General features: G+C 47.4%; 3 protein-coding genes and 1 pseudogene across 8 annotated transcripts; 2 read left to right on the forward strand and 2 right to left on the reverse strand.

Annotated features, from left to right (window-relative positions):
- The first annotated feature begins 328 nt into the window (after positions 1-328).
- Positions 329-4,553, forward strand: POLR2H (RNA polymerase II, I and III subunit H). Of its 2 annotated transcripts, XM_055307635.1 has the most exons (5): positions 330-549; positions 2,112-2,195; positions 2,279-2,372; positions 3,168-3,251; positions 4,187-4,553. In XM_055307635.1, exons 1-5 carry the CDS (start codon positions 477-479, stop codon positions 4,302-4,304), a joined length of 453 nt encoding a protein of 150 aa, XP_055163610.1. In that variant the 5' UTR covers positions 330-476; the 3' UTR covers positions 4,305-4,553. The 2 variants fall into 2 exon arrangements, with proteins under 2 accessions (XP_055163611.1, XP_055163610.1); XM_055307636.1 differs by lacking the exon at positions 2,112-2,195 and having other exon boundaries at positions 329-549.
- Positions 4,554-7,497: 2,944 nt separating this feature from the next.
- THPO (thrombopoietin) lies at positions 7,498-13,607 on the reverse strand. 3 transcript variants are annotated; one of them, XM_055308263.1, is made up of 7 exons: positions 13,135-13,607; positions 11,935-12,025; positions 11,678-11,830; positions 11,296-11,423; positions 10,922-11,008; positions 8,916-9,083; positions 7,498-8,674 (listed from the first exon to the last, which is right to left on the reverse strand). In XM_055308263.1, the coding sequence occupies exons 3-7, from the start codon at positions 11,688-11,690 to the stop codon at positions 8,012-8,014; spliced, it is 1,059 nt and encodes a 352-aa protein (XP_055164238.1). In that variant the 5' UTR covers positions 11,691-11,830; positions 11,935-12,025; positions 13,135-13,607; the 3' UTR covers positions 7,498-8,011. The 3 variants fall into 3 exon arrangements, with proteins under 3 accessions (XP_055164238.1, XP_055164239.1, XP_055164237.1); XM_055308264.1 differs by having other exon boundaries at positions 11,678-11,835; positions 13,135-13,227; XM_055308262.1 differs by lacking the exon at positions 13,135-13,607 and having other exon boundaries at positions 11,678-11,835; positions 11,935-12,891.
- Positions 13,608-15,343: 1,736 nt separating this feature from the next.
- CHRD (chordin) lies at positions 15,344-24,332 on the forward strand. Of its 3 annotated transcripts, none has more exons than XM_055307659.1 (23): positions 15,344-15,504; positions 15,736-15,839; positions 16,353-16,482; positions 16,631-16,759; positions 16,854-16,953; positions 17,077-17,164; positions 17,527-17,668; positions 17,785-17,925; positions 18,004-18,086; positions 18,163-18,310; positions 18,458-18,564; positions 18,687-18,806; positions 19,616-19,772; positions 20,117-20,337; positions 20,784-20,897; positions 21,222-21,500; positions 21,590-21,683; positions 21,800-21,856; positions 22,140-22,243; positions 22,698-22,800; positions 23,236-23,390; positions 23,561-23,660; positions 23,890-24,332. In XM_055307659.1, exons 1-23 carry the CDS (start codon positions 15,357-15,359, stop codon positions 23,943-23,945), a joined length of 2,880 nt encoding a protein of 959 aa, XP_055163634.1. In that variant the 5' UTR covers positions 15,344-15,356; the 3' UTR covers positions 23,946-24,332. The 3 variants fall into 3 exon arrangements, with proteins under 3 accessions (XP_055163634.1, XP_055163635.1, XP_055163636.1); XM_055307660.1 differs by having other exon boundaries at positions 23,893-24,332; XM_055307661.1 differs by lacking the exons at positions 22,140-22,243; positions 22,698-22,800.
- Positions 24,333-67,108: 42,776 nt separating this feature from the next.
- On the reverse strand, positions 67,109-67,970 carry LOC129498357 (galectin-related protein-like; annotated as a pseudogene).
- Positions 67,971-69,164: the final 1,194 nt, after the last annotated feature.

Here is a 69,164-nt window from a genome sequence, read left to right on the forward strand (position 1 = left end):
GTGCCCTCGGCGGGCACGCAGACCAGCAGGGGAAGGTTTGCGCCGGGCTTCTCCGGGCCAAGGATCAAGGTCCCGGGCTGGGGTAGGCCCGCCCGCATTCCAGGCGTCCCGACCCGGCCTCTCAAGAGGGCGCAGTGGAGCCTCCGCGTACTGCGAGACGCCGCGCCGCCTCGGCTGGAGGTGGAACTAACCGGGTCCCCGCCCCGGGGCGGAGCCATCCGGCCCCGAGTCCCGCCCCCAACTCGCGAGGCCTCTCGGAAGGAGTCTTTCGGGGCGGAAGTTCGGGAGCCCCGAGGGCCGGGCGGCGGAAGTGGCGGCGGCGCTGCCGGCCCGCGCGCATGCGTGTTTCCAGGGCTCTGCGGCCGCTCTCTGGGCGCGCGCTCTCCTTCTCTGCTGAGCTCCGCGCGAGGGGGAGCGCGGACCCCTAGGCGTGGTCGCGCTCCCGGCCCCTCTCGTACTCTCGTGGCCACCTCACCATGGCGGGCATCCTGTTTGAGGATATTTTCGATGTGAAAGACATTGACCCGGAGGGCAAGAAGTTTGACCGAGGTAAGGTGGAGGTAGACGCAGGGGCGGCCGAGTCAGGGGGCTAACCTCCTCGGGGACACGCCTGTGGGCCCCTGGTCCACCCACGCCGCGTGGCCCGCCCCTGCCGGCAGTTCCTGACTCAGGAATCCCCATCAGGAGACCTTGGATCGATGGGAACACGGCGTCTCCCGAACTCCGCCTGGCTCCACACAGGCTGCGCCCGGTGCCTGGGTGGCCCGTTCTCATGGTGCTGGTGCACTGCTGTGCATCTTCCAGTCGCTCCCCACTCTGCTGGGCGCTGTAGCGTGCACCTTACACACACTTCGTCCTGCCCAGTTCTCTCAGGAGCCTCCATGAAGTAGTTGGTGTCTTACCCATTTTGCCCCGAGAAGTTAAGTAAGCTACCTAGGGCTGCACAGTGACTAATCCGACTTCAGAGCCTGTATTCTTGTATTGTCCTGAGAATCTCTAGCCCTTTGTGACATCCTCTCTGAATTAGGATTGCTGCTTGCCATACAGCTCTTTATTCTGCCACTGATCAGACTGGGCCTCCTTGGGGGGGTCTCTTTTTTTTTGTCCAGAGACTGAGATGTTCTTCAAGACAAACACCAGGTCTTTTTTTTTTTTTTTTTTTTTTTTTTAATTTATGATAGTCACACAGAATGAGAGAGAGAGGCAGAGACACAGGCAGAGGGAGAAGCAGGCTCCATGCACCGGGAGCCCGACGTGGGATTTGATCCTGGGTCTCCAGGATCGCGCCCTGGGCCAAAGGCAGGCGCTAAACCGCTGCGCCACCCAGGGATCCCCAAACACCAGGTCTTAACAGTCCTGATGGTCCACTCAGCACAGCAGCTGGCACAGAAAGACAAAACTTTTTTTTTTTAAGATTTATTTATTTGATAGAGAAAGCAGAGTGAGAGAGCATATGAGTGAGGAGGAGGGGCAGAGAGAGAGAGAGAAGCAGACTCCCTGCTTGAGCAAGGAGCCGGATACGGGGCTGCATCCCAGGACCCCGGATCACGACCTGGACTGAAGGCAGATAACCAACTGAGCCACCCAGGCGCCCCAAGACAAAACCTTTAGGGGGATCCCTGGGTGGCTCAGCGGTTGAGCACCTGCCTTTGGCCCAGGGTGTGATCCTGGAGTCCCAAGTCGGGCTCCCTGCAGGGAGCCTGCTTCTCCCTCTGCCTGTGTCTCTGTGTCTCTGTGTCTCTCATGAATAAATAAATAAAATCTTTATAAAAAAAAAAAAAGACAAAACCTTTGGATGAATGAATAACTTGTCTAAAGTCAGGTTGTTTCTTAATCACCTAGGCAGGCCTAGAACCTGGATATTATTTATTGCCAGAGGGACCTTTGGTTGTTTTCTGGGATTCTGTCCACTTGCCATAGTTTTCACTCCTTTCCTTCTGGCGTATCTGGTTCTCATTGAGTCTGCACTTCTTTGAGAGCAGATGAGAGGCTAGTGGATGCAGATGGGGTTCGAATGAGTGCTCAATTGCATGTAATCCCCCAAAGTGGGGTCTGCGGGGTCTGCAGAGCCTGGCAATTACCTATGCCACTCTTTCTCTACCTCCCTCCAGTGTCTCGGCTACATTGTGAGAGTGAATCTTTCAAAATGGACCTGATCTTAGATGTAAACATTCAGATTTACCCTGTAGACTTGGGTAAGTATTGAACACAGACAGTAGCAGAAGACTTTTTGACATTTCAGCTGTTCTTTAGCCTCCGGTATTGCCATGATTTTCAGGTGACAAGTTCCGGTTGGTCATAGCCAGTACATTATATGAAGATGGTACCCTGGATGACGGTGAATACAACCCCACAGATGATAGGCCTTCCAGGTGAGGAAGTGAAGTACTTCCCTCCCAGGAAAGGAGTACTTGAAATATGCTTGAGGACTAAGTAGATAAGTGGTATAGAAAAAAACCCTTATTTAATTTGTGGAATAAATGATTATCAGTAGTATCTGAGCAACCTTAAGGAAATTGCTGCACTTAAGAATTTAGTGGGGATCCCCGGGTGGCTCAGCGGTTTAAGCGCCTGCCTTCGGCCCAGGGCATGATCCTGGAGTCCTGGGATTGAGTCCCTGTCGGGCTCCCTGCATGGAGCCTGCTTCTCCCTCTGCTTCTCCTTCTGCCTGTGTCTCTGCCTCTCTCTCTCTCTCTCTCTCTCTCTCTCTCTCTTTCTCTCTCTCTCTGTCTCTCATGAATAAATAAATAAAATCTTAAAAAAAAATTCGAACAACCAGATGTTTTTGCAGGGCAGCGATTACATGCTTGTGGGTTGTGCCTTATCGATGGCTAAGGAGATGACCATCGAGTGACTCAGGCTATGTGAGCCTTGCGTCTTGGGAGAGAGTTTGGTATGATGGAAGGGCTTTGGAGCTCTACTGAGTTCAAATCAGCCCAACCAGTTCTTTGTTGAATGGCTTTAACCTCTTGCAGCCTCAGTTTCCCCATCAGTAAAGTGCAGATGATCACACCTTGCTCATATGGTTGCTGGGAGGACTAAATGGCATTGTGTTTGGAAAACGTCTGTTAGAATGGTGACACTTACTTACCAGTTAACCATTTTTAAAGAGCTTCTTACTTTTGTTTACTACTTTGAAGAATAACCTTGCTCCTACTGTTCCACAGGGCTGACCAGTTTGAGTATGTAATGTATGGGAAAGTATACAGAATTGAGGGCGACGAAACTTCTACTGAAGCAGCAACGCGTCTGTAAGTTCCATAGTCTTGTGAGAACCCTTGTCCCCCAGCCCTATTCTGATAATCTGAGCTCCGCTCTGAAAATTTGGGCCATGCGTCATGTTTCCTGGGTTGGGTCTCTCCCCAAGCACCTCAGACCTAGGTAGGACTTAGAAGGAAATTGTCTGTTCTGGAACAGTTTCCAATCCGAAATGTAGGCTGCTCGCTTGGCCCTTTGTCAGGACCTCAGGGCTCAGGGGTCCAAATGAGAAACTGATGATCTTGATATGGGAAGTGCAAAGGAAGGTTGCTTCCCCAGGAACTAAATGCAGCATTAAGTGATTAAACTGCTAGGTTTTTTGGTATTTGTTTATTTGTGTGTGTGTTTCGCCACTCTGTAATCCAATCCCTAGTTCTTTGGTTTCCTTGCCCAACTATTCTTTTCTTTAAAATTTTATTAAAACAGTATGTGCCCTTTGTAAGAAATTGGAAAAGCAGAGAAGTAATCTGAAGAAGCAAGAAAAGTCACCTATAATTCTATACCCATTGGGAACCTTTTACACAAACATTTTTGAATATTCTAGGTTTTTTCCTGTGTACTTTTTTCCTTGAGATCACGTTGTTTGTTACAATGTTTTCTTCTGCTCATTTGCCTTCAAGTTATATAAAACAGGTTTCCATGTGTCAGTTTAAAGCTTTTCTTAAACAATTTAATAGCTGCATAACATTCCAGTAAATGGATATACCTTAATTCGTTTGACCATTTCTGTTATTTTGGGCATGTAGCATTTTCCACTTTTATTGATAAAAAGAACACTACTTTGCACATATCTGTGCATTCATCTTTGTCTGAATTTTGGTTCCTAATGACAAAACGCTAGAAGGGTGCCTCTTTTTCGTAAGCTGGGATGGAGAGCGACTGGGTTGCTGCTGCTCCAGAGCTTAAACTCATGGGACTTCCATTTCAGCTCTGCCTATGTGTCCTATGGTGGCCTGCTCATGAGGCTGCAGGGTGATGCCAACAACCTGCATGGATTTGAAGTGGATTCCAGAGTTTATCTGCTGATGAAGAAACTGGCATTCTGAAGCACCCAGGAAGCCAACCTTGCTGTTCAGTCACTCAGACCTTGGACATCCTTTCGAGCCTGAGGAGCAGTTACTGTTGACCACCTGGTCAGAAAGGGCTGGCTGACTGTTCTCTGGGGGTACATCTTTAGGTGATCTGGACTCAATGGGAAACTTGCCTGTGAAAGACCCAGTGGGAGAGCTTAAAACGAATCAGAAGTTGTTTTGTGTATATGATTTTTTAATTAAACTTTGCTTTTTCAGACTCTTCTCCACCTTTAAAAAAAAATATTTTCCATTACCCTAAAATCATTTTTTTTTTTTTTCCAATTTGCCTGTGGTGTATTGTTTCTGGCCCACAGCCAGGTGATCACATGTCAATGTAGAATCTATTCTGGCTTCCTGGTATTCTGGCTGGGTTTAGGGTTGTCTCAGCCTCCTGGTTTACTATCCCCAATATTTATCCTCCAATGTGATTTTCTATCTGGGAGAGAGAGTACTGTGCTTTTGGCTCTTGAGGGCACCCCAGCCCCGGAAGATACCACCCGTTTGGCATAGAATTTTGAATTGGCAAGGAGCCCCGCTTCTGTCCTTGCAACACTTCCAGTCTCTTAGGAAGTCAGATCACGTTGATTTGAATGAGTCACTTGCATAGCCTGGAAATGTTCGTCATTTTTGTGGAAGCTTTGGATGGAGGCTTTTAGATCCTGGCTTGGGATGCTACTATGAAGAGAATAGGAAGAGCAGATTTGGTGGGTATAGGAACAGGTGGAGGAGCTAGGTGTCTGTTCTACATTTCATAGGTGACCTGGAGGGAGGGTAAATGGTGGGGGTTCTTACCAGTGATGCTGAACAGGCGGCTGCTGCACAGACCAGTGAAGTGGACAGGGCAGCAATACCAATGAGGTTGGCAGTCCGATGCCAGTACCCAGGACAATGGAGCAGCCTGATTACAGTCACTAACTTATAACTGGGCAAGAACAAAATTGCGGAAGTGGTGATGCCTACTAGCACTCCAGCATATGAACTGGCTCTCCAGCCTGGCTTTTGAGGTCTCTGAGAAAGTATACTGGACTCTAAGTTCCCCTGGGAAATTCAGGGTGGCAATCCAGAAAGATTTTGAATGTGTATTAAGCAGTTTTCTCTTTGAGAATGTGTATTAAGCAGTTTTCTCTTTTGATCTCCTGACTTTGCCTTGGGGGCCTGTCCCCCTGCTGGGATGCCCGGGGATATTTCCTTCCCCATCATTTTCAGGTCTTTACATGAGGTGTTAGAAACAGTATTTAGGGAAATGGGTTGAAAATGAATGATCTCTACAGGGGGGGAGGAAAAGGTGTTTCTTTGGTTTACTATGTGGGAGGGGAATAGAAGAAGCAGTGGGGGTTGGGATGAATTTTTATGGAATCCTAGGACTTTTACATGGAGTCAGATTTTTGGGGTGTTGGAGAAAGATGGATTTAGGTTAGAGTCAGAGAACCTAATTACCAGTGGTAGTTTGTGGGGTAGCATAGGACGCTATCCTGGCTGCCCCGGGGTAGCAGAAGAGAGAACTGGCATGCAGTTGAGTAGAGAGAAGAGTGTTCTGGTTTTAACAGTCTTGCTTTTTGTGTAAAGGGAAGAAGGGATAGAATCAGCCTGAGGAAGTTTGGGGAAGGGTTAAATTCTCAATAGGGACTGATTAGTTCTCACTGGAGAAGCCCATGAGTTAACTTGCATTTGCCCTAAAGTGAGTCAAGTGCCAATACAGGATGCCTGGAACTTACTGGCCATATACTTATTACAGTTTTGCTGTCCTTATCTCTCATCTGACTGCTGAGAACCCTGAAAGCCTTTCCTTTTGGTCCCTTTGGCATATCTTGTTCTGGGTGCTAACTCTTTCATGTGCCATAAAGTTCTTCATTTGATCATTACGTTTAGCTTAGTTTAGTATTTCAGTAAATTAAAATTTCCACTTAAAGTTCCCTTGACCGGGTGCTGGAATTTATAGTGTGGAAGAACTATACTCTCTCATGCAAAAACTGACACCCTCTGAGATTTGAACTTTTGAGCTTTGTGCATTTGTCGATTCCTTCTCCATGGCAACTGTTCTGCCATGATGGGAGAGAAGGACACCTGGAGATGTCTGAATTGGTCACCCTCGTCCACGAGCTTTGGTTTTCTTTCTTTCTTTTTTTTTTTTTTTTGTTGAGTTTTGGTTTTCTACTCAGAACTCTAATTGTTGGTGTATTTCCTCCCTCAGGACTTGGACATCTTTTCTAATATGTAGAATTACTGAGTGATCTATTGCACAGTGCACCACACTGGGGACAGTACAAGCTCTAGTCAGCCCAGGCTGTTTCTTTTCTTGCTCACCGGCTGTGAGCATTGAGAATGTGTCTGGCTTCTCTCAGACTGGTATCATCCCAACCTGGTAGAGGTGTGTGAGTGCTCTAAAAGGTAATCTGCAGGAGGTTCCTGGCACACTGGCTTTCATTCTTCTATTTTGGGATACCTTTAGTAATCCTGGGGTATTTGTGGCAGTGTTTGAAACTCTGGGATCCCAGCTCTTTTACCCTCGTGGTAGTTTTTCTCTCCTTTGGGAAGGTGGGGAGGGAAGAGGAAAAAACCTTCTGTTAGTTTTCCTACAGGAGCATCTGGAGGTAGGGTTGACCTTTGCAATGGAGTTTTTGCTTGGGGGCAATTTAAACCTATCCCTAAGCACCATGGAGGCATTTATTTGCAGAGACCCAAGACCTGTAAGGCTGGCTTCTTCTCTAGAGAATCCTTAGCAGAGTTCATGGTGGTCACAAAGGGCTACATCTTAGATACTGTGGACTTCTGGGAATTGGGAAATGAGCCTTCAACTTGTACTTGTCCCTCCCGCTGTGTGAGCCCTAGGAGACTGGCTCTTGCTGCTTCCTGCACTTCCCCCTGACCTCCACAGGAGGGAGGCAGGAACCCGTGCCTGGTGAAGCTTCCTGCTGAGCTGCTGAAGCTCTTGCTGTTTGCTCAGCTGTCACATCCAGGTTTTGTCTTGACTGAACTGTCTGCACAGCCTTACCTGGGGTGTGAGGCTCTCTGAGGCTTCCTGTTAACTTTTTTGGAGGGGAGGGAAGGGGGAGATCTATTGCCCCCTGAAGAACATCTTTCCCTTGCTTTTCAGTTACCTTCCGGGTGTTCTTATTTATTCTTTATTTATACAGGTTCAGTTTTGTTGATTGTGTAGAGACAGCTTTTCTGAGAAACAACTTTTCATTCATTTTTCAAGAGTAAAATTCTCCTAAGGAAAGGAGATCAGAGTCCCACTGACTGAACACGATAGTAAAGGGAATAAAGAGACTGACCTTAGTTCTGAGTAGAAAACCAAAGCTCTTTTTTCCCTGTTTTCTGCCATTAAGGTTAGTCTCTGCCTCTGTTCAGAAGCTAGGCTGGTCTAGCCCTTTGCAGAATTATCATAGGAAAAAGAGCATGTAGAGAATTAGTAAGCTGTAAATTTGTGCAGAAAATAGACCAAAGATAACTAGCTGCTCTGGTGAATATTATTGATAGCTTAAAAAAAAAATAGCTTCTGAAGTTTTACAATATACAGTGAAAAATCCCCTTTTCTGTCCCGTGTATCCCCCTTTAGCAGGGCTTTGGGTTTCAGGTGAAAGCAGGAAATCTGGTATAACTTGACTCCCAGGGCCTCCCCTCCTGGAAAGGGAACTTTACAATGGAGACAGTGCTGATGGTGGCAGGGCTAGAGTACCTTACTCCTCCTGAGACAGATTCTGGAAGTGAGGGTGGGCTGCAATTAGAAGAGGACTGGTAGAGTTGGCTGTGGCGGAGGGGTCAGGAGGTGGAGGTTGGAGTGGGCTCTGGGGGATGGGCGAGGTGGGTAAAGGGGAGAAGAGTGTGTATTGCCCAGGAGGAGGATGGACTGGGAAAGGAGAGTATCTGGGCCAGAGGTTGGGTGGCAGGGCATCCATATCTGAAGTTCCTGGAGGGATGTCTGGGGCTCCTAGGGCCGTGAGTGAGAGTCCAGGAAGGAGTCCATGAGTTCCATTCAAGGGTCCATGTGTCCTGCTCAGGTGTCCAGGGGTTTGGTTTAGGGACCTGGAGGTTTGGTTCAGCAGACCAGGAATCTTGGCTCTGAATCCCTGCAGCCTCTTCAGAAGTCCAGAGCCAGTAGTTCTGGCTGAGATGCTGGAGTTTGTCTCCAACAATCCAGAAGTCCTGTTTGGGAGCTTGCGCAGTGTGAGGAATAGGGAGGTATTGCTTGGGACAGCTGTAGTGGGTTGGCTCTGCTTGGCACAGAGGGTGGGCCCTGCTACAAGCAGCAGGAAGCGCACCTTTCCTCGGAGCAGTTGTTGGAAGCTCAGGAATATGGCATTGGGATCCTTGTGAGTTGTGGTCCTGCCCTGTGGAGGAAGCTGAGGGCAGAGGATGGGCCTGAGGCCAGAGACCTGGGCCAGATATCATGCTCCCACATCTCCAGGGAAAGATAAGGCACCAGCACCCAGACTTTATGGCTGGGAGAGAGCACTCCTTAGTTGGTCACCTGTGCTACTACCCTCATGATTCCCATAATTCTCCTTTCTTCCCTCAGGTCTTCTAAAGGGACTGAGTCAGCAAAGGACAGTTTCTGAATAGTCCTGTTGACTCAGGACTTACCTGGGTTCCAAGGAGGCCCTGCAGGGCCCCAAGGAGGAGGCGGACCTGTCTAGAAAGCTGTCCCAGAAGGGAAGAGAGGCAGGAGGGTCCCAGTTGTCCCTGCGCTGCCAGGACGCCATCCAGGAGAAGGGCTACGGCTCCCAAAACGTCCTGTGCCTTGGTCTGCTCCTGCAAAAGAGATGGAAGGGAGAAGCGGCCTGCTTCAAAGGGCATGCTAATAACGGGTGGGGAGCCCAGAGGAGTAGCCAGTGGAATGAATCATAGGAGCTGAGAATTGGACAGGACCAAGGTCCCACCCAGCACAGGAATTCCTTCACAGTCTCCCGACAATTGGTCATCGGCCTCTGCTTGAACAACTCCAGTGTCCGGTAACCCAGCCTGGTCTTACACTTAATTTCAGTCAGAAGAGTTCTTTCTCCTCCTTACCCTATGCTGAAATCTGTGCTACCTCTCATTTCCAGTGCTGCCAGTCTACCTTTCTGCAACAAAATCTTAGGATCGTAGGATTTTTAAAAATTTAACGTAGAGATGAGACCATCAGAGAGATCATAAAGATGATGAAGAGAGGCTTCCTGATAAATGGCAGAGTTGGCACTGCAAGGGATCCCTAGGAACTGCCCTTTGTCCCTGGCCCAGTTCTCCTAGAAGACCTGAGGGGAAAAAGGGGGATTCTAGGGATCTTGAGGGGAGAAGAGCTGACCTCCCAGGAGGTTTCCTGAGCCTCAGACTAAAGCACTTCCACCTATACCACAAGACTATCACTTTCATCCAAACTAATCCGAACTAATCAGATGGGCTTTTTTTTTTTTTTTTTTTTTTTTGCCATTCGTCACATAACATGTTTTCTATCCTCTCACTGTACTCCTTCAGTACTGTTAAGTGCAGGCCACTTAGAGAAAGGTTGTTTTTTTTTTTTTTTTTTTTTTTTTTAGAGAAAAATTTTTTAGGAATATTTCCACGAGGTGGTTGCTAAACATCTAAAGCCACCTAGAATCACTAGCTTTTATTATTTATTTATTTTTTAAAAAGATTTTATTTATTCATGAGAGACACATACACACACAGAGGCAGAGACATAGGCAGAGGGAGAAGCAAGCTCCATGCAGGGAGCCCGATGTGGGAGTTGATCCTGGGACTCCAGGATCATGCCCTGAGCCGAAGGCAGACGCTCAACTCCTGAGCCACCTAGGTGTCCCTAGAATCACTAGCTTTTAAAATAGCTGCTTTAATAGTGTGACATGCTAAGTTTGAGGTCAACTCAATCCTCCCAAATCTTTTTCCAGTTCTAGGCCCACAAGCTTACATAAGGGAAGTGGGAGCATTGTGGCTTGAAAGCTGGAATAGGACTTTACTCGATTACTTTGAGTAAATGTAGAATTTTTTGTATCTCTGTTAAATTTTACTTTGTTTTTGATATAGCCTTTCAGCAATTTTTTAAATTAATTAATTAATTTATTTTAATTTATTTATTTTTATGATAGTCAGAGAGAGAGAGAGAGGCAGAGACACAGGCAGAGGGAGAAGCAGGCTCCATGCACCGGGAGCCCGATATGGGATTCGATCCCGGGTCTCCAGGATCGCGCCCTGGGCCAAAGGCAGGCGCCAAACCGCTGCGCCACTCAGGGATCCCGCCTTTCAGCAATTTGAATCTCGATCCTGTCTTTTGTTATTTTAGCTGTGCTTCCCAGTTTTGTGTCATCTGAGGATGACAGATCAGTCTTACTTCTTCATGCCAACTTAAGGACCTTGCACAGGAATAGGTCAATGGCATGGCCATGGGAGACTTCCATGTGGCTTTTCTTGGTGGTCAGCTTTGAATATACTGGGACAGCAAGCCATCTTGTCTAGAGGATATCATCACAGCAGAATGTAGATTGGGTTAGGGTTGCCATGCAGAAGAGGAGATATTTTTAGGGAGCTCAGGAATTTTGAAGAATCCATGGAAAGTAGGAGGAAACTGATGAAGACAGGATTTAGGGAGGCCAAGGAAGCGATGGCTTACTTACCTTCTGGGTTTTCCATTCTCCCAAACTAAAGTCCACAGCAGGCAGCAGGACAGGTGTGGACAAAGGGTAAACTTCTGGACACTGGCTCTATTGAAAAAGATGGGTGGTGGGGTGGGTGGGGTGGAGAAGGGATCTCAAAGAGGAGGGGAGGGTATGGTGACCCACTGACCAGGATAGGCTTGTATACCCAGACTAGAGCTTTTAAAAGTGGACTTGATTATGATTGTAAATCATAATCCTTGTCAAGGAGTGGTGATGGGGAGGTGGACAATATGGGAAGAACAGTGATTGGGCCAGGGAATGAGAGGAAGTGATGGGAGAAAGGGTATCTAACCAGTTAATGGATAGAGGGTAGAGTGCCAGGAGATTCTCACCAATCTGCTGTGAAGGACATGGGAGTCACGAAGCATTTTATTTAGGAGACGGGGGTCACAGGCAGGAGGAGCTGGGAGGCATGGATCCAGTCTTGCAGTTAGGAGAAGCATGACCACGAGGAGCAGCTCTTAGGTGAGGAGAAGTGAGGTTGAAAGAGTGGATAAGGAAGAAATCATTGTCAGGTGCTAGTCTAGGAATTCCCATTTAGGACCCAGACCTGAAATCCAGGGAATTTGCCTTTCAGAAGCCTTATTCCTGGAGATTGGGTTCCCGCTGTCCTCCCCACCACCCACCCACCCACCCACCCGGCAGCACCTCTTCTTTGACTTTCCTCTTTAACCAGGTTTTGATTAGGCCCTAGGGCCCTCAGGTGTTTCTTACCAGTCAGCTCCATTCTGGCCGGGCTGTCTGGTAGGAGTGGCTCCCTGGTTGGGGCCTCTCCCCTGAATCCTTCCTGGGGCCATGGAGGCGGTTTGGGCTCTGGCACTTCTTGCACAGTGGGGCACAGGTGGGCTGAGGAAGAGGGTCTGGAATCTATCCTCCAAGTGACAGGAATAATGAACATTTAATCAGGTGTCAAGGAAAAGGCTGCCTGGTGAGGGGAACAGCTGCTGGGAGGGCATGAGATGCTGACCAACCTGGCACTGCTGAAGCTCTGCTCCTGGGTCTCCTTGTGACTGCAGCATATAGTGTCTCCTCTGTTAGGGTTCCTCAGTGACTGATGTGGGGCTGTGGACAGAATATGTACACACACACACACACACACATTCATTGGCCTCAAATTCTGAGCAACCTTGGTTTTTTGGTTGGATACAATATGGGATGAGAAGAGGGAATAGGAGTATTGTGGCATAAGCCTGGAGAAGTGGTTAAAAAGCAGGATATAGAGTCAGGAGGAGGAGCTAGCAAATCTGTGTGATGTGTTGAGGGGTAGCTCGGGGAGTCGAGCTGGGGAGGAGACTTGGGCAAAAACAAAACTGGACTACTAGGGGTTGGCGATTACAAGATTATGAGAAAGTGGTATGGGAGCAATTAACCTCTCATTCTCTCTCCATTTACCCCCACCCATAAGCCTCTTGGAATTTTTCTTTGCACTCCCAGTTCTAAAATAGTGGGTTATCCAAGGCAAAGAGAGAAGCTAATAGTCCTGGAGCTTCCCACCTGAGGCAAGCTGCCTAGCAATGGGCACCTGCTGAGTGAGGCACCTCACCCACCTTACACGGCTTACCTCGCCTTGAACACCCACTGCATCCATCTCATAGCTCACATCTTCCTCCCTGCCCCCTTTGCAGACCCCTTCCAGTTCCTCACAGGACCCCCCACATGGCCTCCTCCTTCTTTGACAAGTCGTGCAAAGAGGCCTGCACCTGATTCAATATTGGGATTTCCTGTAGGTCTGTCAACATGCATGAACCCTCCTCCCACTCCTCTCTCCTTGGGTCCAGCTTCTCCCGTCCTGAGATTTAGAACCTTAAGCTAGCTAAGAATGGCAGGGTACGAATGGGGACTGGGCCTGTGTCCAGCCTGATGCTATACGTCCTAGGCCCTAAATGCACTACCTTTCTCATTTTCTCCCTGGGCACATGTTCCCTTTCCTTAGGGCCAGCCAGGACAGTGCTGTATTCCTCTAAATCTATGATCAGTCCTTCAGAACCCAGCACCCCACCCCCTACCCCTGCTCTGTCCTGCTCCTCCCATTCTGGGAAGGCTACACTCTTCTCGACAAAGGTCAGTGCCTGTAGGTTCCAGTTTGCCTGCCCCTCCCCCAGCTGGGAGCCCAATTCCTCTTTCCTGTCCTTCCTACCCTCATTTAACTCCAAACCCTGCTTGCCACTCACCGGGTGGAGAAGGGCTCCAGGACCCAGGTGCATAGCAGGCAGCACTCTGGGGATCCGATGGGTAAGAAGACACGTAGTGTTGGGGCACAGCCCCTCCACAGCAGTAGGGTCACAGGCCTGCCCCGGGACACTTCTGCCCAATCAGAGAGCAGGGAGCCACCAGATACCGGTGAAGGCTCCCGGAAGTGACGCTTCTCCTCCCACCCGCACTGAACGTGGAGCCCCTACCTGGACCATGGTCCACTAGCAGAGCCCAGCTCTTCCACCCACACACACCGCAGGGAGGATTACAACAGGGGGATCCATCTTTTTCTAGGAGATGGGAAACCTGGATGGGAGGGGAACAGGTCTTTTTTCCTAAGAGAAATCTGGCAGGACATTTTTTGTTTCTGCAGAAGAGGTACAGAGATCTGGTTCTGGTTTTAGATTGGTGGGTTTTTCAGTTCCTGATTGGCCAAATTTCTTTTTCTGGACAACACACCTGCTGCTGAGAGCCACCAGGGCTCTTGCTTTCCTGCCTTTCTCTCATATAACCCCATAGGGATCAAGTCTTATTCTCCCTTTCCCAGTGGGAATGTGAGTATTGCCTGTATTAGAAAGACCCTGTCATTGGTCAGTGTCATGGGAAAAGGGCTTGGATTCTTTGAGAGGCCTGCAGGGTGAGGGGTGCATGTTAGGGGTGGTTGGGCTGTGCTCAGGTGCCCCTCTGCAGGGGGGCCCAATGGCTCAGACAGCTAAGGCCACTTACCTCCGTGCCCGAGCTCTCCTGAGCTTGCCCTTTCTCTCTCCCTCTTCCATCTCCTACCACTCCATATGTGACAAGAGGAATAACCAGGCCCATGTGTCCCTGTCTTAGGAAAGACAGCTGCTGAACCTCCCCCGCAAATACCTCCTGCTGGCCCCCCTCTTCCTTTGGCCCTGGCTCTAGTTCCTTTGCTTTCCCCTCAGTCCCAGTCTCCTCACAGTCTCTGTCCTCAGGGGCCTCCTGGCCTGACCTTGTTCCCATCACCCCCACCCCAGTTCTTCCCCTCCTCCCAAGGATGGGGCTGTCAGCTAAGGAGTATGGCCTAGATCCCGGAATTCTCCAGTTCAGCCAGACAAGATGCCTCCCAAGATTAGGAAGGAGGGTGCTGGGGTGGTTGGGAAGCTGGTGGGCAAATGGGTGTGGGAGGGGACAGGGAGGCAGTCATGACCAGGCAACCAAGACAAAGGAGGCTGGGGGTGCGGTGGAGAGGCAGAGGGTCCCCAGGGGTGATGGGAAGAGGGAGAGAAAGGATGTCAGGCTGGGGACAATGATGGTTGGATGGGCCTGCGGACAGGTTACCAATAGGGAAAGAAATACTGGCGCAGACTGAAAGGGGACTCTTTCTGGCTAAGTCCCTGTCCTGTGGAAGAGTAGAGTGAGGAAAGATCTCAGCGAAGAGGTAGGGACACAGGCCAGCCAGTGAGTGTGGGTAGTATGGGGTTTGAGAGGTGCTGTGGGCCCACAGTAGGGGAGATCAGTTGACGGGCCTTTCCTGCACGCTGTCATCCTTAAAAGACGAGTCTTCATCCTTCCGGCAGGAACCGAGCACTAGCCCAGTGGCCGGCCCAGGCCTCAGGCCCAGCCTCTGCCCCTCCCTGGCCTGGGGCTCCCGTCTTGGGCCGGACACGCACCTCCCGGTGCAGCCGCCCTGTGGCCGCCAGCAGCGGGGGGCTCCAGACCCGCCTCTCCTCCCCGCTTCGCGCCCCCTGGTCCCTCCCCTCCCCCTACCCCCTTGGCTCCCCCTTCCCCTCCAGCCCCTCCCTCCTCCCCTGCCCCGTCCCAGCCCCTCCCTCCCCTCCCCCACTCGCGATCCGGGCCGCTGCTGCTGGGCCGGACCCCCCGGGCTCAGCCCGGCCCCTCGCCGAGCCGCCGCCGCCGCCCCGTTTGCTGAGGAGGAGGCCCCCGGCCGGGGCGCCGGGCGCGGGGCATAAAACGGGCCAGAGCCGGCGCCCAGGGCACTAGAACCGCGTACGGCCCGGGTCAGCGCCCGCCCGCCCGCGCTCCTCCCGGCCGCTCCTCCCGCCCCGCCCGGCCCGGCGCCGACTCCCGCCGCCCGACGAGCCCCTCGCCGCACTGCCCGGGCCCTGGCCCCGGCCCCCTCCCGCCGCACCGCCCCCGGCCCGGCCCTCCTCCCACCTCCCTCCTCCCTCTCCTGCTCCCTCCTCCCTCCCGCCTCCCCAGCTGTCCCGTTCGCGTCATGCCGAGCCTCCCGGCCCCGCCGGCCCCGCTGCTGCTCCTCGGGCTGCTGCTGCTCGGCTGCCGGCCGGCCCCCGGCGCCGGCCCCGAGCCCCCGGCGCTGCCCATCCGGCCCGAGAAGGAGCCGCTGCCCATTCGCGGAGCGGCAGGTAGGTGGGCGCCCCGGGGGGCGCGCGGGCAGAGAGTCCCGCTCGGGGCAAGTCCGCGCCCGCCCGGAGGGGGCGCCGGGCGCAGGTGGCTCGGCGCGGCGGGCGGCCCGGAGGGGCGGGCGGGGTCGGGAGGCGCGTCGTGCGGGGGCACCCAGGGCCCGGCCCGCGGTGCCCAGGGCGGGCACGCCGCGGGAGTGGGACAGCGGCCGCCAGCCAAGCCCGTCCCCGCAGGCTGCTCCTTCGGCGGGAAGGTCTATGCCTTGGACGAGACGTGGCACCCGGACCTGGGGGAGCCCTTCGGGGTGATGCGCTGCGTGCTGTGCGCCTGCGAGGCGGTGAGTGGATCCAACTGCCGGGGATCTGGCCGGGGCCCTGGGGGGCGGGGGAGCGCTCGGGTCCGGGATGTCGGAGTGGGCTGGCGCTGCTGAGGAGGAGGAAGCGAGCCTGCAGGTATATACACAAATATATATATTTGTGTCTATGATATATATTTTTCTTCTGGCGGAGAAAGTGGGGAGGAAGCGCCCCCTTCAAGTCTCAGGTGTTGACTGTTATTGATCACCCACTATGTGTCAGGCTCTTTGCCAGCGGTTTCCTTGGTCTCTCACTTCACTCCTAGAATAATCCTACTAATTACAGACTATTACTGTCCCCATTTTCCAGATAGGGACCTTAAGGCCCAGAGAGGTTAAGTAGTTTGTCTAGGGTCACGCCGCTTGTAAGAAGCAGAGCGGTCCTCACTCCATGGGATGACCTCGCTCTGGTCCTGTGGCCCTCCCCTGCTCGCCCTGGGTCCCACCAACTGGCGTCTTGCACTCACTCGCTTTTCCCATCTTCCCCGCGAGCAGCCTCAGTGGGGTCGCCGCGCCAGGGGCCCGGGCAGGGTCAGCTGCAAGAACATCAAACCCGAGTGCCCAACCCTGGCCTGCGTGCAGCCGCGTCAGCTGCCGGGACACTGCTGCCAGACCTGCCCCCAGGGTAAGACCCGCTCGCAGTGAGGGGAGGACCGCAGGGCAGTGATACTTGGTCCTGCGCCACGCGGCTGGGGCGGACGGAGCAGATGGAACCGCCAGCTGGCTCTCCGGGTGCCCAGCCGAAGCCCGTGTTTCCCTTTTGCCCGGCTTAGAGCGCAGCGGTGCCGAGAGGCAGCCGACGGGCCTGGCCTTCGAGTATCCGCGGGACCCAGAGCACCGCAGCTACAGTGACCGCGGGGAGCCGGGCTCCGAGGATCGGTCACGTGGAGATGGCTACACGGGTAGGCAGGGGCCAGGCAGCAGCTGGATTCGTGGTTGCGGCCCGGGCTGCCTGCTGCAGTGGGTGACGGTACTCGGGACATCTTTTCCTCGCAGACTTCGTGGCGCTGCTGACGGGGCCGAGGTCGCAGGCCGTGGCTCGGGCCCGAGTCTCTCTGCTGCGCTCTAGCTTGCGTTTCTCCATCTCCTACAGGCTGTGAGAAAGGGGAAGGTGGGAGGAGGGGTCAGCTGGGGACTGGGGAAGGAGAGTCGGGAGAGGCTGATGGAGCTGCTCCTGGACTAGGCTCAGAGCCCATGCTCACACGACCTTCATTCCCAGGCTGGACCGCCCTACTCGAATCCGCTTCTCAGACTCTGCTGGCAGCGTCCTGTTTGAACACCCTGCAGCCCCCACTCAAGATGGCCTGGTGAGATGATGCCATTTATGAGTGCTTATCCGGTCTGGGCATTGTACTGAGAGTGTGTTCTGCATTGCTTCCTTTGGTCCTCACAACAGCCCAGTGAGAGGAAGGCACTGACATTATGATGCCCGTTTTACAGATGAGGGAACTGAGGCTCAGTAGCAGAATGTGATTTGCTCAAGGTCACACAGCTAGTAAGTGGTTGAGCCAGGATTTGGACCCCAGCATCTGGTTCCAAGGCCCCTTCTTGAGCTTCCTAGGAGGGCTTGGGGGCCCCTTCCCATAGTCCTTCCTCACCACAGCTGGGCCTCCCTGCTGGCCCATGTTGCATGCTGTCTAAGTAGGGCCTTCCTGTCTCTCTGCTCCAGGTCTGTGGGGTGTGGCGGGCAGTGCCTCGGTTGTCTCTGCGGCTCCTTAGGGCTGAACAGCTGCACGTGGCACTTGTGACACCCACTCACCCTTCAGGGGAGGTCTGGGGGCCTCTCATCCGACACCGGGCCCTGGCTGCAGGTGAGGGGAGCACATGGGTCCCTGGGTGTGAAGTTCTGAGTCTTCTCTATCCCCAGGAATGGAGTGGGCTGAGGAGGGGACTTTCTGATGGGCTCTCCTGGTCCTCCCTCCCCCAGAGACCTTCAGTGCCATCCTGACCCTAGAAGGCCCCCCCCAGCCTGGCATGGGGGGCATTGCCCTACTCACTCTCAGTGACACAGAGGACTCCTTGCATTTTTTGTTGCTCTTCCGTGGACTGCTGGAATCCAGGAGTGGGGGTAAGTGGGATGGGGCAGGTGTGAGGAAAGTAAGGAGAGCACCTCTCTCTGAGGCATCCACATGTGTGGCCATTGCAGGACCAACCCAGGTTCCCTTGCGACTCCAGATTCTACACCAGGGTCAGCTACTGCGAGAGCTGCAGGCCAATGCCTCAGTCCAGGTGAGTGAGGGGCTGGCTCTTGCTGCCCCCTGCTCTGGCCTCTTGCTGCACCCACCATACCTTGCTCTGTCTCCAGGAGCCAGGCTTTGCTGAGGTCCTGCCCAACCTGACAGCCCAGGAGATGGACTGGCTGGTGCTGGGGGAGCTACAGATGGCCCTAGAGAGGGCAGGTGGGCCAGGGCTGCGCATCAGTGGACACATTGCTGCCAGGCAGAGCTGTGATGGTGAGGCAGGGTGGGGCCTGGCACCCTGGGCACACACAACCGAGAGGCACAGACAAGTGGCCAGGGTGGGTATGGGAGGAATCCTGGGGGCCTGGGGTATGAATGGCTGTGAGGCAAGTCCACTGCCACCTTTCTGTCCCTCTGCAGTCCTGCAAAGTGTCCTTTGTGGGGCTGATGCCCTGGTTCCAGTTCAGACGGGTGCAGCCGGCTCAGCCAGCCTCACACTGCTAGGAAATGGCTCCCTGATCTACCAGGTAAGAGTCAGGGGCTGAAGAAGGGAGAGGGCAGCAGGATAGGGTGGGGCTTTGGCCTGCAGGGTTCAGGCCTCAGGCCTTCTCTATCACTCCAATTTGCCCTCTCCAACCCTGCCCACCAGGTGCAAGTGGTAGGTACAGGCAGTGAGGTGGTGGCCATGACGCTGGAGACCAAGCCTCAGAGGAGACACCAGCGTACTGTCCTGTGCCACATGGCTGGACTCCAGCCGGGAGGACACATGGTGAGTGCTTCAGGCAGAGCCAGGCCCCAGGGCCCGTGCACCAGAGCTAATAACAATGCAGGGGTGTGGAAAGCCACGTTGGACAAGCAGAGCTGTTGAGAATCATTCACTCACTACCAGGTTCTTTCACTGGCACATTGATTTCCTGGACACATTTTTGGTGAGCCTCAGGCTAGGGACTGGAATACGAAGAAAAGCAGATGTGCCCCTGTCCTCAGCAACCGTACATCAAATGGAGGAGGGAGTTGAACAGGGAGACCACATAACTATAAATGTGTCAGCAACAAGTGCCACTTACTGAGCCTTTCTATGTGCTACATACTGTACCGATTGCCTTTCTCATATTATTTTTGGCCTTCATGGTTTCTGTTTTTTTTTAAATATTTTATTTATTTATTCATGAGAGACACACAGAGAGAAGCAGAGACATAGGCAAAGGAAGAAGCAGGTTCCCTCCAGGGAGCCTGATGTGGGATTTCATCCCAGGACCCGGGGATCACGACCCAAGGCAAAGGCAGATGCTCAACCACTGAGCCACCCAGGCGCCCCATGGTTCCCATTTTATAGATGATGAAGTGAAGGATCAGAGAGGTTAAGACTGTTACATAGGTAGGAAGTGGCAGAGGAGGGACTTGACCTGGGCTTGTGAGGTTCTTGCTCAGTTATGCATGTGTGCTTTGGGCGTAATGAGTGCACAAAGCATGGAAAGGCATTCAGAATCTTGAGCTTGTGGGAAAGCAGAGGAGGGTTCAACTGGAATCTAGCAGGCTGCAGCCAGGGCTCATCCTTCCCTGCCCTCCCCTCCCTAGGCTGTGGGTGTCTGCCCTGAACTGGGTGCCCGAGGGGCTCACATGCTGCTGCAGAATGAGCTGTTCCTGAACGTGGGCACCAAGGACTTTCCAGATGGAGAACTGCGGGGGCATGTGGCTGCCCTGCCGTACAGTGGACACAGTGCACGCCATGATAGTGAGTGCCCCGGGGGGTTGCCTGCACTCCGGTGTCCTCTAATCTGTGACTCAAGCATGGGAGGAATGGGGCCAGGGGGCCAGGGCCTGGTGTGTCTTTCTCTGTGCCTGAGCTCCAGGTTGGCATCTGGGGACCCATCTGGGGATGTATAGCCTGGCCCTGCTGGGAGACTCTGATTCCATGGTACAGGAGTCTAAAACTTGCTGCCCCCCAGGCCTGGGCCTATGGACAGTGTCTGCCTGTCTGTGGAATGCGTGTTGGGGGAGATGGGGAATACCGGGATGAAGGGAGTGGCTGCTCTAGGCCACCTCCTCAGCTGTCGCCTCTCCTCTGTCTGGATCCAGCACTGCCCGTGCCCCTGGCAGGAGCCTTGGTGTTACCCCCTGTGCAGAGCCAGGCAGCAGGACATGCCTGGCTCTCCCTGGACACTCACTGTCACCTGCATTATGAAGTGTTGCTGGCTGGGCTTGGTGGCTCAGAACAGGGCACTGTCACTGCCCACCTCCTCGGGCCTCCTGGGATGCCAGGGCCCCGGCGGCTGCTGAAGGGATTCTATGGCCCAGAGGTGAGGACGTGTTGGTGGAGGCAGCTTGGGAAAGATCTGCTTGTTAGCATGAAGAGCTGTGCAGGCCTGTGGTGGGGGAAGCAGAGAGCCGGTAGCCTGGCACGGCACAGCTGACACGGGCTCGGGAGTCAGGCCACCTGGCTATGAATCTGACCCAGCCTCCTAGTATCCATCCTCCTTTCCTGCATTCCTGTCTGACGGGCTCTCTTGGATAGTATGTGATGTCCTAGACCTACAGAGGAGTGGGTGGGATGAAGCAAGCCTCCTCAGATGGGGTGGGCTACCAGACTCGGAAGTCAGAGAGACCTGACACCACGGCTAGTGGGCTTCAATTCCCTGAAGACTTTATTTAACCTTCCCATGTCTCAGTTTCTCGGCTGTGAATTGAGAATGGTGGGCACAGCCCTAGAACGCCTTGTTTCAACCCCTTATCCTGTCTCATACAGGCCCAGGGCGTGGTCAAGGACCTGGAGCCAGAGCTGCTGCGGCACCTGGCACAGGGCACTGCCTCCCTCCTGATCACCACCAAGGGGAGCCCCCAAGGGGAGCTCCGCGGGCAGGTAGGCAGGCGGTGTGGCCCGCTGGGGGTGGTTCAGAGTCGGGCTGGGTGCTCTTGCCCGAGTCACTCGCTCTCTCTGAGCCTTGGGAGTGGTAGTATCACATTCCCTGGCTGGTTGGGAGCATGAGGCCAGAGAAGGTTCATGACCAGGCTGGCAGCAGAGCATCCTGTCACTGGTTGTTGGGGGTGATTGCTGCTGCTATTAGCATCTTCCCCGGTGTGGGGGTGCTCAGAGGTCGAGGTGTTTCCGGCAGGCGGGCTGGCCGTGGCTGGTGGAGACGCAAGGGGGAGCCCGGGCGCTGCCTCAACCCGCCTCTCCTCCCAGGTGCACATCGCCAACCAGTGCGAGGTGGGCGGCCTGCGCCTGGCGGCGGCGGGGGCCGAGGGAGCGTGGACGCCCGGGTCTCCGGATGCAGCGGCCGCTGCGCTGCCTGCGGTGCCCGCTGTGCTCGGCCCCGACGCCCCCGCCCCCGCCCCCGCCAAACCCGGCGGCCCCGGGCGGCCCCGAGACCCCAACACCTGCTTCTTCGAGGGGCAGCAGCGCCCCCATGGGGCCCGCTGGGCGCCTAACTATGACCCGCTCTGTTCGCTCTGCACCTGCCAGGTAGGGCTCTGCTGGTGGAAGGGCGCACTGAAGTCTGGGTTTGGGGCAAGGGTCCCAGTCAACCCCCCAGCCCCCACCTCTCTTTGCAGAAGCGCACGGTGATTTGTGATCCGGTGGTGTGCCCGCCACCCAGCTGTCCCACCCCCGTGCAGGCACCGGACCAGTGCTGCCCTGTGTGCCCAGGTGAGGGTCCTGCCTGAGTACAGGGTGTAGTGGAAGGTCCACCGTGTAGCATGAAGTCTCTAGGGAGGGAAGGGGGGTGGTCTTCCTCTGCCTTCACTCTTTCTTTGGGTCCACAGAGAAACAAGATGTCAGAGACCTGCCAGGGCTGTCACGGACCAGAGACCCTGGAGAGGGTGAGCTGGAAGTCTGCGAGCAAGGGTGGGGAATCCAGGGGAGCTGTTGGGTGGGACCAGGAAAGGAACAAAAGGGTGAGACTATATATGGGGAGAGGGGAGAGGGAGGCTGAGGGGCACAGATTCCGAATGACATGTTAGGCTTCATTTGAGTCACTGGTCCACAAATGGGCCCTGGGGTTAAACTAGTGTGGGGTTGTCCTGAGACTCCAGCCCTGATTGTGGGCCCAGCCAATGAGCTCAGTACTCATGGCAGCTGGGCACTGTCCCCCCCACCCCCCAGGCTGCTATTTTGATGGTGACCGGAGCTGGCGGGCAGCGGGTACCCGGTGGCACCCCGTCGTGCCCCCATTTGGCTTAATTAAGTGTGCTGTCTGCACCTGCAAGGTATGGCTGCCCAATCCTCTCTGGTACCATAACCCAGCAGGGTCCGCAGAAATGGGGAGGGGGCTGCCAGAAGAGGAGAGCCCAGCCTTGGTGCGGAAGGCTCAAGGATGAGAACACTGTGAAAAGTCCTTTGAGCTTTGAGAGTCAGCTTCCTGCAGGAAAAGGGAAGGGCTGACGTGGGTGTGATTTCTGGCTTTGCTCGCTGACTCGCTCCATATAGCCCTGGCATTTTCTGTTGCTCCCCGAACTTCCCTTTCCACTCCTATAAGCAGATAGGAGTGCATCTACATTGCAGGGCTACCATGAGCATTTGAGTTCAGGTATATAAAGCACCAGTCCAGGGCCTCTGAGTGAAAGGTCATTGAAATATGACATTTGAGGGATGGAAAAGGAAAGGGAGGTTGCAGGAGGCTCCCCTTCCTTTCTGACACCCTCCTTCAATGGATCCCTGCAGGGGGGCACTGGAGAGGTGCACTGTGAGAAGGTGCACTGTCCTCGGCTGGCCTGTGCCCAGCCCATCCGTGCCAACCCCACCGACTGCTGCAAACAGTGTCCAGGTGAGGGGGGTGGGCACTGAGGCTTCTTGGGGCAGATGAGGTGCCCCATTGCCTTGTCCTGGGTGAGGGGATGTGTGGTGAGGGTGGACGGAAGGGAATTCTCAGTTCATTCAGCGTTCACTGAGCATCGTTCCGTGCCTAGCCTGCATTTGGAAAGAAGGTGCATGTATTTATTAGAGGGCTATAATGGGTTCCAGTTTCTGCCCTTTCCATCTATCCCCCCTCTCTCCCTGCCTTACTTCAATCCAACCATCCAACTATTCATCCACCCATCCGTCCGTCCGTCCACCCGTCCATCCATCCTCTCATCTAAACGTGTCACCTACTAAGTGGCAGAAACTGCTAGGTGTTGGAGATTCAAAGACAAAACCCTGGTGTCCCTCACAGGACTCACATCTGCTGAACTCTTCCTCCCTCCCCCCCCCACCCCAACAGTGGGGTCAGGAGCCCACCCCCAGTTGGGGGACCCCATGCAGGCCGATGGGCCCCGGGGCTGCCGTTTTGCAGGGCAGTGGTTCCCAGAGAGCCAGAGCTGGCACCCCTCGGTGCCTCCCTTTGGGGAGATGAGCTGTATCACCTGCAGATGCGGGGTAAGTGGGGAGTGTGCTTTGTGTGAGGTGGGTATTGGGGGCCTGGCCCAGAATGGGGAGACCTTTCCAGGGAGGGCAGGCTCCTGGGAGAGGGCTTCCCTGAAGGGGCTGAAGACTGCTGTGTCCCTGTGCCTGTGGGTACCCTCAAAATCTGCTCTGTCCTGCACCAGGCAGGAGTGCCCCACTGTGAGCGGGATGACTGTTCACTGCCACTGTCCTGCGGCCCAGGGAAGGAGAGTCGCTGCTGCTCCCACTGTGCATCTCGGCGGGGTAAGTGAGGGGGCTGTCGGTGGGTGCCTGGGGAGGGAAGGCAGCACCCGCTGCCTGCCAGGAGCCATGCCATCTGCTTCACGAGTGCCATTCCATTCCACCACATAGCAGCCTTGTAGACTTGGTACCGATTGCTTTTGCTTTACAAATGAGATTTCTGAAGCTCAGAGGAGTTAGGCAGCTAGACTAAGGTCACGTGGCTCCAAAATTGACTCCCTTCTGCCTCCAGCAGCCCCAGAGACCAGGACAGTTCCAGAGCTGGAGAAAGAAGCTGAAGGCTCCTAGGGAGCCTCCAGAAGACCACATGACCAAGAGGATGGGGCCTGGGCTGGGGGAAGGAGTGGCGCCAAGGACCCTGCATTCTCCTGTGGGAAACCCAGTGCCTTTGGCTCCTCTTTTCTGCCTCTTCTCCCTTCCCCCACTACCTCTGGGAACCACAACTCCACAAGGGGAAGGGGCAGCCAGGGCAGACCAAGGCCATGGCCACTCCGGCTCCTGCCCCGTCACCCTCCAGCCTCTGCCCTGGAAGCCCAACCCCTTTCTTTCTGTACATAATGTCACTGGCTTGTTGGGATTTTTAATTTATCCTCACTCAGCACCAAGGGTCCCCCCCACTTCACTCCTGCTGCCCCTGAGCTGAGCAGAGTCATTATTGGAGATTTTTGTATTTATTAAAACTTTTTTTTTTTCAGTCTCGGTGCTAAAAGTTGTCTTTGTGACCAGGGACCTGAGTGGGCCCCAGTGGAGAAGGTCTGAGAGTGGAGCCCTGGCTCTAGGGCCTTTTCTCTCTGAGCCTTGGGGAGCATGCAAAGACCAGGAGAGGGAGGGGGCAGCACGGTTGTTGTTTTCTTCTGGGATTCCGCAGTGGGGCCTGAGACTGTCCCTGAGATGGGCCAGAGCCTGAAGAACTCAGGCAGGACGAAGCAAGTGTGGTTTCCACTGGCCTATGCATGGCTGGCATTCTGCTGACTCCGTGTTTGAAGTGGTTCCAAAGAGAGAAACAAAAGTGCCCCCAGCCTCTTATCTTCTTCTGTCTCAAGTGAGGCAACCACATCTCTGTTATTCTTTTCTGGAAATGAATTGTGTTCTGGACCAGTTCTGGGGGCAAATCTGGATCAGAGTGGACTTGGCCCTTGCCCAGTTCTTGGCTGAGCTTATCTTGGGACCAAGTGATGTATGGCATAAGATAGGACCTCTCCCTACACCCCACCCCCCTTCCTGCCAGCAGCAACTGAGCATGCCCAGAGCTCAGGGGCATGAGGGAAAAGAGTGGCAGGATAGCAAGCTAGCAATATATGTACCTGCAGATCTATCTTCTGTATAAACAGTATGGGATTAAGTGAATATGGAATTTTATGACCTAGTCGAGTACCAGGAAAGGGCAATCATAGCCTTCTTGTTTAGGGTGAAGCATGCCATGCGTGCTTAAGAAATTATTGTCTTGGCCCCTGGAAGCTCCAGTTCCACTGTTAACTAGCTGAGGTATTTAACCTTCAGGAGTCTCTGTTTCCTTTCTGTAAAACTAGTATTTCCCTCACAAGATTTGATCAGAACATGTGACTCCCATAGCTCTGTGCCTGGCACACATTAGTCAGAAAGGCACTCTGACTGGGGTAGGATTCCAGGAGCTGGTTTGAAAGGGAAGGCAGGGAGAAGTCTGAGGAAGAGTGTGGCCAAGGGTTTCAATGATGTGATATGCTGCTGAATGGCCAGGGGGAGTAGGGAAGGCTGGCTGGAGATGAAGGGAGGATAGGATGAGGGAAACTGGACTTGGCCCAGAGCCCTGGTTGTCAGCCAGGGGGATCGTGAAGGTCAGATAGGGAAGACAGCAGCAGGGTTGGCATGGGGTGAAACACAGGGAACAAAGTACAGGGCCAGGTGTGGTGAGATGGAGGATGTGGCCCAGAAATGCCTGTGCTGATGATATTGTCCTCCCTGGCGAGGGAGTTTCGAGGGAAGAAGGGTTGAAAAGAAAATTTTGATCCTTCAATTTAACATGAGTTTGGTACTGATGCTCACAAGACGGGAGGAAGGGCAGAGCCAATGAGCATCCACAGGGTGGCTCAACGGTCTTGCCCCAGGGATCCTGCCCCATGGGATGGGACCCATTAGGGCTTCAGAGCAGGGTCAGGGGATGTCAGCCGAGTGCCCAGGCGGAGCAGTGTTCTCCTCAGACAACAGTCCCTGAAACAGCTCTCCCATCATAGCCCGCATTCCCACTGTGGCTGGCTAGTCCCCAAGGCCATGCCGAGCCCCAGGGAGGTGGCGTGGTGGTGACCACGGAAGTCCAGCCGGCACAGCGAGGAGGAGCTCGGCCGACAGACTGGAAGCCCTGACCTGCAGAGACCTCAAGAGGGCACCCCAGCCATTCCCCTCTAGGCGAATGCACAGACTCAGAGGGCCCTTTCCTTTCTACCACTACCACCTGAGTAGAAGCCCATTTTCCTGGGTAGAGTAGGTCAGTGTTTCAGAACAGTTGCTGGTGGGATTTAAAGTTTGATCTCTAACTGCGTCAGTCAGGCCTTCTACTTGGCAAAGGGTTTGACAGGGCCTCAGGGCTAAAAAGAGATGGGAGGTAGTACACAGGGGCTCTCTCTGGCCTGAGGAGGAATGGAGGTGGCTCTGACATATCTGTTTTTGTGAGGAGAAGGCTCCTTCATGTATAGCCTTCCACTTTGCCACTTTTGACTTGTGAATGGTGGCTTATGAGGGCTGCAGTGACATCATTTGCCGGCTTTCATGCATCACATCCAGATTCCCGTGTCAGGTGAGGAACAGCCACTTGGAGCTATCGCATGGTGGCGCTGCTGGCAGCCACCCATTGGTCCTCAATTGGGCCAAGCCTCCAAGCAGTGTCTGTGCAGGTATTTGAATACTTGATGGTGATGGCTTAGGAACGTGGTTTTCAAACCCTGCCAGTGGGCGTGTGAAGGCACCTCCCTCTGGGCACAGGGAGCAGTGGGGCTGGGAGGGCAGGGCAGCCCAGGTGCCTCCTGGGAGTAGGGAGTCCAGACCCTACTCTCCTTCTGTTTGGGCGCCACTTCTGCAAAAACCTGCATTCCAGAGAAGAACTGGTTGCCTTCAAAAAAGTTTCAGAACAACTGTTTTATTGCATTTGCATTCCACCTCTTTTTTACAAAAAATAATGGGAAATAGAAAAAATGTGACTCTTCTGACACAACGGAAGTAGCAGAGGGGGAGGTTTCATGAAGGAATAAAGTGGGCATGTGGAGGTGGTCTGCAAAGGACACATTTTAGCTCATCATATTCTAGGTAGTCAGAGACAATTGGGAAGGACAAAAGCAAAAAGAATGTGTATGGAATACTGGAAATACATCGCTAAAGACGACAGAAGTATTGTACACCTGAAGGTGATATAATATCATGTGCAGTTAGAATTCAATTAAAAAAGAACACAACAGGGGGGATCCCTGGGTGGCGCAGCGGTTTGGCACCTGCCTTTGACCCAGGGCGTGATCCTGGAGACCTGGGATCGAATCCCACGTCGGGCTCCCAGTGCATGGAGCCTGCTTCTCCCTCTGCCTGTGTCTCTACCTCTCTCTCTCTCTCTCTCTCTCTCTCTCTCTGTGTGTGTGCCTATTATAAATAAATAAAAATTAAAAAAAAAAGAACACAACAAACGGGGGAGGAATTCTTAGGGATTGTGTGATGATTACGCTCTGAGAATGGAGCCACCCCCTTATAACAGTGTTGGCCTTTGATATATGCATTCATGGACAAAAGGAGTTGCCAGGTTGCTCTTCCTCATTACAGAAGTAAGTCATTGTGAACAATGATGGTAAGACACAAATGTGTGAGTAAGAAAGATAAGGTCACCTGCCAGCAAGAAAGAATCCCAACCACTCCAATTCTTTAAAAATCCCTGGGAGGGAGGAAAATCACTGGGTATTTTTCTAAGTTTTAGTTTGCCCTGCCTCCTCTCTGGGTCCTGTCCCTGCAGCACAGCACGTCTGTCCCCACTTGTGAAGTAAGTGATGGCTGTCCTTGACCCAGTGGAGAGTATTTGCATGATGACCTCTGGAGCTGGAATACAAGGTGCTCAAATAGGGAAACCAGGAGATTGCATTTAAGGGAAGTCTGATCCTTTGCATTTAAAATGCTAGGGGAGGCAAAACCCCGGAAATTTTGAAAAAGTCCTCACCAACTCAGAGAACTTGGTAAGTTGGCATTGAGTGATTTGATCTTCAGCAAACTGATTAGAGCCCCTGAGTGGGGTCCAGCTCCTCAGCTCACGGGTCCTGGGTGGGACAGAAGTCTATCCCATCCTCATGTGGGCAGCAGAGGTTGGCCAATTGAGGTGTCTCTTGACCGGCCAGGGCCCCAGCTGTCCCTTGGGAGGAGTCATTCACCATGTTTTCTTGTTCTCCTGCCTTGGCTGGGCTGGCTCCTTGGCTGAGACATAGCCTCTTCCTCTTTTGGAGTCCCCCATGCCTGGCTGAGTTCCTCATCCTACCACAGGGACAGAGACTCCTCACTATCTAGTTGTATGGTGGGACAAGAAGGGGGATGGGGGAAGTAGCAGGTGACAGTGGAGGAGGAGCTGCTAATGAGCACCCCATTGGGTCTTTCTCCATTCACATGGGGGCAGAGGCTGCTGTCTCCATTCAGCACAGGTACTAGGAAGACGGCTCTGCCATGGACAAGTTCTTTCAGCTCAATGGCTGGTGGACCAGATACGCCTGGCATGGCTGCTGAAGCAATGCATGAGACTGGCTCAGGAAGACTGTGACTTTCTATTCTGGTGGCAAGGGCACCCTGGGAGCTACCTGCTACTGCTGCTCTTCCTGGTGGGCCTGGGTAACCCTGGTGTTTACTCTAGAGACTTGGGTCCTGACTAGCTCTCACTCTGAGAGGAGATGAAAGAAAGTGAGAGGGAAGCAGGGGCAAGCTTGTGTCTTTTCAGGTGGTTTTGGGGAGTGTTGGCATGTGAATGCATGTGTGTGCAAACACACACACACCCATCTAAAATGTGTTATATGTGAGAGTGTGAAGCATCCACACTGCATTTCTCACTTACATCTGTGTTTGTTTGATCATGGAGTTTTCAGTTGCCTTTAATTTCTGATTCTTTCTTCCTTACATGAATCTAAAGGAGCAAGGAACTTGTTCTTTAAAACCCAAACCTTCTGTAGTCCTTTCTGCTTGCTAAGTGGGTAGCAGTAGAAGCCTCTTTTTTATACTGATCTAGAGAGGGAGTCAGGGTGGGGGATGGTAAGCAGAAAGAAGAGTCTACAGAGAAAGGTGGCCAAGGAGAAACATCCCATGGAGAAGGAGCAGAAGGCCTTTAATTATGTACTCTTTCTTACAAGTAATCAATTTACTCACTTTTAAATAGCTACTAATTGCATGCAAAAAGCATAAAATGATTCCTAGGGAATAGTTTCTTCCTACCCATCCTCATTCCCCAGGCAACCTGGTTCCCTCCCCAGAGCCCTACTGCTACCTATTTCTTGCGTATGAGGAAATCTTTTAAGAACACAGCTGTGTAAGATCCAAGTTTCAGTTGTTTGCATTATTGTGATGCAGACTGGTGCTTTTCAAACTTTCATGTGCATGTGAATCATCCGGGGCTATCATTTAAGTGCAGATTCTGATTCAGCAGGGCTGGCATGAAGCCTGGGACTTAGCCTTGCTGACAAACTCCTAAACCATGCTGCTGCTGCTGCTGCTGGTCCAGGATGCTCTGTAGGTAGCAGGGACAGAGACAAGCCCGTCATGCCACACTTTCAGCCCATCTGCCAGGCTGCCAATGCCTCATGGCAGTTTATCCACTCAACTAAGATTTATTTTAGCATCTTTATTGTTCCAGTCACTGTTCTAGGTGCTGGAGACTCAGCAGTGAATTATACTGACAAAAAACCCCTGCCCAAATGGAGTTTATAATCTAGTTGAGGAAGGCAGTCAATAAATGCAATACATATGTCAAATATATAATTTGCCAGAAGAAGATGGTGTTATGGAAAAAAAAATAGAGCAGGAGAAGGGAAAGTGGGGGAGGAGGACCTGAGGATTATTTTGATGAGGATGGTCACAGAATGATCTGGTGAGGTTGACATTTGGATAAAGACTTGAAAGAGGGGACAGAATGAACCATGGAACTATATATTGATTTTTATAAAGCTATAAATGGGGCCAAGTTCCTTATCAGGAGAGGAGAAGGGAAGAGACCTGCCATAATTGTGAGATACATGTGAAATCTGTACGCCTATAGATATCCAAACTCCAGGTGAGAGGCATGCTGACAACAAAAAAGTCCCTTGGAATATTAGGGAGAGAACTGGACCTCCGCAAGAATAGAGGGTGGTCTCTTGATTCAGTTGTATTAAATTTCGTCTAACGCTTGAATTATATGCTATAGAAAATTATATACTATATGAAATATGAGTCGAGTAAGAGTTTAAGAAATATCTACTGCCGGGTACAATTAGGTCACATACATTAATGGGCCAGTTATGCCTGCATGAGTTTGCTTACAAGATACAACCCACCTAGGCATTTTCGAATCTGGAAAAGGAGGAGGAAGGGAAGAGGTTCTATTCAGGAAAAGAACCTCACAGTAAAATCTCTACCAAGGCAGAGGTTGCGATTCAAGCACATATTTTGTGGTTGGAAATGTTAGAGGCCAAAATGTCACATGAAACATAGGAGGTTTCCAGGTTGGCAGACAAGGCAGGCTGGAGTTTGAAAACCTCCCCGAATGCCACCTAAAGAAGCTCCGTGCCAGAAAACTGAAACCGGCTCCTGGAAACTCTGAGGAAAGAGGCTAGTGTGAGAGGGGAGCAAAGAAAAGATGGTGGTGGTGGGGGGAGGTACCAGGTGGACTCCTCCTGGCAGGGCAGACTCCAGATGTTGGAGGATGAAAAATACCTCATTCTCCCCCAGCAGCTCCAGCAACTGGAACCAGACCAGTGCCAGCTTGTCCTCCCAGGGGAGTGGGGAGCCCACCTGGGGGAGGCCCCACCACCACCTTTCCTTCTGGCCGCCCACACCAGGTCCCGGAAGGTCTAGACCAGAGTTACTCCCAACACTCGTCCCCCTCTCCCGTTGACACAGACATTACTGCACCTGCTGGCTGATGCCTGAAATTCCTTTAGTAGATGTTTTTCTTTCCACAACTGGAAGATGGGAGTTTTAAAACGCAAACGACTGGTTAAGATATTAGGTCATCTGCTAGAGTATAATCTACCAGTCAACAAATATGAATGATTATGGTCAGATCCTGTTCCTTTTGGACAAGGAGAGAGTATATAAAAAGGTAGAGGATGGGTGACCGAAGGGCAAGGAGGGAGGAGAATGGGGACCTGCCAGGCAGCCTCCCAGGCAGGGACGCTGACAGGGCCTGAGCTATTTACCTTTAGCTGCTAGCTCTGTGGAGGAACAGTTGCTGTGTGAGGGGAGTTTCTGCTCTGCACATCTGTGCACTCTCCCGGCTTTGCGGGAACTTCGCCACTCAGACATATGATTCACATCAACTGTGTTTTTCATGAGTTTTAGAGGCTTTTGCTTTTTTTTTTTTTTTTTTTTTAAAGCATGGCTGAGGTCATTACAAAGGAACTTTTTTTTCTCATAGATTCCAATTGAGGTACCAATGGAAGTGGCACCGCTGGAGAACTTCTGAAGTAGCTTTTTTATTTTCCCTCCTCCCTCCAGAGATAGATGAATGAGGGGGAATTCCTGATGGGATTTAAAAAAAAAAAAAAGTAATGTTTTATTTCTGTCTGGTTGTAAATGTAATGATTCTCCACTGGAAGAGTTTTGGCAAACAGAACAGCATAAAATGAAGGAAATTTAATGTCAATTGCTTAATAAAATTAAAATGCCAACTCAGAAATAATCCTCATTTACCTTGGATTTTTTTCCCTAGTTTTTTTTTTCCTGAACATTAATATACCATGATTTATTTGAACATTGCAGATGGTATTTCTAGTGAACCATCTTTTTTAATTATAAAAATAATGTTGCTTGAAGTAGAAAATTTGGTTAAAGAAAAGCCTAGGAAAAATCCTTTGTAGAGCATACAAAGTTTTTTGAAGTCTTTTCCTCCTTGTGTGTGTTTTGTTGAGTTTACCCTTGTTTATATTTTTATATCCCTCTTTTCTTCTCTTGGCCCTGTTATCACACATCTTGTGAGCTTTGCCTTGGATTGTCAGAGTTTTGAGGCAATGCCTGTTTTTCCTCATCTGGGTGAAGCCGGAGGCGGAGGTGGAGGTCTGAGCACCATCTTGATGGGACTAGCTTGGCTTTCTGTCCTGTCCTTCGGGATAAGGTCGGGTGGCTACTTGGCGACAGGGTCTCTCATGAAGATGGAATGAGCTGGGACACCTACAATGAACCACAGTTGGGAGCAGCTGGGAGCTGGGCTGGGAGCCGTGAGGAGCTGGAAAATAAGCAGTCAGAGAGAGTCAGGATGCAAAGCTGAGGGAGGAGGGGCCGTTCCGCCTGAGGTCAGTCAGAAGCTGCTCCAAAGCCGGACCAGCTCTCTCCACATAGCTGTGGTTACCTTAATGGTTTGCAATGTGTGTATTCATTTTAGTTGCCAAGAAGACTCAGCTGAGTGGATTTGGGCTTGTAGATGACATTTTGTGAGAAGGGCTCAGTAGATGACATTTTGTGAGGAGTAGATGACATCTTGTGGAGGGAGGGTGTAGGGAGGAGGGACCTGAGGAGCAAGCAAAGCCTGCTCTGTTGATGACCCTTTTGGTCACTTGACCTCCATCTCATCAGGTTACTTGGTTGTGAAAAGTTCTCAGAAATATGGTGGGTCTTGGACTAGCAGCAGCTAGGTATAGTGGCTTGAATCTAAGGCCTGCCGTTTTTTGGCTGTGTGAACCTTGGGCAAGTCATTTGACGTTGGACTGAGCCTCAATTCCTCAAAGCAGTGATGATAATGGTTATCTGCCTGATGGTTAAAAGGACTGTGGAAAGGTATGTGACATGCTTGGCATAGAGTTGGGACTCAGGGACAACATTATGATTGGATCTGATGGGTGTGAGAATCATTAGGGAGGTGTGAAGTACTCTGCTTGCCAATGAAGCAGTGAGGTTATTCTGGGGTGGTGGAAACGGAGTGCTCAGGCATCTATTACGTGAAGGGACAAGACTTATTACTGTGGGTGTGACCACAGCCTTTCCTCTGTCAAAGAAAGTCAGTTCTTCATAGCCAGCCTAATCCTCCTTCCCCTTTCCAGCCCAAGAGGAGGCATTCTTTCTTGCTGGGAGTGAGGCTAAGCCAACCTATCCAATCACCTGGTGGGAGAAGTATGGTGCAGGGGTGAAGGCTCCAGGGCTGGAGGTAGTAAGTGTTGAGAAGTGCTATGTGGGTGAGAGAGAAGTGCACAAGGAGAGCAGAGATTCTTTTTTTTTTTTTTAATGATTTTATTTATTTATTTATGAGAGACGCAGAGAGAGAGAGGCAGAGACACAGGCAGAGAGAAAAGCAGGCTCCATGGAGGGAGCCTGATGTGGGACTCGATCCGGGGATTCCAGGATCACGCCCTGGGCCAAAGGCAGCCACTCAAACGCTGAGCCACCCAGGTGTCCCAGGAGAGCAGAGATTCTAACATGTTACCATTGACTGTGTTTATGGGTATCTTTTACTATTTTTCAAGATGTGAGTAAAAAATGGAAATCCTCTTTTGTGGTAAAATATATATAACATAAAATTTATCATTTTAACCACTTTTTAAAAAATATTTTATTTATTTACTCATGAGAGACACACACACACAGAGAGGGAGAGACACAGGCAGAGGGAGGGAGAAGCAGGCTCCATGGAGGGAGCCCGACATGGGACTCGATCCCAGGTCCCCAGGATAACGCCCTGGACCCAAGTTGGCGCTAAACTGCTGAGCCACCCAGGCTGCCCCCATTTTAAACACTTTTAAGTGTGCAATACTCAGTGGTATTAAGAATGTTCACAGTGTGGTGCAACCATCATCACCATCCATTTCCAGAACTTTTTCATCATCCCAAACAGAAGCTTTGTACCCACTGAAAAATAACTTCCTATCGCCCCCACATCCATGATAACCTTAATTATATTTCCTGTCTCTCTGGATTTGCCTACCCTAGGCACTTTTTGGAAGTAGAATCGTACAATGTTGCCTTCTGTGTGGAGTTTCTTTTACTTAGTATAAATTCTTAAAAAAAATATTATTTATTTATTTATTCATGAGAGACACAGAGAGAGAAGCAGAGACATAGGCAGAAGGAGAAACAGGTTTCCCACAGGGAGCCCGATGCGAGACTTGATCGTGGACCCTGGGATCATGCCTTGAGCCAAAGGCAGACGCTCAACCACTGAGCCACCAAGTTATCCCCTTCTTAACATAAAATTTATAAGGTTCCCATGGCAGGTATATTCCACATTTTGTTTATCTGTTCACCTGTTGATGGATATTTGGGTTGTTTCCACCTTTTGGCTATTATGAATCATGCTTCTATGAACTTTGATGTACAGGTATCTGTTTGAGTCCCTGCTTTCAATTTTTTGGATATGTATCTAGAAGTGGAATTGCTGGGTCATATAATTCTGTGTTTAACTTTGGAATTCCTCTTTAAGTGCCTTTGGCTGAGTATCTTTTGTTCTTATTCTATTTCTCCAGTCCTTTCATTCTATTTCAATCCCCCTGCCATTGATTTGTTGGAGACAATGGACTATTTGTCTCTACAGAATGGTCCACAATCTAGATGTATTTATTGCCTCCTCATAGTACCTTTTAATTTGTTCCTCCACCCCCTATATTTCTTGTAAAACTAAAAGCTGAGTAGAGTCTTGATTGGATTATGGTTCAGGTTTTCCATAGGACTATTTCATAGGGGAGCTCTGTATTTCCCTTTGGGTTGCATCCAGAGGCACAAACTATATTTCTTAAACATAAATCTCTGAGAATGAAGCCACCAGGTATCTGGGCTGGTCAGGATTTAGAGTTCGTGGAGCTGCATTTCATGGGGAAGGAGTAGGGCCAGCATGTAGCTGTCAGTGGCTGCAGGGGTCCTTGTTCAGGGTCCCTGGGGAGAGTGTTCCCTCTCCCACCCAAGCATCCTCAGGACTTGGCATGGCCCAGAGCTCTGTGCCCTGGATAGAAGGGGAGAACAGAAAGTGAGAAGCGGAGGCACGTGGCCATCTCTGGGCTTTGTACACAACTAATGTCCAGGGAATGTTTGTCTGTAGTGATGATAGTCTACTGATGAAGTGAGGAAAGAACCAAAAAGATGCTTTAGACAAATGCTGGTGGGGAGGTGGAACAACTGGAACTCATATGTGGGAATGAAAAATGATACAGCCAGTATGGAAAACAGTTTGGTCCTTTCTTATAAAGTAAAACACATATTTACTGTACAATGGAGCAATTGCACCCCTAGGTATTTACCTAGTGAAATGAAAACTATGTTCACACGAAACCCTGTATGTGAATGTTTATAGGAGCCTTATGGATAACTGTCAACATCTGGGAATAGCCCAAATGTTTTCTCCAGGTGACTTGATGCACATCAAGGTCTACCATTCAATGGGACAATACTACTTGGCAATAAAAATGAATGAATTGCTAATGAGAACAATAGCATGGATGAATCACAAATCACATTATACTCAGTGAAAGGAGCTAGACTCAAAAGGCTATACACTGGATGCTTCTACATATATGACAGTCTAGAAAAGGCAAAATTATATGGACAGTGGTTCTCAGGGACTGGGGCTAGGGGGGAGGTTTACCACATAGAAACAATAGAATTCTATGGGGATGATGAAACCATTCTATATCTTGATTGTGGTGGTGTTGACTTGAATGTATACATTTGTCAAAACCTCTCAGAATTGAATACTAAAAAGGATGAACTTTATTGTATGTAAATTATACTTTAATACAAATGGGAGAAAAAATAGTAGTGGAAGATTACCTGTTATTTTGAGGCTACCAATCAAAACTCCTAGCCCTCTTTGCTCCTGGAAAGCTTACATGGGTGATCATCCAGCTTGGAGATCATTCACCATCTCTGAATTCTCCACTCAGAGAGGTCTTGATAAAAGGCATGCCCATGGTCCACTGTGTCAACCGAAGGGACCGCTTGCTTGTCTCTTCCGCTTGCTTGTCCTGCTTGTCCGCTGTGAATGGGCAAGAGAGTTGGGCTCAACCGATTGGATAACTTCTCCTGGGATTTTGAGTCTTGCGATTACGTGACCAAAGGTTTGAGGCTAGTGGCAGGTGAGTTTCATTGTATCAACATTGTGGCACGTGGACAGATGTCGGTGGCAAGACCTTGACATCCTTTTTACTGCTCTCTGGAGGGTTCCTGCTTCTTCCTCCTTATCCTACCAATGTCTGTATTGCTTACAATGACAAGAGTTGGTTTCTTTAGTTTACAACTCACAAAACTTGATGATACCAAAGGGGTAAGAGGGGTAGAAATGAGGAGAAGGAAGAAAGTAGAAGTAAAGATGGCGAAGGGAGGAACCAGAAGAGAAAGGTTAGTAGAGGCAGGCAGAGATGAGTAATGAATCCAGGGCAAGTCGTCAGTGGTACAAAGGAGGGTGTGGAGGGTGTCTCATCTGGTTCTGAAACTGAGCCATCGCAGGCAGTGTTATCTGACTCCTCAACTGTTGTTCTCCCTGAATTGGGGCTTTGTTTGCTTGTTTTTAAAGATTTTATTTATTTATTTGAGAGAGAGAGAGAATGAGCCAGGGGGAGGGGCAGAGGGAGAGAGTGAAGCAGACTCCCCAATGAGCAGGGAGCCCAGTGCAGGGCTCTATCCTGGGACCCTGGGATCATAACCTGAGCCAAAGGCAGATGCTCAACCACTGGTCCACCCAGGCGCCTTGCTTGGGGCTTTGTTATGGCAGCCTTGCTCATGTGTTCATTCTGTCTTCCTGGCTTGGGGTAAAGACACAATGAATAACAATGGCTGTCACTTATTAGGTGCCTGCCCTGTGCCATGCATGCTTTCTTCATTTCATCCACCATGCCCTGGGGTTGATACTATTATTGCCACTTACAGAAGAGGAAACTGAGAGATTAGGCAAGGCATGGTTAGTAAGTGGCCTAAGTGGCCAAGCAAGTGTTTGGATCGCAGATGTGACTCCTGGAACATGGGTTTAAGAATCATTTCAGTTTTAAGGGATGTCAGTGCCCAGGATCCAGGTCCCCCAAGGAGGGCTTCACAGGGCCTCATCCAGTTCATCACATTCTCTAGTGAATCGTATCTGTTTCATTGTAAGTCTGCAAGGGTCTGTAAGCTACAGATCATGTAGAGGAGTAGTTCTGACCCGAGAGCTTTTACAGAACACCTATGCCTGGCCCCTAAACCAGAGTCTCTGGGTGATGGGAGAGGATCCTGGCAGCAACATTTTTGAAAGGCTCCCCAGGGCGCTGTGCTGCAGGTGAGGGATGAGGAGAGAGGCAGGCCATGGCCTGGTCAGCAGATGTGCTGGCTTTTCCTCAGTGCAGAGCTGTCCTTGGAGCAGCCAGCCAGGGAAGGGTGCTATAATCTGGGTATACCGCGGTAAGGAGCGACGGTACGGTCTGTGGTCTGTGTCCATGCAAAGATCATCTTAGGGTGGTGCTCAGAGCACTCAGGGATCTCCCACAAAAGTCTCCTAAACCCCACACACTGTGGGTTCTGGGCAAGACTACTGGTTTGTCCCCCCCAGTGTGCTGGGCCAGTTGCCATCACCTGCCAAAAGGTAGGGCCAAAGCCTTCCTCTTATTGTGTTTCTCCAGGTGTTCTAGGGTCCAGAGGGTGGTGTGTGCATCTTGACTAAATTAGAGTGGCCCTCTGCAGCTCAGCCTCCTGTTTCTCAGTTGACACTTGCACAGCCTCTCTGCTCTGTTGTCTTCTGTCCCCCCTTCCCTGCCACGGCTCCTAGCCCTGCTCCTTGCCAGGCACCTGTGAGCACAGGTCTCTGGCTCCTCCTGCGCCTTACCTTGGGTGTTGGCTGCCCATGGGCAGAAGAGGGCCCACTCTCATCCTCTGTCTTTGGGTCATGGGGCAATGCTCACTCTTCTGCCCATACCAAAGAGTCCCCCGTTATCTATCCCCAGATCTAAGGGGCTCCCAATCCTCCCATTTCAGCTTAGCATTTTTTTTTTTTCGGGATCAGCTTAGCATTTTTAAGGGTAAGTCTATGTATGTGTCTCAAGGTTGAGTTCCTACTAGTGGTTTCTTCCCCCTACCCTTGGCCCCGGTTTCACTCCATAGTTTCTGGGATGAGGCATGTCTTCTCCTTCATTGTCACCATCATGACCATTTACTGAATGTTTAGCATGAACCCAGGAACACTGTGAAAGCTTAAAATACATGTGGTCCTCCAAATTACCACATGAGATCATTAGTGTTACCATCCCACTTCCCTTTTGCAAATGAGGAAGACAAGGTACATAGAAGCAACTTTCCAAAGTAACACAGCTGAATAGGTTCCTCATGAGATGCCCTTCCTCCCCTTTTACTTCAGATCTTTGCATGCCAGCAGGAGGAGGGGAGTTTGGAGAGTTCAGGTACAGCCTCCCAGGCTCCTTGATCTCACTATGCTCCCGACCTTCTCACTGTGTTGTGGGATCTGGTCCACATCCTCCTTCGTGGTGATTTCTTTCCTGGGGTTCCATTTATAAGCCTTTGTTATTATGGGATCTCTTTGCCACCCACCCACCTGTGAGTTATGGCCGTCAATACATATGTAAAGCCCAAATATGATTAGAGTTCAAGTTATTTCCCATGGGGTATAAAACACTTCTTTTAATATCTTCAAGTATTTTGTGATGACCTAGTTGGCCCAAGGACACCTACCGGGTGGTGTCACTTAACTCCACAGGTCACAGTATGCACGTGTGTGTGTGTGTGTGTGTGTGTGTGTGTAAGGTAAGAAGCCAAAATGTTAATAATCATGAGTGTCAGGATTCTTGCTGAAAAACAGATGTTTTTCATATATGAAAATGTTTTTCATATATGTTTATATATTATATATATATGATATAATATATATTATATATATGTATAATTCGGGTGGGGGCACCTGGATGGGTGGCTCACTGGCTGAGTGTCTGCCTTTGGCTCAGGTTGTGATCTTGGGGTCCTGGGATCGAGTCTCGCATCAGGCTCCCAACAGGAAGCCTGCTTCTCCCTCTGCCTGTGTCTCTGCCTCTCTCTGTGTCTCATGAATAAATTAAAAAAATCTTAAAAAACATATGAATGTGGTGGTCTTGCTATTCTGGCCACAAAGACCAGAGATCATCCTCAATAAGATTAACTAAAAGGAAAAGATGCATTTGGGGGTGGAGGGGATTGCTTGGCCTTCTGAGGCTGTGAGGAACCAGGTACAGCTCTCTTGCTCTGAACAGTCTGCGGTCCGTGGACTTTAGATTGCTCACCTTGCTTGCCCAGAGCCACACCTTCTTGTTACCATGGTAATGGCTCTGTCAGCCCACTCCACCCCAGATGCACGGGGATATGGGAGGAGAGCATCACCAGCCTTCTTTGGCCCACCTCTTTGCTCAAGGCCAGTGAGGTCCCAGCAGCATCAGCTGGTGTCCAGTGGGCAGATCTGTGGGCACGAGGAGAGGAATCCACATTTCCCTGGCACTTTCAAGGACCTTTGCACCTATGATGGGGAAGACCCAGAGCCAAATAGTCAAGAGGTGAAGAGAGGAACAAAGCCCTGCCCCATGGATACAGCTGCGCCTGAAGCAAATCATTCTTTTTCTTTGCACTTGATGAGCCAGGGTGTCCCTTTTGCACCAGATGGTTTGAACTGGGTTTCCAGTATTTGTTTCTGCATGAGACCTGACTGATACCCCCGATCTTGGCCCATCTGCTCCAATTCCCTCTTTTGGATACTGGTCTTTTTTTTTTTTTTTTTTTTTTATGATAGTCACACAAAGAGAGAGAGAGAGAGAGGGAGAGAGAGAGAGAGGAGAGAGAGAGAGAGAGAGAGAGGCAGAGACACAGGCAGAGGGAGAAGCAGGCTCCATGCACCGGGAGCCCGATGTGGGATTCGATCCCGGGTCTCCAGGATCGCGCCCTGGGCCAAAGGCAGGCGCCAAACCGCTGCGCCACCCAGGGATTCCCGGATACTGGTCTTTGCTGTCTTTCCAAGTACCGGTGGTGTACCCACTGTGGGGGGCAGTGGGGTTCATAAATAGTCCTAGCTGTGCGCAGAGACTCCCTGGCAGTGTTTGAGCCCCCAAATCACTGCAGAGGGAATTCAGCCAGAGAATGGAGTCACACAGGAAAATTGTGGCAGGTGGAGATCCACTTCCGTGGGGTAAGTAAATATGTAGGCAGAGAAATTCACAGGCAGAGAGGACTACCATGAGCCAGGCAGGCACCCTAGAGGTAGTTCTTAGGGGCCAAAATGTCCTTGTGCAATGGGCACATTTTTGTGTGGGCAGCAGTGGCACTGGTGCCATTGACACCTTGGTTTCTGTCGTCCTGCAGATGCCAGGACCTGTCTTTCACTATGGGCCCTTCCTCCTGACCCCTCCTTTGGGCCCTTCTGCTCCTTTCCTAGGCTCTTCCCCACTCTCCATTCTAATCAAGGCCCTGCACAGTTAGAGATGTTGGGTTCCAATGGTCTAGCAGAAAGACTGAGGTGTGCTTAAAGTCCCATTGACACTGAGCAGGGAGTGAGCTGAGCCTTGGAGGATCTTTAAGCATTAGACATTGCAAGTGAAGCGAAGGCCTTAGGGCCCTGGGGTGGAAAATTGCAAGAAGGAGGATGGGGTTGGAGAAGGGATATGAGGTGGGGGTATGAGGTTGGCTAGACAGGCCACGGAAGCTGACTGGGAGGTAAACTGTCTTCTTGGGCCAGTTCTTGCCCTTAGATGTAGGGAAGCAGGTCCCTGGCCCAGGTGGGGCTGCAGAGAGCCTAGTGCTTTCCTCAGAATGTTTTAACCCCTCCTTCGATGTCTGGGCTGGGCTTGGTGCCCTGAGCCTGGATTAGGCCTGTGTGGATCATGGTATCCAGAAGTCCGTTCCCCTCTGAAGATCAAAAGTAGCCAGAGCTGCCCTCCTGGAGACTCCATGCCAGCCCTGAATCCTATTACTCTCCGCTGGGGTATTTCTTTTTTCTTATTTTTTTTAAATTTTTTTTTATTTATTTATGACAGTCACACACACACTCACACACACACACAGAGAGAGAGAGAGAGAGAGAGAGAGAGAGAGAGAGAGGCAGAGACACAGGCAGAGAGAGAAGCAGGCTCCATGCACCGGGAGCCCGACGTGGGATTCGATCCCGGGTCTCCAGGATCGCGCCCTGGGCCAAAGGCAGGCGCTAAACCGCTGCGCCACCCAGGGATCCCTCTTTTTTCTTATTTTTAAAAGATTTTATTTATTTACTCATGAGAGACACAGAGAGGAGCCTGAGACATAGGCAGAGGGAGAAGCAGGCTCCCAGTGGGGAGCCCAATGCGGGACTCCTGGGATCATGACCTGAGCCAAAGGCAGATGCTCAATCACTGAGCCACCCAGGTTGCCCCTGGGGTATTTCTGACCCCTTACTCCAGGTGTGGGTGAACCAAAGGCCCTGAAGAGCTTCAGAATTCATACCAATGATGTTGTCCTATGGACCTCACTTCTAGGAGGGCAGCCTGGTGAGTGGATTGCTCCTGCTAGCCAACACAGTATTTGTTTTTTCCTTTTGTGGGATCACATGAGTTTGAGCCACTTGGGAGACAGGACAAATTCAAGGCTCTGGGGCATCTATGGTCAACTGCCAACCCTTGGGCTCATCTGTGTGTGTCCTTGCTTTGGCTCTTGCCTAGGAGCTATCCAATCACAGAGCTGCCTCAGGGCTGCAGCACCCCAGAGGGGCGGGAGCGGCAGTAAGTGTTTCTGGGCACCCTGCCAATGGCACTAGGGCATCATCCCAGCCTTCCATAGCCTCCACACCCCAAGTCAGGCAGTCTTCTGGTGTCATTCATCTCCTCCAAGGACTTTCAGTATCAGCTCACAGCAAGGAATTTTTTCTGTGGAAGTCTTTATTTGCTGTGACAGTTATGGTGAGCATGAATGAGACTGTTCTTTTCACTCTGGCCATGGGGCCTTTTCTTCCCATCACCTTTTCTTCCCATCGTCTGTGAAAGGCCAATCAGGAAAAATATATGATTCTAGGAATTTAGTGATTATGGTGTAAAGAATTCTAGAGAAGTCATGGTTCCAAGATGTGCTGCTCTTTGTTTATGTTATAAAATCCCCAGTGGTAAATTTAATGTAATCTGAGAATAAGTAGTTGCTCATATATATATATATATATATATATATATATATATATTTTTTTTTTTTTGCATACTCTGGGTGAGACTTGTATTTGTGACCATTTTCCAGGAAGCACCATTACAACCTTTGAGAGAGTCATCGGAAGCCAGCACTCATGGCTGTAGTGTGGTTGATGGAGCTGGCACTAAATAAATGGTATTAGGGAATGGCAGAAACAGGAAGGTTTCTATTGTTTCAATATAAACAGGTTCCGAAGAGCCAAGGCTTGTGAGTAGTAACAACCTTGCTACCTTTTCCTCCCAGTAAGATTCATGAAGTTAGCCAGTAATGACAACTTTGACCATGAACCACATAAAGAGACAAGGCAGGCCCTGGGAAATAAAAACTCATTGCCCAGGGTCTGCATATTGTAGGGGTGGTCCTGCCTTGGGCAGTACTTGAGAGACCATAGGCCCTGCCCCTCATCCCGGTGGATAACTCGGTCCATCTTGGCCTTGAATATTCATTGCCTCCCCTGGGACCCAAGGCCTGCATGCTGTGCCTGTGTGCCTGCCTGGCCCCACACACCAGGTGAATTGGGGGCAAGAGACACATGATGGCAGAAAATACCTGGGGCGGAGGAGGAAAAATCACACGAGTCAGGAGGAAGAGATTGGTGAGAGAAGGCATACATCAGTATCTTTTGTTCTCAGTTAAATGCTAATGCTAAAACAGTATTGGTTACAACCTCATCACTTTCAGACCCCTTTCTCTGGGAAACTAATTGTTGAGTAGTCCTGAGCCCTGGGCTGGCTAGGCTTGGGGCTCAATGATGGTGTAGTGTGGGTGTGGGTGTGTGTGTGTGTCTTCACACCTGTGGTCTGCAGGCCTTGAGCTACTGTAGGGAATTTCCAGTTCACATTGCCAGCAACAAGAAGGCGGACTCTTTTTTTTTTTTTTTTTTTTTGGTATTCTTTCCGGGGCATAAATTGCAGCTGGTGATAAAATTTGTTCAATGTCCTTCACTATTAAATCACATTGGACCACACAAATGCTTGGCCTAAGTAATCCTATTAGACCTACACCAGGGGGACAGGTGATTAAGTGCACATACATCCACAGTATAAGCTGACAGGATCACTCAAAAGGCCCAGAGAATGGGCATCTATTTTCTCCTCTCCCTTGGTGATAACATGAGGAGGTAATCAAGATCAAGAGGAATTCCCTTTGGTAGACCTTGTTCAAAAAGGTCTATGCCTCCATCTATGTACCTTATTACCATACCAAAGAAACAATGCCATCATGACTGGCTCCAGCGGAACATTAGGACGCATGGTTATCTTACTAAGACTCTCTCAAAAAAAGGCAACGAAGGCTGCTCATTCTGTCTTTCCTTTGTACCTGTCCCTCTTCCCAAAACAAAACATGCTGACATTCTAGTTTGGCCACATGGAACTGCCCATACTTGCCAGGAAATGGCCAAATTTCCTTTTTTAAAATTTTTTTTATTTTTTAAGATTTTATTTATTCATGAGAGACACAGAGAGAGGCAGAGAGAGAGGCAGAGACATAGGCAGAGGGAGAAACAGGCTCCATGCAAGGAGCCAATGCAGGACTCTATCCTGGGACTCTGGGATCAGGCGCTGAGCCGAAGGCAGATACCCAACCACTGAGCCACTCAGGCTTCCCCCTACTTTCTTTTACATGAAGTTTTGCACAGTTTATTACTTGTGCCTGGAATGCCGACTCTGACTTTTCTACTCCTGTTGGATTGGCCTTCTTGCTATTTTCCAAACATGCCAATCATATTCTCACCTCAGAGCCTTTGCACTAGCTATTCCATCTGCCTGGAATGTTCTTCCCCCATGACTCCACCTGGCCTGGCCCTCATGTCATTCTCCTCACTCAGATCCTACCTCTTGGTCATCACTATCAATGCCCTCTACCCAAAGACCACCAGGAACCCATCTGCAGTGGAGCAAGTTGGATTTATGGCTGGTTGCAGTGAAGGAGAACACATACCATGGGGAATGCGGGTTTCTTAGTACGGGGACGTCCGAAAGGGCTCATAGGGTTTGGGCTTGTTTTTGTCTAGATTCATCATGGCCACAGAGTGGCCTTGTCTGATGTTCATGTTCTGTGAAATTGTTTATATTCAACAGGAGAACACCATAGCCTAGCTATGAGTGCCAGGCCAAGATGCCAGGGACTGCCTTTCTCTTCATCATCACGGAATCCTCGTGCACAGAACCGAAACTGGAGGAGGAGGAGGCAGGTGTTGAACAAAAGCATGTTGAATGAATTGGTGATGTTTGTCTTTGGCAAATTCTTATTCCACAGTGAGGTGCCAAGTCAGAAGCCCCTCTTCAGGGAAGCTGTGCCTGACTATCCCAGCAGGCCCTGATCTCTCTGCTCTTACTGCATACCACAACTCTCTTTAAAGCAGTTAGCAAAGAGCCTTACAGGGAGAGAGAGTCTTTGAGTCAGTGTCCTCACCCTGCTGTGAATGCCTTGAGGGCAGGGATCAACGTCTTTCCTTTGGAGCCCCAGAGCCAAGCACAGGGCATGTGCCTAATAATTTACTGACGGACCTGCTGAATGCCCAGTTTGGCTGTGCTTGAATTGCACCTCTGGCAGGGGCTCCAGAATTCCTTGTGTATTCTCTAAGATTATGGTCGGCAGTCCCGGAGGGAGAAATATTTAAACAGGAGGACCCCAAGGCACCAGCAGTCAGGGGTATGTTTGTGAGTTTGTGGGTCTTAGGGACAGTCTTAGGCTAGTGGACTTTGGCCCTCATGTGGGGCCTCTGCCATGTGGACTCCATCTGGCCTGGCTCCTGCTCAAAAATTCTCCCCTTTCCTGCTACCCAAGACCCAGAGGAAGCTGACCCAAGTCCACAGGTCTCAGGAACAAGAGAGGAAGGGGCTATAAGAGCCCAGGCACCTCTGAAACAGGGGTCGCATATGAGGAGACAGAGAGTTATCTGATTATCTGGTTCTATTCTCGCAGCCCATTAAAGTACATACAGTATCACCCTTCTTTTACAGATGAAGGAATAGAGACACAGAAAGGTTAAGTAAGTCACCTGGAGACACACAGCTAGTAAGTAGCAGAGGTGGGATTCAGAGTCAGGTCTATCTAATTCCCAAACCCATGTTTTGGGCCACTGTGCAGACTGCATTCCCACAGTCCTCTGTGTGGCCTTGATGGGGGATTCTGGACATTTGAGTTAAGGAACTCATTCAGAGTTCTCTAGACCAAATATCCCCTAGAGTCAAGGTTCTGATACTCTAAAGGGTCAAGCAGGAAGTAGACACCTTCCCAAAACAGCTCTGAGTAGGATGGGCTATGTTCTGGTACAGCACGGGAGACAGCAGAGAGAATTCTACCCTGGGGCCTTAACTGAGATATTGGGGCTGCTTTTGCCATCTCCACAGGTCCCAGGCCCGTCTGGATAGGAAGTGGGTGGAAAACCTTAACTCCTGTGGGTATTTCCCTGGCTGCACACATTGCAGCTTCCTCTCATGGCCACCAGGGAAACATGTACCTTGGTTCCTCTTCAGTGGCCTACTGGTCCCAGGGCCACTCCCTGCAGTTATCTTCAGGCCCCGTGCTGCTCTGAGGAGAGAGAAGTAGATGCTGATGAGGCCTCATCTGTATCCTGTGGCCTTCCCTTTCAAAGAACGACTTCCAGAGTATGTGTGTTGGAGTGAGCATAGGAGTGACCTGGGAACACATGGACTCTGCTTCCTTTAACCTGAGGAAGAAATGTATTTTTTCAGAACCACTGGTTTTCAGACAGTATTCTTAGTAAAGTTCATGTATAAAACCCTACTGAGTTTTTATAAAATGACCTCTCCTCTTACATTTAAAAGAAGGAAACATGGGATTTCTCTATAAGTATGGCAATCATGCAGTTCAGTTCTCAATTTCTAGCTGAGATGGCATTGTGAGTTCATGGTGTGGCCTGCTTCCTCTGTTCTAAATACATAGCAATAATAAATAAAATAGAAAAAAAGATAAACAAAAGGACATACTTGGGCCCCAAACCAAGATGGATATCTCCATATATCAGAGGCAGATCAGAAATGCAAAGTAGTGAGTGGGGTTTGAGGGCAAGATGGACTTGGGGTCTAGAAGCAGCAATAGCTGCCAGAGGCATAGCTCCTAGTAATGAGCTCAAATGCTCCCTGCAAGATAGAGACCAGCCAGGTTCCTTGAAGCCACGGGTGGGGTAAGTCTCCCTCTGCTTGTGAAAAGAGGCAAGTTAAAAAAAAAAAAAAAAGGCCAGCTGTCCATGTATAGCCTGGGGCTTGAAATGTGGGAAGCTAAGGCAGACTCTGGCCTAGGAACTGAGCCAAGCCACCCTCTGGCTACGTGCCTGGACTTGTGATCTCATACCACAACAGAGTGGGAGCTCTGAAATGCTATTACAGGACCTGGTTTTCAGTTGGGCCTGGGGTCCCAGCTCAGGACAAAGACAGAGAAAAATCTGAAATAAAAACAAAATTAAAAAATTCTCCAACTCACTGAGGTTATAAACCAAAATATATGAAAAATACTTTTGGTAAGAAAAACGGTCAACAGAATCAACTTTTGGAATATGAATTCATTCTACATGGAATTGTTTTTGTGAAAGTCTCATAAAGAATTGAAAATAATGTTTAGGATGCTTGAAAAGGCAAATGAAGGCTCAACATCCTTTGGAAACTAATAAGACTTGAAGGAGGCAGATAGAAATGAAATGGAACAAGTAGATATAAAATGAATAAATTAGAATCTTGGAAATCAAAACTCTGATCACCAAAAAACAGGACAGACAGAATAAACTGTAGACTAGACACAAAGAGAGATTTAGTGAGTTAGAAAAGATTAGAGAATTAACTCTAATGCAGTACACAGAAATAAGGATTAAATATATATAGGAGCAGTTATGAAACATCAAGGAGAGCTTGCATGCAAGACAATGTATGTCCAATAGGAGTTTCAGAAGAAGAAAATGAAAGGAGCCACAGTGAAGCAGTATATGAGGAAGAAGTAGCAGAGAAATTCCCTTTGGGAAATTGCAGAACATCAAAGGCAAAGAGAAAAAGACCTTACAATAGACTAGAGAGAAAAGACAGATCACTTATAGAGGAACTCCTGGCCTCTGCCAAAACCAAGGCCAGAGATGTTGGAGTAGTAACTTCAAAGTGCCAACTGGACTTTTATACCCAGCTAACTTATAGTAAAGATGAAAGGCAAAAAGGAGCATTTCATACATAAAAAGTACAGACTTTCATTGAAGGAATTACTATAGGATGTACTTCAAGAAGAAGAATAAACCCAGAAAGAAAAGAAAGAATATAAAAAACAATGGTAAGTACAGAAATTGATAAAAATATGTTGACAAATCTAAATGAGCATAGATTATAAGCAAAAAACAAAAAAAATTCTCCTTTTTATTAAAGTTATACACGTTTTTTAAGTTGCTGAATTCTCTAAGGCTCTAAGGATGGTCCTCAGTGATCCTTGCCTCCTGGTAGTCATGCCCTTGTGTTGTAGCTCTCACACTGAATAAGGCTGACCTGTGTGATCAATAGGATATCACAAAAACAGTGCTTATTACATATCACAGGTGTGTGACATCTGAGGTTAAATGATGAAAGGCATTGCCACTTCCACCTGGTTTCTTTAGGCTCAATGTCTCTGATGGAAGGCAATTGCCAAGAGGTAAGGGCACTCAAACATCTCCAAGAAGAGGCCTGTATGGTGAGGACCTCTGAAGCCTCGTGCTAACAACCAGCACCAATTGCCAGGTATGTTAGTGGACCACTTCAGAAGGGAGTTCTCCTACCTCTGTCAGGCTTTCAGATGATTACAGTCCTGGCAAGCATAGGAGAGGCTCTGGGCCACAACCACCTCACTAACCTCTTGAATTTCTGACTCACAAAAACTAAATGAGATAACAAATGCTTATTGTTATTTTAAACTGATTCGTTTTGGGAGTTTTGTTGTAAAATGATAGATGATTAATACAGCTTATAAAAAAAACTGCAGCTCCTTGTTCCATCTTACCCCCACCCTAGTTCTCAACCACTAAAGGCAAACAGCTTTAACTCTTTAACTAGTATTTTGTTGTTGTTATTTGTTTTTTTTTTAAGATTTTATTTATTTATCATGAAAGACACAGAGAGAGGGGCAGGCTCCATGCAGGCAGCCTGACGTGGGACTAGATCCCGGGACACCAGGATCACACCCTGGGCTGAAGGCAGGTGCTAAACCACTGAGCCACCCAGGGATTCCCTGTTGTTATTTGTCTCTGTATTTCTATATACCTTATTTATATTTTTCCATTTTATTTATTTTTTAATGAAAAAAAAGAGACTTATTTGTTTGTTTGTTTATTTATTGTGAGAGTGGGGAAAGGGTGGGAAGGAGAGAGAGAACTCAAGCAGGCTCCGTGCTGAGCATGAAGCCTGATAACAGTGTTCAATTTCATGATCCTGAGATCACTACCGAAGCCAAAACCAAGAGCCAAAACTCAATGGATTGAGCCACTCAAGCACCTCTATTTTTTAAACTTTATTTTGTTTTATTTTAAAATATTTTATTTATTTATTTGAGAGAGAGAGAGCGTGAGCACAAATTAGGGGTTAGGAGCAGAGGGAGAGGGAGAAACAGACTCTCCACTGAGTAAGGAGCCCAATGCAGGCTTGATCCCAGGACCGTGAGATCATGACTTGAGCTGAAGGTAGATGTTTAACTGACTGAGTCACTCAGGTGCCCCTATTTTTTCATTTTAGATATTGATTTCCTATTATGGAAGATGACATTATTTTTGTCTCTCCCATATCCCCCACCCTTTCCCTTTCAAAATAATTCCTTCATACTTTCTAGTTATTCAGTGCTAATATTGGTATTACCATATCAATACTATTTGCAAACCTTATATTGTGTTATGATTACATTTCTTGTACAACTTTTTGTTTTCTCTGGTGATAATAATGGTCTATCTTTTCGTTTGTTTAGATTTCATGAGTGACTCATTTCCTCTCAATATGCCTGAACATGTCAGGTAATGTATGAACTTCCTCTTTTTCTTGGGGAACATCTCCTAGAACCGTCTGTTCTCCTGTTTCTGGGTTGGCTGCACACTAGGTCGGCTGTACAGCTGTCTTCCTGGAACATGCATCCTCTATCTCCCTGGGGAATCCCTTAGCCTACATCCTGTATTTTGTGTCTTCCTGTTTGTTGGTTTAGTCCCTCATTTTGATGGAGTATATTCTCCAGTGGCTTTCTGAGCAAGGGTGCATAAGACCTAGGTACATTTTTTGAGAGCTTTCATCTCTGAAAGGTCTATTCCATTGTTGACAATGGACAATGACACTTGAATGACAGTTAACTGTAAATATAATTTTCTGGGTCAGAAATAATTTTCTTCAAATTTGAAGGCACTGCTCCATTATCTTTTAGCTTCTGGTGTTACTGCTACGAAATCCATTGCTATTCTGATTCCAGATTTTCTACATAGGATATTTTTTTTCCCTCCTGAAAAAATTCTAGGCTCTTTCTTTTATTTCTACTGTTTTTATATTAATGATTATAAGCTTTGGTGGGGTCTTTTTGAAATTAATTGTCCTCAGGACATGGAGACTCTAGAAAGCTATGTTCTCAGAAGTTTTATTTGAATTATTTCCTTGATATTTTTCTCTCTACATTTTCTCTTTGAAATTTCTTATTATTTGGGTGTTGGATCTTCTGGATTGATTATTTAATCATCTTATTTTTCATTTATTTATTTATTTATTTATTTATTTATTTATTTATTTATTTTTAAGATTTTATTTATTTATTCATGAGAGACAGAGAGAGAGAGAGGCAGAGACACAGGCAGAGGGAGAAGCAGACTCCCTGCAGGGAGCCCAATGTGGGACTCGATCCCAAGACCCTGGGATCACGACCTGAGCCAAAGGCAGATGCTTAACCACTGACCCACCCAGGTGCCCCTCTCTCCTATTTTTAAACTCTCTCTTTTTCTGTTCTACTTTCAGGGATATTCCTAAGTTTTATTTCTAAAACTCCTTCTCAATTTTTTATTTTTTCCTCTTATATTTTTATTACCTACATATCTCTGCTTATCTCTCTAAGAATATTAATTATAGATTTAAAAATATTTTATTTATTTATTCATGAGAGACACACAGAGAGAAGCAGAGACATAGGCAGAGGGAGAAACAGGCTCCCTTTAAGGAGCCCGGTGTGGGACTTGATCCCAGGACCCTGGGATCACACCCTGAGCTGAAGTCAGACGCTCAACTCCTGAACCACCCAGGTTCCCCAAATTATAGGTTTTTTAAAAAAGATTTTATTTATTTATTCATGAGAGATAGAGAGAGAGAGAGGCAGAGACACAGGCAGAGGGAGAAGCAGGCTCCATGCAGGGAGCCTGACGTGGGACTCGATCCCAGGTCTCCAGGATCACTCCCCACCCCCCACCCCGGGCTGAAGGCGGTGCTAAACCGCTGAGCCACCTGGGTTGTCCCCAAATTATAGATTTTTAAAGCAGTCTCCCTCTGTTTCCAATTGCCTTTATTTCCCCAAATTCCATTTATGTACGTGTGTATATGTCTTCACAGAGGAAGCTCAAATGTCTGGTAATCCTTGCCAATATTTAGGATAAAGCACTGAACAGCTGACTGGAGGCTCTGTGTATACGGGTGGGGTTTGTCCAGGTGGGTTTCATTCTTGAATGTCTAACTGGGCCGTTTTCCGATGAGCCTGCAATGTTAATATATAAATCTTTTCTCTGTGGTTGAGCAGTTCCCTAGAAAGGAGTCTTCTAGGTATCATAGCCTGTCTGCCATGTTCTGGTAGCCCGCTGGGATAATCCTTCTCATACAGATTTTATTTTATTTTTTTAAAGATTTTTATTTATTTATTCATAGACTCAGAGAGAGAGGGGCAGAGACACAGGCAGACGGAGAGGGGAAGCAGGCTCCATGCAGGGAGCCCGATGTGGGACTGGATCCCAGGTCTCCAGGATCACACCCCGGGCTGCAGGCGGCACCAAACCGCTGCGCCACCGGGGCTGCCCTCATACAGATTTTAAACCAATCGTCCTGTATTTAGTTCCACCCACATCCTTACTCTCAGAGACACCTAGTGTCTCCAGTTCCTAGGACTTCTCAGGATGGCATACGCTGTTTCAATTTGCTCCTGCATTTCCTATATGGTTGGCTTTGGTGTCAGCTTCTTCTGGTATACTGGGTCTGCTACTCCTTGTCCACCTGCTTTTCAGATTCCAAATTATTGATGTCCTTTTGTCTCTCTACTTTTGTGATTCTATGCTCCGAAAAAACAATTTTAGAAGGTTCTGAAATTACTTAATTGGCCTGGGTGGCCGGTCTAAGTCGAGCCCCAAGCCCTGCACTGGGCACCTTGCTCAGCAGGGAGTCTGCTTCTCCCTTTCCTTCTGCTCCTCTCTCCTGCTTATGCTCTCTCTCTCTCTCTCTCTCTCTCCCAAATAAATAAGTAAAATCTTAATAAAAGAAAAAGTATTTTTAATTTATTATTATTTTTTTAGAAAAATTATTTTTAAAAGGTTCTAAAATAGAGATTGGGAAAGGAGTTAGCATTACTAAAAATCTGCAATTTTTATCTTTCTCTAAACAATAGGTAAAACTAAAACCTAGACCTTCACTATTCAGTATGGTAGCTACTAGCCACATATGGTTATTGGGCAACTGAAATGTGGCTAGTCAAAAATAAGGTGTATTACACTTAGAGCACAATACACTTTGGATTTCTGATATGGAGTATGAATAAAAGAATGTAACACATATCATTAGTATTTTACAGTATTGATTACATATTGAAATTAAGGTATTTTATTTTAATTAATTAATTTATTTATTTTTAAAAATTTTATTTATTTATTCATGAGAGACACAGACAGAGAGAGAGGCAGAGACACAGGCAGAGGGAGAAGCAGGCCCCATGCAGGGTGCTCGACACCAGACTTGTTTCTGGGCCCCCAGGATCACCCCCTGGGCTGAAGGCGGCACCAAACCGCTGAGCCACTGGGGCTGCCCGAAATTAAGGTATTTTAGATATATTGGGTTAAATAAAATATATTAGTAACTTTAACTTCACTTTTATTTTTACTATTTAAAATATGGCTTCTAGAGAATATAAAATTACATATATGGATTGTTTTCCATTTCTATGGGACAGCAGTGTTCTAGATAACAAAAGATTAAGGATGTGTGTATAATTAGGTAAAGTGTAATAGTGTCCTTGATGTACAGGAAGAAGAAAATGGAACAAGGTTAAATTTGTTAGAATAAACTATGATTAGATATAAAAATTAAGAATTAAGGATAAGCTGAAGAATTAAAATACAATATATCCCTTCCAAACACAAGAAGAAAAGTAAGAGAATATAAAAAATTTCACTAGTCTAGCAGAAAACAGTAAAAATTTTTGAAAGGGAAAAGGTGAAAAATTTATTAAACAGAAAAAAATAAAAAGATATTAATACATTAAAATACTTAAGTAACCACTCTTTATATATGAGGATTAAGTTGGCCAGTTAAATTCAGAGATGATCAGAATGGGTAAAAGCAGATGACCAAACATAAGGTGTTTTTAAGACTCACATCAAAACAGAACCAAACAGAAAGGTTAAAAATAATATGATGAACAAACATGTACTATGCAAATATTATTCAAAAGGAGTTGGTGTAGCCATGCTAATATCAGACAAAATCAAGGTAAAGAGCATAAATAATGAAGGAGTAAAAGGACATTATATTTTCTTATTATACAATAAGGAAAGAAACAATTCACCAAGCAGATACAACAATCACAAAACTCTATTAACAGTACAGCAAAGATTGATGGAATTATGAAGAGAAATGAGCACAACTCATAACAGAAGGTCTTATTTCATTTTTGTTTTTTCTTTTCCTTTTATAAATTTTTTAAAAATATATTTTTTTGTTTTTTCCCCCTCTTTCTTTTTTGTTCATAAGAGATTTGAACACATTTTTTTCTCAGACACTGATACATTTGGGTAGGCAATAATATAATAAGTATATGGATAATTTTCCCACAAAATGATTAAGCTTAGTCTAATATGTGTAACAAATTCAGAGCAAATATATTTTTAAGGTACTCATGGAATAATTATGAACTAGTATCTGCATGCCACAATAAAGAGGTTATCAGTCAACATCATGCAAATTGTGTTCTTTGTAAATTAAATTAGAGATTAACAATAAAAATAGTATGAAATCTCCCACATGTTTAGTACTGTAAAAAGTCACTCCTAAGTAAATGAGTTAGAAAAGATAATAGATGGAAATGACCAAATATTCAGAACTAAATGATAACAAAAAGTACTACATGTCAAACCTTGTAGAATAAAACAGAGGTAATTCTAAATTTTAAGGTATTTATTACAAATGATAGATTTAGAATGAATTGAGCGATCAGTACAAGGAGCTAGAAAAGTCTAAGAGAATAACATAAGAACAGTGGGGAGAAGAGTAAAAATGATGGAAGTTAACAAAATAGAAAACAAAAAAACAAAACCCAAATGGTGGCTCTTTGAAAAAGAAAAAGTAACAGAAAGATAAACTTCCATCAAGACATATCAAGGAAAAAAGGAAACAATCACAAACAGGCAATATTAGAAACAAAAGTTGGCATAACTAGAAATAGAGTAGAAAAATTTAAAGATAGTAAGAGAACAATAGAACAACTTTATGTCAATAGAATTGAAAACATGGAAGAAATGGATGCTTTTTGAAAAAAATGTGAATAATCAAACTTGCCCCAAGAAGAAATAGAAAGTTTGGAATAACCAACAATAATTGTATAATTAATCAAACATCTCCCCTTCAGAAGACATGAATTTTATAGGAAGGTTTTACTGATGCTTTAAAGAACTGCTTCAGAGAATTAAAACAGGGATTTTAATTTTTGAGGCTAGTATGTTCTTGATACTAACCAAACAAGGTCAGATCAAGAAAAGAAAATGATAAACCAATTTTGCTGGTAGCCAACTTCCAAGGTGGTTCCCCTTGACCCTCACCTCCTGCTATTCATATCCTTCTGTAATATTCCACCACAGTGAATGATGGCTTGTCTGTGAGTCCAATAGGACATGATGGTAGTGACAGTGTGTAACTTTGGAAGCTAGTTCATTAAAAAAGAAAAACCACATTATAGTCTCTCTGCTTTGTCTTTTCAGATAGTTCACTCTAGAGGAAGGCAGTTCATGTCATAAAAATACTCAAAAATCCCTATAGAGAGATCTGCATAGTGAGGAATTGAGCCTTTTGCCAACAGCCAACACAAATTTGCAGTTCATATGAGTGAATCGTCTTAGAAGTGGATCCTCCAGCCATAGTCGAGCCTTCAGATGACTGCAGCACTGGACAATCGTCTTAACTCAACCTTATGAGAGACCCCAAGACACAACCACTCAGCTAAGTTGTTCCCATAGTCCCGACCCACAGAAACCGAGAGATAATAAATGTTTATTGTTTTACTAAGTTCATTTGGGATAACTGTTATTCAGTGACACAGAATTGATACAATCACTTGAGAACCTAGATGCAAAAATTGTAAATAAAATAATAGCAAAATGAATTAAGTAATGTATAGTTACAGTTTGTCCCAGAATGAAAGAATGTTACCTTAAGAAAGTTTATTAATGTGATTTACCACATAAAAAATTAAAGGAGAAAATATACGATTGTCTTAACAGATGAAGAGAAAGCATTGATAAAATTTTACATCCATTAGGGCTCCTGGGTGGCTAAGTCGGTGAAACGTCTGCTTTCAGCTCAGGTCATAGTCCCAGGGTCCTTGGATTGAGCCCCACATCAGGCTCCCTGCTTAATGGGGAGTCTGCTTCTCCCTCTCCCTCTGCTTGCAGTTCCCCCTGTTTGTGCTCTCTCTCTCTGTCAAATGAATAAATAAAGTCTTAAAAAATTTTTTTTTACATCCATTCATGATAAAATTTACCAAACTTGGGAATAGAAGGAAACTATTTGAACATGACCAAAAATCAACAGCAAGCATATTCGCATTGCACAATTTTAGGAGCATTTCTTTTAAACTCAGGAATAAAACAAGGATGCTTGCTCTCATCACTCCTTTTCCACATTGGAGAACCTAGCCTATGGAATAGTAAAAGAAAAAAAGAAGAGCTGTAATAATTGAAAAGGAAGAAATGCAAATGTTTTCTATTGCAGACTACAAGTATCTACATAGATAATTCAAAAAAATTTACTGATAAAGTAGTAGAAATATTAAATGAATTCAGCAATATGGCTGGACACAAGGTCAACAGAGAAAAATTACTAGTCTTCCTACTCATCAATCATGACCAGTTAGAAAATGTAATGGGAAAAACAAAGATCTCATTCATAATGGAGATAAAGTATGAGGCATCCAATGATTAATCTAATGGAAGATAGGAGATTTTTTATGGAGAAAATTATAAAGCACTGTGGGAAGTATACAAAAGAAGACCCGAATATAAATGAAGAGACATATGTTCATGGATCAGAAGACTCAGTGTCCTAAACTTTCCAGTGTCTCCCAAATAATCTATAAATTCAACTAAATTTCAATTAAAATCTCAATGAAGTTTTTAAAATGATATTTGACAAGCCAATCTTAAAATTCATATGAAGAACAAGATAATTTTGGAAAAGAACACAAGGAGGTGGGATGGAAGGAAGTCTTAACCTACAAGATAACAAGACTTAGTGGTGTTAGAAGGGAATAGTAATTAAAGAGTGGGGTGGCGATCAGAACAGAGAGCCCAGGAAGAGACCCACGCACATATGGAAATACTAGCTGGCATTTTAAAACCACAGGAGAGATAAATTGCTTTTAAAAATAAGTGATGCTTGGAAAATTGATTATCCACATGGAAAAACATCAAATTAGATTCCCAATCCCATACTCCAAAATAAATAACCAGAAAGCTAATATTTAAAACTTTTAGAAGAAATATGGAAAGCTCTTTATGACCTTTGGATGGGTAATGATTTCTTAAATAGGAGACAAAAATCAACCAAAAAGGAATGAATGACATATTGCCTGTTTTTAAATGAACAATATCTTTTTTTAGGGTACCTGGGTGGCTCAGTTAGTTAAGTGTCTGGCTCTTGATTTGGGCATAGGTCATGGTCTTAGGGTTGTGAGATCGAGCCTCATGTTGGGCTTTGTGCTGGGTGTAGAGCCTGCTTGAGATTCTCTTTCTCTGCCTCCGTCCCTTTCTCCACCCCTGCTTTCTCCCTCTCTCTAAAACAAACAATGTCTTTTCAAAAAAGACACCTTAAATAAACTTGAAGACAAGGCTCAGACCAGGGGAAGGTATTTGCCACACAAAGAACTGACAAAAGATTAGTATCTACAATTTATAAAGAAATCCTACAAATCATATAGGAAAGAGACCAACAATACAACAGAAAAATATGCCTAGACTATGAAGAGGCAATTAAGAGAAAAGGAGATCCAAATGGGCAACTTCAGTAATAAGTGGGAAATAAGGGGCACCTGGGTGGCTCAGTGGTTGAGCATCTGCCTTTGGCTCAGGTTATGATCCCAGGGTCTTAGGATTGAGTCCTGCATTGGGTTCCCTGCAGGGAGTCTGTTTCTCCCTTTGCCTGTGTCTCTGCCTCTCTCTATGTGTCTCTCATGAATGAATGAATGAATGAATGAATGAATGAATGAATGAATGAATGAATAAACAAATAAATAAAATAAAAAAGTGGGAAATAAAAATTTAAACTACTTGAGATACCATTACACACCCATTAGATTGGCAATAATAAAAAAGGGGTACTACAGGTATTTACAAGGATGTAAACAGAAATTCTCACAGTCTGTTGGAGAGAGAGAACAAATTGGTATGATCGCTTTTAAGAGCAATTTGACAATGTCTAATAAACTTCAGATGTGCTTGTCCCTCAGCTCTTCAATTTCTAGAGAAATCCTCAGATGTGCACAAGGAGGCATGTATAATATACATGGGTAAGAATTCATTACAACATTGCTCATATTAGGGAAAAACTGGACATCATATATATATCCATCAACTGGAGAATGAATAAATAAAGGGGATACTACAGAGCAGTGAAAATGCTACACGTGTAAACTTGGAAAAATCTCAAAAATGTAATGTTGAGAAAAAAACTCACTTTGTAAAATGACATATAGTGTGTGATACATTTTATACGAAGTTGAAAACATGGCTATTATATATAGTTACACATATCTATTATACAGTATAAACATACAAGGGAAAGATAAATATCAGAATTCCATAGAGCTGGGCATTGGGAGCTTACATGTGAGATATGTTAGTGTCTTTACTTCTTTGTTTGAACTATTATAGTAAAAATCATAATAATCCAGATCTACGTGACTGTTGGTTCCAGGCCGGATGACTCCTGAGTTCCTTGTGTGTATTTATTTCATGACGCTGGGGCTCCCCCTAAATCCCGGGCTCCCTCAGGATCATTGTCTTTTTCCTTTTATATTCCTCAGGCCTAGCATAGTGTAGATGGTCAACCGTGTTTGACTGGGTGTAAATGGAGGAGGGGAGTGCAGAAGGAGGAAGGTTGGGATGAGGATGAATGGAGACACAGAGACAATGCTTTGACTGCCTGCATCTGACATGCTCTCCTGTGGAGAGAAGTAGATGGACTCTGGAAAAGCCAGGGACAAGAGCCTAGCTGGCCCAGAGCCATGACTGGAAGGAGAGAAGTCAAGGATGTTTCCCCAAGCCTCTTACCTGAGGGGTGGGGATGGTGAGTAACCACCTGACATTGGATGTGTCTAGAAAGGGAACCTTGAAGGACACGTAGACTTAAGAAGATGATGAGTTTAATTTTAGACAGTGTTATGAGACCTCCAGGCATGATTATCCAGCTTGTACTAGAATATCTGGGTCTATAGCTTAGAAGAGAGGCCAGGGCCCTAAGAGTCAATTTGGTTGTGTAGGAGAAAGACAATGAGTAGTGTGACAGTGCATAAGCTTCCGCAGGGAGGGCAGACAGAACAAGGAGGACTGGTGGCTGCAGACAGACTCTTGGGAGCATCAAACATTTTAAGGCCTGAGTGGAAAGAAAGAATCCAGATGAGGAGGCTGATGAGAGTCCAGAGAAGGGAGAGAACAGGAGAGGCGAGGCAACAAGTCTTAGGAAAGAGAGTGGGTCAGATAAGGAAGAAGGGTCTAGAAAGAGAAAAACTGAATAGGGCCCTTTGAATTTGGCAGAAGGAGGTCAGTCGTGGTCATTGGAGAGGTGGGAGGAGAAACAGATCACATTTACCCTGAGCCATGGTAAGCTGAATGTGAACAAATATAGAAGAGTGATTTTCTAGACCCGCTTTTTCCAGATGTCTGGATATGAAGGGTGGGGAGAGACAGGTCACTGAAATCATAGTCGGGCTTGGGGTTTGGACATAGTTGGCTCTGAAAAAACTCAGGGAGGGAATCTGAAGAGAGAGAGGTTTAACATGTAAGAGAGAGGGGGACAGAATTGACGAATCAAAGTTTTGGCAGAAATGTAGGAATGTGCTACAATGATACTAATTGATACTAGGAATGCTGATGCTAGCAAACATTTATATAGAGTACCTATTATGGACAAGATGCTCTTCTAAGTGCTTAACATAACTTTAACTCATTTAATGCTTATAGCAATTTTGTGAGGGAGGTACTATCATTACCTCCATTTTACAGATGAGGAAACTGAGGCACCGGAAGGCCAAGCCATATCATCATTACCATTTCTTGAGCTATTTTTATTTATCAGGGGTATTGCTGCTGACCACAGCTCTGTAATGTATTAATAGGTCAGTTCTTCATAGTAGGTATAGTAAGAACACAAAGGCAGTAAGACAAGGAGAGTTTGCCTTGGTCTCTGATTTTGGAGGGAAGAGGGGGAGTGTGGATGTGGACACAGAGGTGGGTGTGGGCTTCGAAGAGAGGAGACAGGAGGTCAAGGCAGTTTAGGCCAAAGGCTTTGATTTCTTTGGCAAAGTAGAGAAGGAACACGTTTGTTGTGGAAAACACAGGTAACAATAAAATAAGAATTCCAAGCCCTTGCCATAACTACTTTAGGCATTTTGTTGTGTTTCCTTCCAAAATTCTTCTAAGCATACATATTCAGGCATAAATACATATCTGGGGAAGTCAGTCCTTCCTTCTGATGGAGAGAATAAGAGTCAAAATAAACAAACCCAACAGAATCCAAACCCTGTAATTTTGGAGCTACAATCAGAACAGCTCTGTATATAGTAGATAGCTGTTTGACCTCTTTCCCCTCTCTTGAGAAATCTCTCTACAGGTTTTTAGTTATGTGAGTCCTGCAAAGACCATCTTCTGGGTGCTAAGGTTTGTGACTGGAAGAACCAGGCTGTCTTGCACAAAGTACTGAAAGGTCACCTTTGCAGTAAAGCAGCAGAGATGCATCTCTGCAGACTGTTTCCTTGGAGGGATGTTTCAGACCTAAGTATGAATTACGCTTAATCCTAGTGGCAGAGTAACATACCTATTATGAGCCAATTGCATGTAAAAACAAAAACAAAACAATATTTATATGTGTGTTCTTGTTTTTGTTTCAAGGTAGATTGCCCTAGTTTAAGCAAGAGAGTATGTGTATGTGTGTGTGTGTGTGTGTGTGTGTGTGTGTGTGTGTGTCTGTGTTTCTTTTCTTCATTGAGGAAGTATCAAAACACATTCTGGCTTCTGGGATGCAGTCCCCAACAGAAATGAGGGTGGGATTGGATGGGGCTTCTTGGAATCACCAAAGGGAGCATTCAACCGATGGGTGCCCAGTGAGTGGCCCAGTTGTCTGGAGAAATGGTGTGGGGTAGGACAATCCCCTTTGTATATGGAAGGCGTAGAAGACTGGCTAACAGATCCCTGGGAGAGGATGTAAGGGAGATGGAGGTGCATGGCTCTGACTCTAGAAGTGGAAGGGGCTGGACCGTGTCCTGACTTTGGGTCAGCCTAAGGAAAAGCAGGGAGAACGATCAATGGAGCCAGTCACCCAGACTGCACGTTTCCAGCTTGTCTTCCAGAAGTACTTGTTCAAGCAAGAAGGCTGCTTTTATAAAGATAGAATCTTGCTCTACACAGTCTTCACTTATAATATATTGTAAATATCTTTCCATATTATCCAGTATTCTATGTTGTGGTGCTTCATTGCGGATGGACCATGGCTTATGAACTAGCCCCCTGTGTTGGAAACTCTCAACAGACTGAACCTCCTTGGAGACCAAATGAAGACCATCTTGGGAGGTGGCCAGTGCTTTATCCTCCTGCTCCTACAAGGACCAGCTAAGTCAGTTCCTCCATTGCTCACCTCTCAACACCTCCCTGTGTGGTTCCGGACCACCTGTTGAAGCCCCAGCATGCCTGGCTCTGAATCTCACAGAATTATCGAGAAAAGGAGGCCCAAGCACACTGAGAAAACACCGAGGCAGAGGCATGGCTGGTATCCCAGCACAGAGCCCCATCCTCCCGCAGTTACAGTCTTGGCTGAGTTGAGCCCTTTCCTCACAGTGTTTGGCTTGGATGCTAGACTAGGTGAGTCAGCTCTCCTGGCACCCTACTTCGAGTCAAAGTCACATTGAGATGGGGTAGTTGCCAGATCAGTATAATTATTGGTCTCTCCCATAACCCAAGCCCTCCCAGCCCTCTCTCTGAAACTAGGTCCCAGAATGTGTCCTGTGACAATGTGGGCAGGGAGCTGACCTCCATCAGCTCTATAGTAGGTAGGAGCCTCTTGTGAGGACCTGGGGCCTGGGTCCTAAATGAAGGAAGCACTTTCCTCTATGTCTCCAAATTCTTCATCTGGGCTTGGGCTCAGAGCCAGTGAGCACACACCTCCCAGATGACACCACTCAGACCTGGTTGGAATCCCAGTTCCATCACTGGCTGTTTGGGTGACCTTGGCATTACATCTTTAAGGCCTAGAGATGAGTTTTCCTTATCTTTAAAGTGGAAACTACTATCTGTACTTAATGAACATAAAGAATTAATGTATATAAAGGTAACAGGGCCTTAAAATGAAAATTTTTACCAGGCACTAATATGTATTAGGGTTGTGAAAATCCAAAGTGAGATGCCATGTTACCTCATGGAGAGATTTTCTAAGGAAATAACCAAACTCTGTTCCAAGACTTTTGAAACCCCTTGCTCATGTTGAGACTCTGAGAAGGTAGAGAGAGAGGAGATGGGGGAATCTCCTTGAAGAAAGCTGTGTCTGGGAGTGCCACCTTGCAAAGGGTGAATTCCTCGTCCCATACCTTAGATCTAGCGAGGGTGAGTATGGGTGGAGGTGCTCCTCTGAGAGCACCATGTGTGACTGCTGCAGCTGAGGCATGCTTGCCTGGGCTTTGGTCCTACCTGGGAGATCTGGAAGGTGCTCCCACTAGCTGCTTTAGTGGGGCTGCTGTTACCATGTGGGGACCAGCCTACTACCCAGAGTTTTGGGGGATACAGAAGCCATGGGGTATGAGAACTGGCCAAAGGCTGGAGCTGTATGCCCAGAGGCAGAGAGGATCTCAGATGACCACCTGAAATGAGACTGAACTTGAGACGCATCCCCAGGTTAGAGAGAGCTTCAGGAGAAAGAGGCCGAGTGGGGAAGCTTTGGAGAGGGCATTAAAGCACTTGGTGAGAAAGAGACAGAACTTAACATCTGTCTGGCAAGAAAGCCTGAAGTCAATGTACAGCTGTTGCTGCCCCTTCCCCCGACTGCTCCCACAGACCGCCAGCAGCCGTAGCCATGGCAACTGGCTGGGGAGGCCGGTGGAAAAAGAGAGAAGAAGCCAACTCCTCTACATTGTCCCCACTTCAGGCTCCCAGCTGGGCAGGCCCCGGCTGGGGGAGGAGAGGACTGAAGGTAAAAATAAGTCTAGAGTTTTGATGAATACCTTGCATTAGTATTCTCTCAGGTCTCAGCTGAGACTGTTTGCAACCACAGACCCTGTCCCAAGAAGAAAGATATCAGGCCTGCTAGAGTTGTCATCCAGGCAGTAGGGTCCCTCCTGGAATGCTTTTGGTGAAAGGCTCTGTTGGGGCACGGTGGTTAGCCATGGGACACACACAACCACAGCCCCCCTTCTCCACTCACTCATAGGATAGGCTCCAGTTCACCGTGCCCTCTGGCCCTGACGCATCTCTCCAGCTCTTAGGTTATGTCTGAAGCATGTGGTCAGAATGTGAGGGTCAACTTCTTTTGGCTGGAGACAGTTCTTGCCACTGATTATCATGATCTTGATCTCCCTAGAAGAGAGCTGTCCTCCATGACAGGCACAGTCTTCCTAGGGGAGAGAACATGAAGTGTTTTTCCCATTGCCCAGGTAGGGGCAGTGCTGCCCCCAGAGTTTTTCCCACCAGAGTCCTGGTGGCAGGATGGAGCCAGACACAATCACTTGGACCAGTGAGGCGTTACAAGGCCTCATTGGCAGACTTAAGCTCCCTGCTCCACTGGTTGCTCATCTGAAAAAAAAAAAAAAAAAGTTAATAATAATGTGTATCTCCCTGAATTGAGGGTCTGAAAGGAAATCGTGTGCTAGGTTGAATCCTAGGAAATAGCTAACATTCAATCATTTTTTACTGTCCAAAAATGGCAATTTCAGATGGTTTGCCCTAATATGTAAACAATATTTTGTGAAGTCTAAATTGTTAGTTATTGTTTTAAACAAAACAAAAGCCTTCCATCCATGTTCCCTAATGAGTCTCCAGAATTCTGTTTGCAGGACCCGCTCAAAGGCACGGGTGATTTGTAAAGTAGCCAGGGCCCTGCCTGGCAGACAGACAACTCAAGACCGGCCAATGCGCAAGGTCTCCCGGTAGCCAGAGAGCTCCCTCTCACTCCTCTGGTCTTACAGCAAACACTAGTACAAACCACTAGCCCTTTCTACCCCAAACACAACACCCTCCTACAATCATATTTGGAAGTTTCATCATAATGTGTCCAATTACATGGACATTTATTATATTCATCCTGCTTAATGCTTGGTATATCCTCTCAATTCTGAGGACTTGGGTTTTTCAGGTTTGACAAATACTCATCCATTCTTTAAAAAATAACTCTTGCATCAGATTGAAATCTGCCTATGTTAAAATTAGAAACTTTTGTATCAAACTTCCCCCAACTATAAATGGAATTGAAAAATGATTCGAGGGGTTGAGAGGTGAGTGGATAAGATGAGTGAAGGTGGTCAAAAGGTAGAGACTTCCAGTTATAAATAAGTCATTGGGATGTAATGTGCAACAGGGTGACTATAGTTAATAATACTGAATTGCATTTTTGAAAGTTGCTAAGAGAGTTGATCTTGAAAGTTTCCAACACAAGAAAAAATATTTGTAACTGTGTGGTGACAGTCTAGTTAACCTAGACTTATTGTAGTGGTCATTTCACAATATATACAAATATCAAATCACTAATTGTACACCTGAATCTAATATAATGTTATATGACAGTAATGGGTCAATAATTAAAAAAGAAAAGATTCAAAGAGACAAATCACAGAAAAGGAATCCCAAACGGCCAGCAGACTATGTAAGGATGGTCAAACTACTAGAAATCAGGGCCATGCAAATAAAAATTATGATGAGGTCTAATTTCTCATCCATTAGACCGTCAAAATTCAAGTCTGAAAATATTAAGTCTTGATGAGGCTGTCAGGACATGGGGAAGCCATATACTGCTCGTTGGAGTATAAAGTGAAGAGCAATTTGACAGAATCTAGTAAAGTTGGGCATGTGCATATCCTATCACCCTACAATTCCACTTCTAGATATATGCTTGCAGATATACGCTTGGAAAGCCCTCACTCATGTGCATAAGACACATATCATTCATTACATTGTTTCATTGTTTCATGATAGCAAAAATTTGGAACTACTGCATAAGCCCATATATAAATAAAGAACTCTTTTAAAAATGTGGTAGAGTCAGTAATGCAAGCAAAGATTCTATAGCAGTCCAGGGGAATTAACTGGAGAGCACTAAAACATACTGTTGAGTGAAAAATAGCGAACTGCAGAAACTTAGTACATATACTATAATGTAAGTAAAATTTAAAGCTGCCTACAAAGCCTCATATATTTTGTATATATAACGGGCTGGAAAGAAATATTCAAATTCATGATGGCAATGGCTGCCCTAAGGAACAGGGAGGGGGCAAGGAATTGGGGTCAGAAAGACCATCAGCCTTATCTGTAGTTTCATTTCTTTGAAAAAAAAGTTACTTGAAGCACATCTGGTAAAGCAGTATAAATTGTCAGTACTGACTGATGGGAACACAGTAATTTTATTTTTGGTTCCATTTTGTAGTTTTAACATTTCTTTAAAAAAATCCCCTCTTCTGTTTTCTTCCTCTGGAACATCTATTAGAAGGATATTAAGAACTTCAGATTTTATTGTCTCAATCTCTGAAATAGACTAATTTGTATTTTCCTTTTCTTCTTCCAAAAGACTCCCTCAGCCCAATTTGCCAGTTCAGTAATTTTTGTAAGCTGTAATTATTTTGTTATCAGCCCATTAGCTTAAGTTTTTAAAATTTCCATTGGTTTTTTTTCTTTTTTTTTTTTCTTTTTAAGAGTTCTCATTGGTTCCTTTCCCTCATAGCCTGTCTCCTTGTTTCTTGGATGCCAGACCCTCACTTACTCCTCTGAGGATTTGGATTTTATTATAATCACTATGATTACACTTTGCTTCTGTAAGTTCTCTTTTGTTGTCCGTTCTACTTCTTTCATGGTGCTGTCACCTGTGCTGGCCCTTGGGGTTGAGAGGCCAAGTTGGGCTGTGTTGGTGCGGCTTGTCGGGAAGGGAATGCATGGGAGCGAGGGTAGGGAAGAGGAGGGTGGGCAGCAGGAACAGGTTGTGGCAGAGGCTGGTCTGGTGGGTGTGGGACTCTGGTTTCTGACAGGCACAATGCCTTGTCTCTCTGACCCAAGCCCACCTACACTAAGTTGCCTGGAGGGAGATGCCCCAGTGGCCTCTGACTGGCTGAGTGTTTCTATTCATGTGGGCAGGGGTTGGTTAATAGAGCCCAAACATTGCTCTTTTAGGCAGTTCTCCCTCTGAGTTGCCCTTGCCCCGTCCAGCTCCCAGGTGCTCCTTCCTCTGGCATGGTGCTTTCCTCTCCAGGTTTTCTTCTGTGTTTTCTTTCTTCCCATCCCATCTCTAATTCTCCAGTTTCGGATCCACCGAGCGACCCCTTCATGATTTTGAGTTGCAGATGAGTAAAGAATATCTTGTCTTTCATTTCCTAGGAATGTACCTTATTTATAGTCGCACCATCTGTGAATCTCAAGCTGAGAAAGAGAGCTTGGGGTTAGCCCTGCAGATCTGGGAGTCATTTGATCAACATAAAGCTTGAAGTAGGGGAGGGGAAAAGATACTGGGAACCTGTGCACAGAGAGAGGGAAAGTCAGCCAAGGAGAGAATTTACCTACTTACTAAGTTGGGAAAAAATAAGGAACCACTGGGAAGGAGACTTGAAGGGCAGAGGAGGGAGGAAGGGTGAAGACTGCAGAGGGGTGGCAGGAAGGGCCTTGAGAAGAGGTCCCAAGGCCAACCCTGAGGCTGCTGGTGGCCTCCGCGAGCTGCCCCCTTGGAGGGACAGGGCCAAAGCCTGCTGGAGGCAGGGCTGGGGGGGGTGGGGGGCGCTGGGGGGTGGCAGGCAGAAGTGGGGGGGGACCTGCAGGGGGTGAAAACCAGCCAGGAGGGGGCTCTGGTGGACCTTGGGAGATCTCCATGGACCTGAGGCCTCCTGATAATCCACAGGTTCAGAATCTTTCCTTTTTATAGGAAGCAGATGCAATTAGCGGAGTCAATAATTATTTCTATTTGTAATGTGTACAGCAAGAGGTATATTGGAAATGGTTGTAATTCCCCCTTATGAATCCATCTTTGTTTAGGAGCGATCTTTGTTTGCTTTTTTAGTTTTCATGAATAGGGGACACTTTTCCATTTGACATTGAATGATGCAAGAAATGTACAAGTAGGTGACACAATTTTTTTTTGTGACACAATTTTTGCCCTGGGGAAAGTAATAACAGGTGTAACACTTTCTGCCCTTGGAACAGGTACATCGCTGTTGTTCAGAGCTTGACCACGCTCTCCAGAAAAGACTCCTGTCTGTATACTCTGTCACCAGGAGAACCATCCCAGCTCTAAGATCCACAATGCCTAGACTAGTAAAGAAATCAGGCCTTTGGCAGAGGGCCAAATTACTGAGGTTAATATCTGGGTACTGCTTGGTACCATGAGAGGACATATAGGGTATACTAATCCTGTGACTGGACTCTAAGTCCTGAAACTGTCTTCTCTTTGCTATGTAAGAAGGACATTACTGCCCAGCCCAGAGAGGAGAGTCTTGCCTGATTTAGGCAGACTATTGAAATTGAAGGAGAGAAAGGGCAGAAAAGGGAGAAATTTAAAACAAGACCCTAAATACAAGGTCCCATGAGGGAAAGGGGATCATGTATAATGGACACAAGGTTTTTTTTTTTAATTTAGATTTAGTTGACATATAGCATTATATTAGTTTCAGGTGTACAACATGATCCAATACTTATATATATTGTGAAATGATCACTACAGCCTAATTAACAACCATCACTACACATAGGTACAAATCGTGTGTTTGTGTGTGTGATGAGAACTTTCAATATCTACTCTCTTAAAAACTTTCCAATATCCAATACAATATTATTCACAATAGTCACCATGCTGTACATGTCATTCCCATGATTTATTTATTTTATAGTTGGAAGTTTGTACTTTTTAAACCCCTCACCCATTTTTCCCTCTCTTGGGGTTCTTTTTTTTTTCTAAAAAAAAAAACCAAACAGCTTTATTGAGGTTTAACAGATAGTTGATAAACTTCATATTTGAAGTGTACAATTTGATAAGGTTTTTTTTTTCTTTTTAGTTTAGTCGGAATAAAATCTAGCATAAATGTACCACTTTGTTCTGGAAATAATGGCTCAGTGTCTTTGTTCTGACAGTTTCCTAAGGGCAAACCACAATTTGAAGTTGTCATTTTGGGTTTAAACTGCACAGAAAGACAGTGAAACTTGTTTTTTGTTTTTATTTTCTTTTTAAGTCTCCAGATCTTGCAAGGACATTTCTTCCAGACCAACAGGCAGATAGTTGTGGCACCTCATCCTATCTGAAACAAAGGTGGTTTAAATGATATCAGCCAAGTTTAGTGATCTAGAAGTCCCTGTTTATCTTTATGGCCTCAACTGCAGATGATGCTTGAATGCGGTGGTAAAAATAAAAAAGTTGGTGCCCATCCACAAACACTCTGAAACATGGGTGTTCACGAAGAATTTCCACCCTGAATAGCTGGTCTGGGATGAGTGGAAAGTAAGGGATGGCTGACTGTTCCTCAGATATACAAGACTTTCTGAGTAGTTACTGGTCTATGAACACAGTTTTGTGTTTAGTTGTCACATTGGGAATGCCTGGGTGGCTCAGTGGTTGAGCATCTCAGGGCCTGATCCTGGGATCCTGGAATCTGAGTCCCACATCAGGGTCTCCGCAGGGAGCCTGCTTCTCCCACTGCCTGTGTCTCTGCCTCTCTGTGAGTCTCTCATGAATGAATAAATCTTTAAAAAAAAATTGTCACATTCAGGCAGCCCGGGTGGCTCAGCGGTTTAGAGCCACCTTCAGCCCAGGGCGTGATCCTGGAGACCCGGAATCCAGTCCCACATCGGGCTCCTTGCATGGAGCCTGCTTCTCCCTCTGCCTGTGTCTCTGCCTCTCTCTGTGTGTGTGTTTCTCATGAATAAATAAATAAATAAATCTAAAAAAAAATTTGTCACATTGGCAAAAGGGTCTTCAGAGTCCCCACAGGTCAATCTGATGGCAAAGCTCTGAGGCCTGAGGACCACGATGCCCACTACCAACACCTTCTTGCCGGGTCTCATGCCACTTTTAATGTGCTCACAAAATGGGAAGTACCACAGTGCCTTACTGCAGAGTCCAAGGAGTTGTTTAAATGCCCATCACCTAGTTTCACCACTGCGTGGCGGTGGGGCACAGCTCAGGCCATCCTGTCACACTGCACTGCGAGGCGCGGAGGTGCAGGGAGGGAGAGCCGCCAGGAGGAGCTGGGGGCCGGCGGTGGCAGTGGGACGCAGAGCCCTGGCGGGGATGAGGCGGTCCCGCGCCCGCCGGTGGGCGGGGTCGAGGCTGGCTGCGAGCGCGCTCCTGCTTGCCGAGTTTGATATCTGGCCGTACTTGTGATGGCATCACCACTATCAAGATAATGAATGTATCCATGACCCTCTAGGTTTCCTTGTGGACCTTTCTTATTTTCCCTCTCCCCCCTGCGCCAAGACAATCATGGGTCTGCTTTCTGTTACTATAGAGAAGCTAGGATTTTCTAAAATTTTATATAAATGAAAGTATGCGGTATATACTCTTTTTCTGTCTGACTTGTTTCACTCATCATTATCATCCTGAGATTCATTCATGCAGTTATGTGTATCGGTCCCTCCCTTCCATTGCAGAATAGTATTATTTCATCTGCTGGTAGACATCTGGATTGCTTCCAGTTTTTAGCTATCACAAATTAAGCTGCTGTGAATATTTGTGTACAAGTCTTTGTAGAGACATGTGCTTTCATTTCTCCCATGTATATACCTGGGAGTGAAATGACTGGATAGATGGTTAAGTGTAATGTTTAATTTTTGAGGAAACCTCCAAATGTTTTCCAAAGTGGTTGTTTCATTTTCCATCCCTGCCAGCAACATAGAGAGTCTGGGTTGCTCCATGGCCTCCCTTTGGTATAGCATTTGGTATATCCTGTCTCTCTAATTTTATTTTACTTTTTAAAAAAATATTTTATTTATTTATTCATGAGAGACACAGAGAGAGAGAGAGAGAGAGAGAGAGAGAGAGGCAGAGACACAGGCAGAGGGAGAAGCAGGCTCCACGCAGGGAGCCTGACGTGGGACTCGATCCTGGGTCTCCAGGACCGGGCCCTGGTACGAAGGTGGCGCTAAAACCGCTGAGCCACCTGGGCTGCCCCTGTCTCTCTAATTTTAGATACTCAGATGTATAGGGGTATCTCATTGTGACTTTAATTTGTATTTCAGGGGGAGTTTCAATTTAGGGTTTCAGAAACATGACAAGAAAGGTAAGTTGTGAATTATCCTGTCCCTACAATGTTCCTGATGAAACAAATAATTATGTATTGTAAGTAGCACAAATAATAAATGAGCTCTGATAACTATTTTGAATC

This window comes from Nyctereutes procyonoides, unplaced genomic scaffold (genome assembly GCF_905146905.1).
Source record: "Nyctereutes procyonoides isolate TBG_1078 unplaced genomic scaffold, NYPRO_anot_genome, whole genome shotgun sequence".
NCBI lineage: Eukaryota > Metazoa > Chordata > Mammalia > Carnivora > Canidae > Nyctereutes > Nyctereutes procyonoides.

What these genes read in the sequence shown, in the direction of transcription:
- POLR2H (XM_055307635.1), top strand. Translation starts at nt 477, where the DNA reads ATGGCGGGCATCCTGTTTGAGGATATTTTCGATGTGAAAGACATTGAC. An exon ending in GGGCAAGAAGTTTGACCGAG is followed by an intron (nt 550 to 2,111) that starts GTAAGGTGGAGG and finishes ACCTCCCTCCAG; the next exon opens with TGTCTCGGCTACATTGTGAG. An exon ending in GATTTACCCTGTAGACTTGG is followed by an intron (nt 2,196 to 2,278) that starts GTAAGTATTGAA and finishes CATGATTTTCAG; the next exon opens with GTGACAAGTTCCGGTTGGTC.
- THPO (XM_055308262.1), bottom strand. Translation starts at nt 12,149, where the DNA reads ATGCCACAATACTCCTATTCCCTCTTCTCATCCCATATTGTATCCAAC. An exon ending in ATGTCCTTCACAGCAGATTG is followed by an intron (nt 11,009 to 11,295) that starts GTGAGAATCTCC and finishes CTTTTTCAATAG; the next exon opens with AGCCAGTGTCCAGAAGTTTA. An exon ending in AGGGCCTCCTTGGAACCCAG is followed by an intron (nt 8,675 to 8,915) that starts GTAAGTCCTGAG and finishes CTCTGCCCTCAG; the next exon opens with CTTCCTCCACAGGGCAGGAC.
- CHRD (XM_055307659.1), top strand. Translation starts at nt 15,357, where the DNA reads ATGCCGAGCCTCCCGGCCCCGCCGGCCCCGCTGCTGCTCCTCGGGCTG. An exon ending in ACGTGGAGATGGCTACACGG is followed by an intron (nt 16,760 to 16,853) that starts GTAGGCAGGGGC and finishes TTTTCCTCGCAG; the next exon opens with ACTTCGTGGCGCTGCTGACG. An exon ending in GTGCTGTCTGCACCTGCAAG is followed by an intron (nt 22,244 to 22,697) that starts GTATGGCTGCCC and finishes GGATCCCTGCAG; the next exon opens with GGGGGCACTGGAGAGGTGCA.